General features: G+C 41.8%; 1 protein-coding gene and 1 long non-coding RNA gene across 3 annotated transcripts; one reads left to right on the top strand and one right to left on the bottom strand.

The window, feature by feature from the left end:
- Window positions 1-27726: 27726 nt before the first annotated feature.
- Window positions 27727-37771, bottom strand: btg1 (B-cell translocation gene 1, anti-proliferative). 2 transcript variants are annotated; one of them, XM_074625218.1, is made up of 2 exons: window positions 37305-37771; window positions 27727-32155 (listed from the first exon to the last, which is right to left on the bottom strand). In XM_074625218.1, the coding sequence occupies exons 1-2, from the start codon at window positions 37447-37449 to the stop codon at window positions 31752-31754; spliced, it is 549 nt and encodes a 182-aa protein (XP_074481319.1). In that variant the 5' UTR covers window positions 37450-37771; the 3' UTR covers window positions 27727-31751. The 2 variants fall into 2 exon arrangements, with proteins under 2 accessions (XP_074481319.1, XP_074481320.1); XM_074625219.1 differs by lacking the exon at window positions 37305-37771 and adding an exon at window positions 37109-37278.
- Window positions 33954-37755, top strand: LOC141761680 (uncharacterized). The gene is made up of 2 exons (XR_012592623.1): window positions 33954-35652; window positions 35738-37755. It is a non-coding gene; the product is annotated as an uncharacterized LOC141761680 (long non-coding RNA).
- Window positions 37772-68004: the final 30233 nt, after the last annotated feature.

The raw sequence follows: 68004 nt of genomic DNA on the forward strand, positions 1-68004 counted from the left end.
CACACACACACACACACACACACACAAGTGCTATATCCCCCCTACTTGACCTCGCCATTGGCCATTAGCTGTCTACATGTATTGTGCACAGCCATGACCTAATGCCGTCCATGCAACAACAACAACGAAAAAAAAAAGAGGTTAAAGCCAGCGCCCACGTAGAAAACAGAAGGGCCGAGGGCAGAACTTTGTTATTGCACTTATTACAGTAAGCTGCAGATATATTGAATTGGTTACATCCAATAAGTCTAAGCATGCTTTTATTGGCCTAATGCCCGTTAATGGGATTCAGCTGTCGATCAATCGTGTGCACACACAAACAGAGGCTTGCTCGCACGCATTTCCACTCGTCCCCCCCCGAGCTCCATCTCATCCTCGCTGGTGTCCCTTTGTGACGCAGCCTTTCTCTTTGTTGTTTGTACCGGGGTGGATATACGTGCTGGGCGTCCTTCAAGGCCTTTAGAAGAGTACAGAGGTGTCCAGCAACGCGCCGGCCTGCCCTTTTACACCCTCCCAGGGCCGAGCACGGCTTGAAAGGCACCAAAGCGGGGCTGAGATTTAACTGTGGAGTCGACTCAGCTGGAATTTGAGAATATTTTCTTTTTTTATTATAAGGGTTTAATATGCAATGCATTAAGAAACACAACAAAAAAAAGCATGCCAAACGTTGCAAGCAGATGTTGTGGGGTGTTAGCACTTTATTCTCTATTGGTGTTTTTGTTCATTTATATAGCTCAAAATCACAAGTTTGTCCAAGAAGGCTTCACACTATGTACAGCATGTGACACCCGCTCTATTCTTAGACTCTTGATTCAGATAAGGAAATCTGGAACAAAGGGAGAAACCGCTGGAAGAGCAAAACATGAGAGATCCCTCTTCCAGTATGAGGAGACATGCAATAGATGTCCCATGGACAGAGTATAGCAGTAGTATAACTACAATGAAAATTACAATATACATCCATAGGCTGTTCTCATACACCGTTCGTAGCTATACTTACAAAAAGTAATTAACTGTAATTTGTATATATCCCACAAAATCAATTTGTGTGTAATCCACGTAATTTTGAACCAGTATAAAGAGCAACAAACGCAGCATAGGTAGCATAAGTAGTTTTGTTACCTAAACCTAACCAAGTCAATATCTTTTCAAGTTGTTTTTGTCATGTAACATCCGTACTTAAGTAACGCCACTTTCAGTGTTATTTTAACCCAAACCATGATCTTTTCCTAAACTTAACTAAGTAGTTTTGTTGTCTTAACGTAACCAAGTATTTTCCTGTGCAGACAAAAGTTAATTTTGAAAAGACATGTGCGTCACGTGTTGCTGGACATTCGTAGGAAAAACGCACGGAAAATTAGGAATAACTCTTCATAAGATATCATATGAACCGCTGTATGAGGAGACATCCAACAAGACCTACAAAGTAAAGGAGCTACAGAGCATCAAGAAATGAAACGCGTACATATAAGTTTTGCAAAGCCGCTTTAAGGAGTTAACATCCAGACTACAGAGTGATTAGTCAGGCTGTCTACAGCCTGTCTCTGCATGTTATTTTCCCAACATAGTCTGTTTAGAACTTCTGTTGAAATGGCCCTTAAGACGATCTTAATCTCTGAATTAGAGAAAAGCTTCAACTGTGTAAACAACACGCTGGTCTTTATAGCTGCAGGCATAAATCTGGTCTGATCATGCATTTGTTTTTGAAATGGATTTTAACACAACTACATCACCATTGGAAGCCAAAAGTAAAAAGCCATTTAGACTGGGCAACAATGTTTTACAATGAGCCAAACAGTAGTACAATCAATCAACACAGGCCCAAAAAGTGTATCACTGGAATGAATTGATCCCTTATACGTTTTGGGTCTTTCCCCATGGTAATTAAAAGGCTGTTTACTAGAGCCGCAGACAGAGGGCTGGCTACTATGGTTGAGTGGATGTGCAGAGAGAAGAGGTGAGGGCTGCCCAAAACGCCGCCTGTGCCAAAAACACTCTGGATGGGCCGCCGCCGTTGAGCCCAGCAACCCCACACTCGGCGGCGGTGCCAAAGCCACACACACACTCGCGGACCAGCACTCGGTCGGTCGGTGTGTGCCAGAATCACCCCCGGGGTGGAGGGTACATTAACTAATTGCTCAGCCCGGCTTAGAGAGCACAACGGCGTGAACGGAGAAAGAGGAGTGGGAGAAGAGTCGGACATAAAGACTGAGGAAGGAGGAGGAGATGGAGAGCGGCGTAATAAAGTGAAAAGAGTGATCACAGTGGCGTGAATAGACGCGAAAGAGAGGCAGACGGACAGACGGACAGGGAGCTTGTTTACATGGGCATGACTCCAGTAGTAGGACTTAGGCCAGCCAGCAGTGGCAGGACAATGGAGCAGGCTGCACGGCTATGTGTGTGTGTTATTCAGTTTGTGGTGTCTCGGACAAAAGGGCCAGTGGGGTATTGAAGGAAGGCGGATTATAGGTCAAGCCAAAGAGAGAGAGACTGAGAGTTCGAGAGAAAAAATAAAAGAAGAGGCTCTGATTATCAACCCAAACAAACAGGTACAGACACCAGAGAGATATGTCGACACACACACACTGGCTGTTGCTTTAGGCCTCTTTCTGGCTGAGCTTCAGATGTGCCCCTCCGTCTTTTGCCCACGCCGCCCCGAGAAAGTGTCCAAAAACCAGCACCAGAAAACGCCCCAGACCCCCTCGTAGCCCGCCTCACCCCTCCTCTTCATCCTAATACACAAAGGAGACCTACAAAACGAATCGGGCCAAACAAGTGTATGTATTGTTGCCGGCGGTTACGCAGAACGGCGAGGATTTGGCTACTTTGTGAGGGCCCTTTGGAGAACTTCTACTGGGTATCTATGGTGATGAAAGTGAAAGAACATAACACTTCTTCGCAGGAGTGTGTGTGTGTGTGTGTGTAGGAGGGGGTACTTTCCAAAGGCTCAGAAACGCAGGTGTTGGTATCCTCCCTCACACTATTTCTTTCTCTTTCTCTTTTGTTGTTGTTGTTCTGCTGCTCTTTGTTAACTCCTCTCTTTGACAGACTGAAAAGCTCGTGTCTGAAGCCAAACTTGGAGAAAAAAAAAGAAACACAACAACGTGTCTCAACAACACTCAAGTCAGTGGAGCCAGCCACAATTAAAATAGCTTAATGAGTTAGACGTGGGGAAGGTTAGAGAGTACAACACTGCATCTGCTTCTCTTTATCTCCCTCTTATCCTTCACGCTTGGTAGATGTAATAAAGGAAACTGGTGTTCATTACTGTTTTCAGAATGAGTGTTCTACTGGTTCACACACTATACTATTTTTTTGGCTTAATGCTAACATGCTTACAATGCTAACTTGCTGATGTTTAGCAGGTATAATGTTTGCTATGTTCACCCCATAGACTGTATATAAGAAGTGGATGTAGTCACCGGGACGTCACCCATTGGTTTGCGGACTGCCGTTTTGAAGCCTCGAGTTTGGCACTTTGGCCGTCGCCATCTTGGTTTTTTGCAACCAGACGTGACACGAGAGGGCGGAGCTAAGTATCTTGTTTTTTGTCCGTCGCCTTCTCGGTTATTTGGAGAGCATTTCTTCATTGAAAGAAGAGCAAAGAACAGCAGTGAAGGCTTTTCTCGATGGAAAAGATGTTTTCGCTCTTCTTCCGACTGGCTTCGGCAAAAGTTTGATTGACAGATGGTTCATCCAATCAGCTGCCAAGTAGTTTTTTGAAAGTGCCTGGCCCTTTTCCAAACAGTTGCCAATGATGGCTTCTCAGACGGTTCTGTGTAAACAAACCATCTGGCAGGTCAGGTTACAATTCATCCTGAGGGGACCATGAATGTCCAACGACATTGCCATCCACAGAGCAAACTAACAGCACATCAACACGCAACAACGTGCAAACCAGTGAAAATATATAACAATATCAAAAAATTTCAATGACCACTTCTCATTTGCAACCGGCAGAATAAATAAAAAATAAATCCTTCAATTTTGTCTCCTACGTTACATGAAAATAACCATAAGTGTTCCAAATGTCCTTCTCCGAACACCTCCATCACAAATTGGCCAGTTTCCACACAGAACAGAACATCTAATATGTCCTCCATTAGTGCCGGTAAATATAGCCATTAATGTTCCCCGTTCACCAGGGTGATGCAACCATCCCTCGCAGAGGTGACTGGGAGGGTATTTCAGCCTGCAGTGGCTGCAGGTGGCGTCATCTCCATTCATGCACCCATAATGACCCTTCAGTGTGTCTGGGGAACCGCATGGTCTCGCGCAGGAACACAGGAGTGGACGGCTACGGAGGCTATTTCTTTGCCGGTAATTGCGCAGCACTTTTCGATGAAAGCTCTCCCGCTGTGTGACGCCCTTGAATGACGGGCACTGCGGTGCCCTACTTTGCACGCCTAGGACTGCAGTTGTGTTGTATGTTCAGTTTCTGACTGACAAGCGAAATGATTCAAGTCGTCACAGGCATACAGAGCACTCTGTTCAGCTTGTGTTCGGCCTGTGTATATGAAGAGAGATGTGAATGTATAATCCTCTCACACCATATCTGTGTGTGTCTGTGGGGAGTGTATTGTGTACTTCCTCCGATTCTTTTCAGCGGATCTGTTTTCCTGCCATGGCTAGAGATCAGGACAAGGTCGCATTAACACTGAGACACACACACACACGTTCGGGCCATAGACTGTATATAAGAAGTGGATGTAGTCACCGTGACGTCACCCATTGGTTTGTGGACTGCCGTTATGAAGCCTCGAGTTCGGCATTTTGGCCGTCGCTATCTTGTTTTTTTTGCAACCAGACGTGACACAAGAGGGTGGAGCTAAGTACAACCAAACGCTGAACAAGGCATTTTTAGGTGACCAAAAATGTTACAATTAACTTTCATGAACTGAAAACACACTGTATAAGTTGTACGACGAAAAAGTGGACAACGCCATGGTAACGACCTGTCAATCACAAGGTAGCCACGCCCTAAAGCATACCCTGCTTTATTGTCTATTTGACTCTGAATGGAACCATAATTTACTAAATGAACATCATGCTGTATTGAAGAAGACTTGAAACTAGCGATTGAGACCATAAACTCATGTTTACAATGTTTACTGAGGTAATAAATCATGTGAGAAGTAGGCTCATTTTCTCATAGACTTCTATACAATCAGACTTCTTTCTGCAACCGGAGGAGTCGCTACTAGAAAGAATGCAAGTTTAAAGAACTTTCACATTGGCTTCACTTCTCAGACCCCGGAGGTTGTTCACTGGTTCAGGCACATCTTGCTATCTTGCTTCTTAATCCTCTTTCAACAGGCGAGGCCCACCTGTTCAGTCACATCTGCACTGACACCATTTAATGAGTCAGCGATGCATCTGTCGGGAGTTCTGACTGTACACAGAGAAGCACTTATGCGGTCCGTGCGTCTGCTTACTTATTGATCTCCTGACTTCTTGATCTTTGACCTGACACCTAAAGCCGAAGCCTTTTAATTGCACCGCCGTTACCTGGCAGACTTTTCTTGGAAAGAGGGACGACGAGAGAGAGACATTTATCCTCTTCCTCCTCCCTTTTGCTTGATAAACAACAAGAAAGCAAGTTTCCATGACCTCAGTGACTAATTGGGCCTCTGGCTTCTTCGTCATCATCCCGCCTCTCCGCTGCCTTATCTGCCCTGATGCATATTTTCTTCTTCTTTGAAATTGGGCTGTAATGACAGATAATCACCCCGAGAGAAAGAAAAATGCAGTGGCGGAAGAAATTGCGACGACGTTGTCGACCGAATGGTCAGCGATTATAGGTGATCTGTGCGTGATTACAAGTAATGGCTTCATAAATACATACAGATAGCGGCAGAGAGAGTGGAGGGGCTGCTGAATTATTGGATCAGTCGCACAATATCTGTCGCACAGAAACACACTTTAAAGCTATCATTAAGAGTTGATTATGGAGTGGGAAGCGCGCTGATTACCGAGGAAGAATGAGGAGGAATACGTGTGAGTATGTGTGTTGCATGGTAGATCCAATCTAAAGTTACCATTGGGTGAGGTTCACTTCAACTTCCCTTACTTCCAGGAAGCCTCCCTCACACACGCATGTACATACAGACACACTCTCTCTCCTCCTCTCTGGTTATTTCCCGTTTTCATTCCAGGGAGCCCTGGGTTGCTGTCAGAATTGATTTGTAGCACTCCTACTGCACAATCAGCTATAAAAAAAAAACTCTCCCTAAATGATCCAAACCGGTTCCACAACTCCTCTCCGAGGCCTCATCTCACGTCTCATCTCGTCTAAGCTGCAAAGTATTGACTCGGGTACTGAAATAGCATTGATCTTTATTACAGAAATAATGACATTTTTCCTTCACACAACCGCAATAAAGGTTTTCAATATCGCGCTCAATATCCTGAAGCCAAAAACGATCCGAAACAAATGGCAAGATGGAAGATATGAGAGGTTCAGGTATTAGCTGTATTTTCTGTAACTTGTACACTGTAATACAATAAAACTACATCTCACTGTATCGGCGAGGATGGATTATTGACACTATTTCTTATTCCTTATCATAAACAGGACACAGTGGCCATTTCAAATGGTCTAGAATTGCCTTATGGGGCCATATGCGATTTTTAGGGATGCAAAAATATTAAGCACAACTATTGCATACCCAGAGCAGGTTGTCAACTAATCGGAAGGTCGGTGGTTCGATCCCTGGCCCCTGCAGTCTGTGTCGAAATGCCCTTGGCAAGATACTGAATGCCAAATTGCTGTAAGTGTGCGTGTGAATGTTTGTCGCTCCTGATGAACAGGTGGCACCTCGTATGGTAGCCTCTGCCACCAGTCTATGAATGGTGAATGCTGACTTGTGTTGCAAAGCACTTTGAGTTGTCGCTAAGACTAGAAAGTCCAGTCCATTTGCCACCCCCTAGGTTTGGTTCTCCAAAGGACTAACAATACACATATAACAATAAACACAATAATAATCATTCAGTGCTAACATACATTTTATCACTGCTATGAAATGAGGGATAATAGGGCGTGAAAAATGTTGCCACAGGGTGCGGATTAAATATTATGGGGGCAATGGTTCCGTCAATATTTTAAATAGTATCTAATGTCTTGTTTTGTCTGACCAACAATCTAAAAGCCCCAAAAATATTCAATTTATAATGATATAAAATTTAAAAAAAACTAGGAACCAGCGTATGTTGTATTAGACTGCATCAGTTTTAGCTGGGTGTACCTAATAAACTGAATACTGAGTGTGTATATATAATGTATTCTACACTACACCGTAAGACTTTGCATACATTGCAACGCATGTTGCAATACATTGCAATGTGTGGAAAGTTCCAGCCTGTCCATGGGTGGCAGCAGGATATGACTGGACATGAGTCACTTCTAACGCACAACGGTTAGTTACACTATGACAGGGGGTTAGATGTGAAATCAGTTGTCATGACAAGAAATAAAAGGAACAAACAACTTCACATGACGTATAATGTACGTACGTACGTTATGCTTTTGCAACAAATGAAAACTACTTTCATTAAATAAATAATCTTAACTCGGGGTCCACTTTCAACCACCTCTTGCGGCCATAGACGATGGGTTGAAAGCTCTGGAAAGAGCCAGTAAGCAGACCTTGAGATTATTTTTTACAAACTTCTGTTTCCAAGGTCAAGGGTGAATTTCACACTCATTCTGAAAACTATTTCTATTTCTTTTAACATAAAAGTTACTTATTTTCTACTGTTTTAACAGCTGTTTGATTTGTAAGAATGTTATCAATTAAAATAGTAAAGAAAAAGAACAAAAATCTGTAGATTTGACCCTACTTGACAATATTTTGTGTTCTACTCCTCAGCTGTGTACTTATTCTTAAAGTAAAGACCACCACATTCATTTCCTATTGAACACTATTCTGTTTTTTTATGACCCACTGCTTTTTCCACTGGTTTAACTAGCAGGTGAGAGGTCACATTTAAATGCCTCTTCCTTTCTCTGTTCTGGGGTCAGTGTACTATTCATGTGGAAAGGTAGCGTGTGGGCTTCCTGTCTCCTCACCGACTCATCCTCAATGAATCACATGATGTGCGTGACCTTTTCACAGATGTGGCAGTATACATATATGGAAAGCAGCCACCTTTTCATTCTCACATGGTTGTAGAATAGATGTACTGCTCACGCCTCATGCAACAAAACATTGCCTGGGTTCCCAATTGTTGTGGGTGTGTTTCTGAGATTATTTCTTGCCATTGTCTTGTACAGTATGCTCATTATTTTAATGACCAATTATTTTTAGGAGGTCATTAGCAATCAATGCCAAAAATAAACCTCACAAATATTTCCCTGCGAAGTACCGTACAAGTTAACCTACTTAGCAGAATAGGTTGTTTGCCAATAACTCCCATATGACCTCTCTGTTTAACATTTTGAAACAGTCACAGTTTTGAATACGTGGTTAATGTTGTGAAATGGAACTACTTGGTTATGTTTAGGCAAAAGATTGAGGTACATACTACTACTGCGTACTTATTTCACCACAAACCACAAACCAAGATCTTTTCAAGGTTTGTGTGACGTGGTTATGTAATAATGTAGTTACCTAGCTTATAATAACTCCGTAACTGAAAATAACTCATCGTGTAGACTTTTGGTTTCACACAGGACATTACTACGACGACTAGAGGTCACCGCCTAACAACAAACGTAAATATGGGTCGTAATCAGTGGGCTACTTCCGGGTCTAAAAAGTGAAGCCAATGCTGAAGTGCCTTAAACTTGCATTATTTCTAATAGCCAGCAGGGGGCGACTCCTCCGGTTGCAAAAAGAAGTCTGATTGTATAGAAGTCTATGAGAAAATGAGCCTACTTCTCACTTGATTTATTACCTCAGTAAACATTGTAAACATGAGTTTATGATCTCAATCGCAAGTTTCAAGTCTTCTTCAATACAGCATGATGTTCATTTAGTAAACTATGGTCCCATTTAGAGTCAAATAGACCATAAAGCAGGGGATGCTTTAGGGCGTGGATACCTTGTGATTGACAGGTCGCTACAACAGCGTTGTCCGGTCAGGGAGTTGTCTGTGTTTTCGTCTTCCCGTTCACAGTGTGTTTTTGGTTCATGAAAGTTAACCTTTTTGGTCCCCTGATAATGTCTTATTTAGCATTTGTAGTTAGCTTCACCCTCTCATGTCACTTCTGGTTGCCAAAAACCAAGATGGCGATGGCTAAAATGCCAAACTCGAGGCTTCAAAAAGGCAATCCACAAACCAATGAGTTTTTTTTATGTGGAATTTTACTGCAAACAGAAAGAAGCAATCTCAGCATCTCAGGGGGATAAAATTCATCTGGCAAATTCTTATTATGCAACTGTAACCCACAATCAAAACGATTCTGCTGGGTTTTAATTCGAAATGGGTGTGAAATTAGTTTGTTGGCAACTCCTCCTATCCATATCCGTGCAGATGTCTGAACGAAAACATTTTCCAAAGAGGTGTTCGAAAGCCGCTGAGGCCTAAACGGAGAACAAACTGATGAAAGCCGACCTTTCTTTGTGACCGAGGGGGCCGCGAGAGACGGATGAGAGACGGATGGAAGGAGACAGAGAGCTCTACAACTCCCTGACAGCTGAGGTTGTTTGTGGAAACCTGAGAAACGGGAGATGGGATCAGCTTTCCAAACAAGGGGGGTTTCAGTTCAACAGGTGACGGCCATGCCTGTCCATACTATCTATATTCTCTTGCTCACTCTCCTTTTCTCCCACCTCCCTCCCTCCCTCCCTCTGCAGCTGTATTTCTTCTTATCAGATCAGGGAACAATAAGGAAGTATAGAGAGGAAAAGGAGGAGGCGAACAAACAGAAGGAGGAAGAAAGTCGAATTTGTTTGGAGAACAAAAAGTTCTTGTGGTAAAAAAGTAGAACTAATTGCAAAATATTATGCTATTTTAAGCTGGAAAATGGAGCAAAAACAAACAGAATGTTAAGAAACTTTGGCACATAAAGTAGCTAAAGTTTGAAGGAGGCCGGGGGGGTGTTGTTGACATGCAGGGTGGCTGTCTATGCCTCATTGTCTGCCCCATCTGTCTGGCTTTATCTCTGCTTACCACCCCCTCAGCCTCGCCTCCACCACCTCCTCCTACACCACCTCCTGCTTCCCTCCCCCCCTCCGTCAGCTAACCCCCTCCATTGTACCGCGGTCAGTCCCTCCACCCTCCCCGTCACGCTGGCAGACGACCAGGGAGCTTCCACCCACAGCAACTGGTGGCATTGTTCACATGCACGGCGCACATATGTGCACAGTTGTCTGCAATGTATACACTCACGCATAATGTGAGCATCTGCTGGCATTGGAGGCATAGATCAGAAAACACATTGACACCATACTTACCAACCCCCTCCATTTTCCCGGGAGACTCCGGTTTTTCATTACCCTCTCCCAGGTTTCCTCCCGGGGTCACACTGCTCCTGTTTTTCCTCCTGATTTTCACACCTTTTTTTTTCCTTTTCGTTATACCAACCTGTTTCTGGCACTATACAGCGTGTATAAACTAGAGAGCTGCTCGTGACCAATGACCAATTTGCGTGGCGCAAAACCATTGAAAGGGCCTTTAGTGATTGAGAGACGGAGAGAGAAATGGAGAGTAATAAGAGAAAGAAATACTCAAGCAGGGGCAAAAAATTAATGAATGAATAAAAACAGATGAATATTTGTTTATGACAGAGATTCACACAAGTTCACGCCAGAGGGGTAAATTATTCAGTTTTCTTTCTTGAGAGTTTAAAAGTAAAATAATAAGTAGGCCTATTTAACATCAAACTACTTTTGCAATGTACTTATTATTTTGCTATTTTCATTCTTTTAAAGTCACCAGAATGCAGAAAACAAAGTTGACCCCAGAACCCCCCACTTTTATTTTGAAATCCTCCCTATTTTTGAGGTCTGAAGGTTGGCAAGTATGACTGATACACATGCTGTTTGGGGGCTTAATAGTTGAATAATCTATTAGCTGACAAAAAAATATTAAAATACTAAACTGGTTTTAACAGACTATACTGGTTAAAAAAACACACACACCAATGTATACAGTATTATTTGCAGTTGTCTGCTGTCTCCTCCCTTCCCTGAGGCACACACCTACAGGAACAATACCTATCAGTGTGATGTATAGGGATGACATGTACACAAAGCTGTGGCGCACAGAGGGAAGATAAACACTGTTTTGGATGACATCAAAGATGTCCTTGGTGAGGTGCAGGGATGCGGGAGAGGAAGGTTTAGTATTTCTCTTTGAACAGGTTTTTGTTGTTGGCAAGATCCATGTGGGCCTTTTTTTCTTTTGTTTGGCTCCCATATTGAATTCTGTGAAAAAAATCTTGTAAAAACACCCTCGGCTGAAATTAGTTTGAGCGGGTTTGTTCCATGCTGGCAAATTAAAGACGCTTGGATAGCTGCTGTGGACTCTGGTTCCCAGGAGGAAGAGATGTGCATCAACACATCAAACGTGATACGTAGCACATGCTCAAAGCTCTCTCTTACTCACACAAGCTCATTGTGAAATACGTAAGGCATTGAATATTTGAAGACATTCATGCTCTTGGTCACGTTGCATCTCTCCAGAAATACAAGCCCCAAATGCAGGCATGAGAAACTCTGTCTGATCGCCTTCTTCAGACGGCTCCTTAGTCATATTCATCATGAAAATGGAAAACGTTCTACCAGTTAAACAACACAAACAAACTGCTCATGCCCTCTCCATTTTTACTTCTACTCACATTGCTCTTCATTTCAAGACAAAACTACCAAATGATTACATTTTACAAACTGTAGTGTTCCAAAATGTGCTACAAAATGATAGTATACTAGGCTTTTACTTATTCAAATACTCCACTAGAAAAATGATTTCTGATATTTAAGTCTCATCTGTTTTGGTGAATTTGTGGTGTCACATTTGACATTACATATCCCTGAGTTTTAAAGAGGACCTATTATGTTTTTGTGCTTTTTCCCTTTCCTTTAGTGTGTTATATAGTTTTTTTTGTGCATGCGAAAGGTCTGCAAAGTTACAAAGCCCACACCAAACGGAGTTACTCTTCCCTTCAGAAACAGTGCTCCTGAACTGCCTGAAACGCCTTACTGTAACGTGGTGATGTCACCAGGTAACACATTTGCGTCATACCAGCCTAGCAGCTAGTTTGGCACACCCTCAAACAAAGCTAGTTGGAGTGGAGCTGGAGCGGAGTCCAAAGAGTTTGGTCTGGCTAACCAATCAGAACAGCGCGGGCCAGCTGACCAATCCGAGCAGACTGGGCTTTATGGGAGGATGAGGCCAGGAGCTCAAACAGAGCGTTTCAGACAGAGGGTGAAAAGAGGTGCTGCAGCACAGCGTGTATGAGAAAAATAAAGTGTTTTCTGAACATTAAAGCATGTAAACATGTTCTAGAAGAAACTCAAAATACAAGTATGGACCTGAAAATAAGCATAATAGGTCCTCTTTAAGGTTCCCTGTTGAGTTTTAGACCTCTAGTAGCGCCGAGGAAGGAAAATGCACTTGAAATGTTTGTTCCTCAAGGATACACACAATGTGTTTTAGTGAAAAACTATGTAAACATAACTTTTGTTTGTTTACAAGAAGACTCCACACGGCACCTTTAAGGTACCCTTGCAAAGAAGCACAGCGATGCATCACCAAAAGCAGTGAAGAAGACTGTAACGCTAGCAAACATGGATGTAAACAAAATATTCAGATAATAGCCTTTAGAAACGTTTCACGAGGAAGGAAATGCATTTGACACTTTTGTCGGAAGGATACACACAATGCATTTTGATAAGAAACACTGAATGTTTGTTGTTTACCAAAAAAAAGTAAATAGAGCACCTTTAAATCCAAAATGTAAATGTGTACTATTGAGTGTGACAGGCGCAGATACGCCTTGCAGTATTTAGTCTTTTAAAAATGTGTTGAAAAATAACAGATATTTAACTGTTTAACTACACCTCCAAATATTCAGCATGTTAGACTGCTTTGACTGTTTTTTATTTTAAAAATACATAATCCATCAGTTAGCCTGTAGCCAGCAGCTAACAAGCCACCGATTCTTCTCTTCTGATTTTGACATGCAATCTTGTGTATGCGTCAACTTAGCATATTTGCCATGAACGTTGGCAGCACCAGTGGAAATGTGCAAATAAAGGAGTGCTCACAGAATGCAAATACAGTGAATGGCTGTTGGCCACAAAGAGCAAAATCAAACAACGAAGCTACAGAGTCCACAGTCACTGTCACTCTCTCTATCCTGACATGTTGCCGCAGGTTTCACTGTCATCTCCAGTTTTTTTTTATGCTTTACTTGTTTATCAAATAGTGATAAATGTGGATGTTTTGGAAACAAGTAAGTTAATACATGTTATAACCAATAATAAATACATATTATGCACACATGCAGAGTCCTGTAATCTAGCACACATAAACAACAGATCCCTGCCTCCGTTTGCACACACACACATGAATACACACTCTCACACACCATGACATCCCGTTTGCTAATACTTAAAAGACAGCGCAGCCTCTCCTCCCACCCACCCAATAATTTAATGGAATCAAAAAAGTAGGCCAAGCGTATGCAGTCACAGTCAAAGGCTGCTTTCATGTCCCAGCATGCCGCTGCAGTTTACATGGTGGATCTACACAGTGTAACATTTCCATTTGAATCCTTATAATCGAAGTAGAGAGAGAGAAGGGAATGGAGACAAGCAGGAACCGTAAGAGAGGCTTTTATATTCTACCTCAAACTGCGGACTAAAGCCATAAGATGCAGTTTTTTTTGTTTTTTTATTGGATAATTTAATAATTGTCATTTTTTTCTAAGAGTGTATTTCATAATAGAAAAGAGAATAAACCGAGGGAGGATTTGATCTTATAGCAGAGAAATCTATATCAAATATAATACATTTGTTTCTTTAAATCCAATTTAATGTGATTATAACTTAAAGGGGCTAGATGTAAGAATCAGAAATAGCTTGTTAGCAGTGACACCTGTGGCCGTTAAATCAACGTCAGTCAGCGTCCTGTTACTCGTACTCGCACTACATAGACGCGAGCTAACGTGATTGACAGGCATCGTGTTGATTGACGTTAGCAACATTAGCTTGCTAAAACCACAATATCACTATATAGTTCTCATACTTGGCAGTAATGTTAGCTCCAATAGGAATTTTGCCAGCTCAGGCTCCATTTTTGATACCCGAAACCAAACGAAGGTCCCCCTATGAATCGAAGGTCCGGCCGATGTTGATCCTAGTTTGTACTGGGTAGTTGATTTACCTAAAAACAAAAATGATCCGCTGATTTACGGATGTCTCTTTCCCAATGTAAGTCTATGGGAAAAAGTATTTTTGGGCCCAATGGCATCACGTGACGGACACGGAAGATGTAGAACCACCATTTGGCCACTACGAAAATTTGCTTCAAAGCCTGGCGCGCTTCCTGGATGAGTAAAGGCACTCGTGAGCGCGTATGATGGATATTCTCGTAAAAAAAAACGGCCCGCATCCTTCACATTAAAAGCAGTCTACAGGCTGATGGAGGAAACCCAGAAAGTCCTGGAAGGTCTCATTTTGTCGGTTAGCTTACAACCTGTACAGCACATTGGCAATAAAAGAAGACTCAAATTTTTTAAAAACTTACATTCAGTTCCTTTAATTTGTTATCTATCTAGCAGCTTGTTGTCTACGTCAGCCCTCCCAGATGGTCACAGTGGCCCGTATTTAACTTTTCCAAGAAAAACCCAAATCTGTTGTGTCCTTATTTCCAGGTCATTTGGGTGCACCCTGGATTTCTGTGTTTTGGCAAAGTGAGCTATGGCAGGACGTAGGATGTGAACCACAGCTGCTTTAGCCCATTGTGCATTTCAGTACCAATAGTCATGTAGAAATAGAAAAATATGCGAGGAATAGAAACAAGAAGGCCGATGGGGAGAGACAGACATATGTTGTTTTGGAGAGGTCAGCACTTCTTTACGGGATGTGTGAGTGGCTTTTCATAGAAAAGTTGTTTTCGGTTGCCGATGCACTCGACGGGTTCAAAAACAACCCCAGCTGTGGCGAGGAGTTCGAAAGCTGGGGGCGCGCTGAGAGAGAGGACAGAGAAGAGAGGAAAAAAGATGAGAGGAACAACTTCACAGAGAGATAGAGGTAGGAGGAGAGGGAGGAAAAAGAAGGAAAGGACTTGAAAATGAAGGGTAGCAGATGTTTCCCTTATAAGTGGAGTTGAATCCTGCTACCCACACACTCTAAAAGCACGTGTTCACTGTGACATAGACCAGTGGATCTCATTGTGAATTGGGGTTTATTTACATTATATGGGAGCGTGCAATATGTGTCCTGCTTGTACAATTCTGCAGCCTGTTTTTCAGAGTGAAGCAGCATGTGATGCGAGCGCTCACCTACGTGCATACTCACCATGTGTTCTCCTCAAGTCTTTATTTACAGTCTGAGCAATGTAACAGAAAACATTTGGCTTCCTCCTGTGTGTGCGGGTGTACTATCTGTGCTTCCCCCCCCCTCTGACAAAAGTAGGCCAACAGAGAGCGCACGGCGGCGCTGGAATGCTTGGCATGTGTCCAACCCATTCCAGCCGAGCCTGCACTAAATCCTATACTAGAACTGGTCCGAGTGCAGGCGGTGAGCGGTTGTAGCACATATCTCCCCGCCACCACCACCACCACCATCACACCCCAACAGCTGCGATGGGGGTGGTGGAGCTGTTTTGTCTCTATCTTTGTGTCTCTGTTTATCACCCACTTTCCTTTACTTCTGCATCTGTTATAACTCTCTATATGAGTCCCTTTCTATTTCGTCTGCCTCCACCCTCCCCCTCTGTGAGATCATTTAAATGAGTGAAATCAATAAGAGATAATGGATTCACCTCATCAGAGCACATCAGTAAAAATGAGTGGGTGTCTCCAATATCTCCGACTGTTAAAATTAATAAAATCCCTTCCCCGCGGCTCCTCTATACTGTCTCCCTTTTATCATCTTTTATTCCCACACTTCCGTCTTCCTTTTTTCTCTCTGATGTAGCAGCCAGTGCCCTCCAGCTGTCTCCAGGTATCTCTGGGATAGCTCCATAACTCTGAACTGGCAACCCCTTCAAATGGTTTACGGTCACTGCCGAAGGTCCAAAGTATAGCAGGAGGAGACGATAATGGACTGTATATACAGCAGCATGAAATACACCTCCTTTCTATCGGCATCCCATGACACACTTAAACCTTCCCTTTTAACCCACTCTCTGCATCTTACCCCATGCTGCCCCCATATATGACTGTATAAATAGCAATTTCACACACGCAGGCTGTACAGGACTGATTCCCACCACCACTTCTGGGTTAGCTTCTGTTCCACTGGCTTTCATTGCTCTATGTAATTTCTCATATTATCAATTCTTCTTTGCTGAAAAGCTGAAACACGGCTGTGGAGGTGAGCATGGTTGGCATTCAGCTGCAGAGGTGTGTGTGTGTGGGGGGGGGGCTCATCATGAGAGCAGTGCCAGGTGAGTTGATTGGCACAGCCGGTGCTCATTTGTCTAATCAGTCTCTCCTTTAAATGCAGTAGCGTGCTGGACGAGTGGCTCACACACACACACCAAGACACACGAAGGAAAAGTTATTGTTTACTTAAAGAGTTTCTGTTCAATAAGAGTTACCTGGGCTGTGAAACGGACTGTCACAGTGGTCTTTATGCTGGGTAACCCGCACGGTGGCAGCGAACCTGCTACAAAAACACTGGGCTATCACCCATCTGTATTCTAAGCCGCTTGGGTATCTACCACTAGCTAGTAATATTTGAGCATTTCACTCTTTTAACAAGGATAAAAGTGATCATTTTTATAAATTACACAAAGCTTTAACAGTGTTTTTGTGGCTATATAGCCGCGTTCAGACTGCAAGTAGCCCTGCACGGAAAAAACGCAGCCTCAATCATTTCAATGAGAGCGTCATCATTCAGCAAAACACTGTGGCCAATCATAGGCTACATGCAAGTGCACACTCCTGGTGGATTAATGTGTAACATGAACTTCATATTTTACCTCGTCGCAACGTAAGATAAAAGTATCGCAATGATGACTAAAGTCCTGTGTCAGAGTATTACAAACCACAATGTTTTAGCGTCTGATAAGCTTTCAAATTCATGGATCTGTTACTCAAACTGCCCTTCTTGGATTAAATCCTTCTTATCATTGTCTCACTTGGTGCCTGAAGCAACACACCCCTACCAATGTAGCGCCTGTGTTGTCTTAACGCAACCTCCGTGGTCTGAAAAGTGAAGCCAATGCAGAAGTGCCTTAAACTTGCATTCGTGCTAACAGCCAGCAGGGGGCGACTCCTCTGGTTGCAAAAAGAAATCTGATTGTATAGAAGTCTATGAGAAAATTAGCCTACTTCTCACTTGATTTATTACCTCAGTAAACATTGTAAACATGAGTTTATAACATTTAACAGCTGATAAAGTGTCAGATGTTGCTGATTGTGGATCTTTTCTGAAGACTAGGAGAAACAATGTTGAATGTTTGTAGGATAGTGAAGCATTGATAAATCAACCGAAGCAAAAAGGGGGGGAAAGGAACATCCTGATTGGCTAAAACAACTTCAGTGCTCCACCTGCGCTCATGGAATTACCATGCATAACCGTAATTATTTATCCAATTCCAGGTTGTGTATCCTTCATGGTGAAGCGTTATATGTGTAATGAGTAACATATTAGTCCCGTAGGGAAATTAGCCGGCTACAGTCACTCATTAAGCCGCCGGTCTTATGTAGGTCACGGCTGTTTTTGCACGTTAAATGTTTTGCTGCTGCTTTATCATCCATATCTCACTGCCACGGGAGTCAGAGTATCACCCGGAGACACGAGTGTGTACCGGTTAAACTCGGTAATGATTGGAGTAAACAAATTACTGTAGTCCTGTTACCGGCATCACTTCTGGAAACTGCTTCTATTTTCGGCCTCATGCTCGTAAGGAGGTAGAGATCATTCAGTCAAATCAGACTGTGAAAATGTAATAATTGATAAGATCAGTGTGTGAGTTATGAGTGTTTTGACTCTTCATAAGCTCTAAAGTGCTTTTTGTCTATCTCCTTGTTGTGGTAGAGCTGCGAGGCCAGTGTGTGTGTGTGTGTGTGTGTTAAAGGTGTGTTTTCGTGTATGCTTATGTAGAAATGTAAGTCTTGTTCTCGTATTCACCCGAGCACAGTGCGGTCTGTACATTTTACGCCTGTGTGTTTGCGCCGACACGGTGATGCTGCTGGCTGTTATGCTCGAACTGTGGGTGTTTTCCAGCCGTTTGATGAAGTGTGTGTTCTCACACAGCTGTGTTCATAGTGGTGCAGAAGAAGAGCCACAGATCTTCCTGACAGCTGTTTTCTTTCTTTCTTGCACTCTCAGTATATTTCCACTCAGTTCTCAATCAAACTCTTTCTTGAATATTTCTCTCTTATTCACGCCATATTCTTATCCCTCTTGCGCTCCACATTTCTTTCCCCCTCGATTACCCACTTTATTCCTGCGTCTAATCTCTCTAATTCCTGATCTCATCCTTCCCCGATTCCCTCCACTAAACCACCTCCTTTATCTCCTCATTCTCCATCTCCCCATCTCTCGGCGTTGCCTCTCGCGACTGAATTACATCTTCCCGTCAACACAAACAGGAAAAAAAAAGACAAGTGAACACAACGCCTCAGCTGTTTCCTGTCAGCTTCTCAGAAAACTAAACCAAACCACCAGAAACGAAAGCCAACGTCTCCGCCAACCGTACAGTGAAACGAGAACAGCAGGCTGGTCATGCGGTTGGAGGTTAGCAGGCCGCGTCGTGTTTACAAGCAGCAGGGGCTTTAAATGAACACGTGCTTTGTTTTTTTTCTTCTGCTGCTTGAGCTGAGAAATCATTTTCAAGAGATTAAGATGATGATCTACATCAGAATTACAGTCTTCCAAAAATGGATCCATGCTCTCCCTTACCAAAATGAAGTTTATTCAAGTGTGCTATTAGTATACTTCTTTTAAACTTAAAATAAGAGTGTGTTTTCAGTTTACTTTTCATGTACTTATCCAAGATATACTTAACAAAATTATACTTAAGTATCCTTAGCTTATACCGACAAGTATACATAAAAGTCTAAGTATACTTGGCTTATACTGACAAGTATACAGAAAAGTATATTATGCTTACTTTTTGATAGAGTAGCCTATTTCAGTGTGTGATAGTTTGTAAATGTATGTTTTGATATGAATTTACTTCAATTCGTCAAGAATTTTTTAAGTTTTTGTATTCCCTGTTCACTGTGGAGACGTTTTAATGTCATCACAAAACATCAGGTCAAATAGCAAAAGGAGCAAGTCTCTTTATGTAATGCATAAATCACTGGCTAAGTACTATAAGTTAAAGGAAACTTACAAGTATACTTGCAGTAAAAACTATTAAACTAGTAGTTTACTGAGAGTATACTTTTAAAGTGTACTTTTATAAACCTAAAAGTGGGCAACAAGTATATAACTAGTAAACTTACAGTATAGCTGTGAGTTCACTTGTAGTATAGTTCACTTCTTAGTATAGTTGCTGTACAAAATACAACTTTTAAATAGATAATTCATACAACACCTCACACAAAAAGTACCTCAATCATATATGTTATACTGTATATGTTCTTAATGTATATGTTCTTAATATGCCTGTATATATTCTTAATATGCCTTGTACAAAGTATTTCTTATATATGTACATTCATACTTCCTTATATGTATATGTTCTTAATATGCATTGTACAAAGTATTCCCTTTTATAATTGTAATATAACTTATTATTTTTAATGGAGCTTCCCAGCAAAAAGCATTTCACACGATTGTACTTGTTATAACCGGCGTGACAATGAACATCTTGAATCTTAAATCTTGAACTTAGATGTCTTAAAAGTATACTTTTATAAACTAAAAAGTGGGCAAATTTAGTCCCAAGAAGTATTGAAGTAGTACACTTAAAAGTATCTACTACAAGTACTAGTACACTGATATTAGTGTACTTATTACATAAAGTTTACTGACCACTGATACCATTGACCTTCAGGCCAAACCTGTGTGTTTGAATGAGCTGTCTACACACTATAAAAGAGCATGTGATTGATTGCGAGTGCCTCTGCCTTTTTTTATACGCCGGATTCAAACTAAATAAATCTGTTGGTGCATGTGCGTGTGCGTCGTGCATGTATACATACTTGCACCTCTGTGTGTGTGTGGCCGGACCTCATGCGGAGGGCCTCTTGCTGAGCTTCGCTGCTATATTTAGGCGGCTGGTTTTCTCTCTGAGTGGCTGCGAGCGTTGCCTACTGGCTGGGAGAGGCCGACCACAGGAATATGTTGCCTCCATGTCTGACCGCCGACGTTCAGATAACCATATGTGGGAGAACACAAATGCATGAAGACATCAGCGGCGGTTAGCCTGTTAGCTTATCATTAGGACGCAGAGCTTGTTGATATCAGTGCTGCTGGTTAGAGACGTAATGTGGGGCAGACTCTAAAAAACATAAACACCGTTTCAATTTGTTTCTCCACAAGAGTTCCAGATGTTTATCACTGTAAAGTCCCCTTTCTTTTATATCATCTACATAGAAACATGGGAGTCTCTTGGATGATTTAAAGCTGCACTAATCAATGTTTTTATATGAAACGTGGATTAAATGACTTAAGTGTAATGTGAGAGGGGGTCTGTCGTAGAAAACCCCACAGAGAATCATCGCCCAACTCTGCAGTTCCCCTCGGCTCTATGGAGTATTTTAGCGTCTTTACGCTGATTGTTTTTGGTTTTACGGCCCTCAACTTTACTGTTTGTTTAGCCTCATTTCTTCATTATTCATTATTGAGCTGCAGATATTTCCCCTGAGGAGTTAGTGGGGACCAAAGCAGAGATAAAAGGAGAGTGAATGTTGGATTTAGATCCGTCTGGAGGCCAAAAACACGACTAAAAAACTGAATACTGTTGCTCCGTGTTTGCTTGGTGTGTAAAAAAGGCAACTGTTTGTTAACATGTTAGCCATAGCAACTTTATAAGGTGATAACATGTCAATGTTGTGTTTACCGTTTGTTCTGCTCCTCCCAGGCGTCCCCCTTAAAATAAATTAATACTGTTTTAACGACACTACAGATTTAAGTTACGGATGTTAGTTTGAATTATTTCAGCTTAATTTCTGAGAAATAATGTTTGGTATATGGCCGACGATGGTTTTAAAGGTACAGTGTGTAACATTTAGGGGGATCTATTGGCAGAAATGGAATATAATTTAGTGTATAATCACCTGAAACTACCAGTGGCTGTGTTTTCGTTAGCTTAGAATGAGACATTTATATCTACATACTGAGCGGGTCCTCTTCACAGAGCCGGCCACCATTGTTTCTCCAGTAGCCCAGAAAAGACAAACAAAACACTGGCTCTATATATGATTCATTTTCTTTGCGTCGGCCACCGTGAGAAGTTTCTGTCACAGTCTGGCTCTGTGTTTTCTTTTTTAGTTATTTTCTGTTTTTTGAGTTTTCTGTGCTGTTTTTCCTCTTGTGTTCCTGCTTTTCCCTCCTTTTCCCATCTACACTCCTGCTCTGAATCAGCCTTGTTAGTTCCAGTTTCAGTTGGTTGCAATCTGCAACCTTACCGCTAGATGCCGCCAAATCCTCCACACTGCATGTTTAAACACTACGACAGCTGTTGCTATGGAGAGATAACCCAATCAGAAGGGCAACTCAGAGCTGTAGCATAATAAAAAATGTCTTGTTGTTGCAATTTGGCACAAACGTTTTACCATAATCACTTAATTCCTCCAAACTTGACCCTGGAGCTGAAAGCAAACTGAACGCTTTATTCAATTTGTACAAAGCTTTGGTAGCTTGTTTCTTAGTCACAGCCACAGTGACGTCTCTTCATAAGATTTTTATGTACACAGATTTGTACCTTTTGAGTTTGTATCAAAGAACCATTTTTCTTTTTTCTAAAGCAGTTGCTCATCTTTTGAACTGATGATTCAACCAAAAGCCTTGGAAGTGCGCCAACAATCAGTCACTTAACACTGCAGAAAATGAACAGAACTTAAACTTTAGGACTTCTTTTCTTTCTCGCACTAAAATATAAGCTATGAAAACACACGGTTGCTGTCCATACAGAGACACGCTCTACCACATGATTCCCGCTGAGACCCCCTCACCTTACCCCAATAAGGCCCGATGCCAGACTCTGGAATGAATTCCTCTACTGTGGGAGTGTAAGCTGATAGGTGACACCAGCAGTCTGGAGAAGGAGGGATAAAGATAGACGGAGGGCGAGGTGGTGGAGAGGGTATGAAGGAGGGGATGGGGTGGTGGGGTGAAGAAGTGATATGAGAAGAATCTGGGGGAAAAAAAGAAGACATAACATAAGAGGGAGATAAAGAGGGGTGAGTAATGAGATGATCTATTTTTGTTTAAAGAACAGAGAGACGGCATGAGGAAGTCGCTGAAAAGATACAAATCAAATCACACGCTCTGACTTCACCTCTTTCTCTCAGATCAAATCTTTTCTCCACATACAAGACAGTGCCAGACCTGACTGGTTATCTAATAAAAAGGCATAATATAGTGACAGAGGTTGCCACACCCAGAAGCTGCTGCTGTAAAACATACATATTTTGCATGTATTATGCTTAAACACACAATTCAGAGAACATTAGCAGCATCTTTCTCTCCAGAAATCACCTGACAGTCGAATAATCCGGTTAATCAACATCTTTAAACTTCATTTTTCTGTTGATGGTGTTTATATCTACAAGTGAGGCTTATCTGCTTGTCTGTTCAGTTACTTCCGGGGTATGCGGTCCGTTGAATATGCACAGTAGTGTTTTTGCCACTTGCCCCATAGACTTTACATTGTGATGATGTCACTATTTTAAAATTGCTTTTCTTGGCAAGAGGAAAGTTTTACAAATATAAAACCTCCATCGATAAAAAAAAAAACATATTAGAAAGAATCATAATTGAGCTTGTTTGCTTATTAAGGTGTCCTGTCAACAGTTTTACAGACGCAGGGGGATTTTACGTGAGTGGCCACTGGAAAAATTGGAAACAAGGCTGAGCGGCGTCACAGTATCCAGGTGTTTTTATACATCCATGGTCACAACTGTGGTCTCCAAGCTTGTTACTTACTTCTCTTGCATATCATTTCATTAAATAAAGAGTTATTGAAGGAGGCGAAAGGCTTTCCGACCTAGGTTGCGGCCTGTCAGTTTGATGACTGTTTGTTAGCAAGCTTGTTGTCCCAGATGCTGACAGGATAATAAGTTGACACAGACGTTTTTGTACCATTTAAATGCTGGTGTGACCCTGTCAACTCTATTCTATGAACAACTTCTACTGTAACTTTAGTCTGAATATCAGGACACCAACTACCTTCATATAGATTTTATACAACATAGCTCGCTTCTTCATAGTGTAGAACTGCACTTTTTGGTATACAGAAACTACAATTAACAAATAATACAGTAAAATATGTGGTGCAAAACTAAGAAAATAAGTGGTATAAAACAACTAGCCATAATAAAGTAAGGGAGAATACACACTGCATATTCACAACGCTCTATTCAGCTTGGTCAAACTATGACGCTCTATAGATCCACCTCTGATGTCAGTGTTAAAGTGGTATCTATGTTATATATCAGTTTCCTCTAAACAAAACCCTCCTTTTAGTCAATCCATCCAGCATTAGTGACGTGGCCCAAGCTGGATGTCTTTGTCCCCCGCCACTGTCTTCTGTTTCGTTCATTGTCCCCGTATGGATGCTGGCGGGAAGGGCGTGTGCAGCGGGGGCAAAGCAGATGTCAGGGCTGAGGATGGATAGTGCCCTGAGGGGAAGGAGAGGAGAGGGATATACTCTGGAGACCCGCACAGGGCAGGGCAGGGATCTGTTTCAAAGAGGAATCAACTTGTCCTTGGCTTTCTGAATGACGCACACACTCTGGAGGATAGTAATAGAGTGGAAAACCCAGTGGAAAAACCAACACTGGAGTACCGCACAGCTGTGGTTTCCAGTTGAACAGATCATTTGATACCACATACTTCCAGGGGAAAGATTTCTGTCGTTGACTGTTGTGTTTCTGCATTCATAGTTTATAATGAAACAGCTAAATCAGACTCTTTGTGTGCTGGGGATGCCCTTGTCACCCGCTCTACACCTGAGTTTGAGAAGTGAGGCACATTTGCAAAAAGGGCTGTGTGCAGCTGCGGCGTAGCTTTTGTCCTTTAAGCACCATAAACACACACACACACACTCAGACTCTGCAGGAGGCCTATCCTGTCATCTTGTTGGCAATAAAGCGGGTCCCAGATGTCTACCTCCCCCCCCCCCTGTTAGCAGACACACCAAGCTCACGCTGTCACTCACCATGCCTTTGTTCTCAGACAGCAACATACTGCTTGTACACTACGTTCAGACTCGGTGTACATAAATGTTGCCACAGACTACGAGGACAGAACTTTGGTGCGGGACAGAATACACAGTCAATTGGCATGTTTGTCAAAAAATTTGAATATTAGGGCTGTCAATCAATTAAAATATTGAATCGTGATTAATCACAAATTAATTGCACATATTTTATCTGTTCAAAATGTACCTTAAAGGGAGATTTGTCAAGTATTTAACAATCTTATCAACATGGGAGTGGGCAAATATGCTGCTTTATGCTAATTTATGTATATATCTATTATTGGAAATCAATTAACAACACACAATAATGACAAATATTGTCCAGAAACCCTCACAGGTACTGCATTTAGCATAAAAAAAATATAATATGCTCAAATCATAACATGGCAAACTCAAGCCCAACAGGCAACAACAGCTGTCAGTGTGTCAGTGTGTTGACTTGACCATGACTTGCCCCAAACTGCATGTGATTATCATAAAGTGGGCATGTCTGTAAAGGGGAGACTCGTAGGTACCAAAAGAACCCATTTTCATTCACATATCTGGAGGTCAGAGGTCAAGGGACCCCTTTGAAAATGATCATGACAGTTTTTCCTGGCCAAAATTGAGTGCAAGTTTGGAGCGTTATTTAACCTCCTTCATAACAACAAGCAGACCAGCTTTAAAACTGAGCATGCTACAACCTAAAAATCACAAGTTCCCTTAATGCGTTAAATAAATTAGTGGCTTTAAAACAAATTTGTGTTAACACATTATCGCGTTAAATTTAATAGCCCTGGTGAATATTTAATGATTATGTGGAAATCCAGTAAATGTTGAGGTCAGACTAACGTGGCCTGACTTCTGTTTATCATTCCATTACTGTTATCATAGCATCAGACTAAGATCATTTCACTAAGTACATTTCTTCTTATCTTTCCGTGGTAATCAGCCACACCTTTTACAGCTTTCTACCTAATCGCACCATCTCTACCGGTTTGACCTCTGTTGCTATGTGAGTGGGAGGCGAGGGCAGAAAATATTACACCGCTGTTTCATCAGTGCCAGGCTGAAACTCCAATGCAATTTGATGACACATGCTGCAATAGAATTTGAATAAAGTGAATAGATTTAGTGTAATAGAAAGAGATTTATGCTGATGTATTATATCTCTTCATTTACATAAAATTGTAGTGAAGTTCATTTCCATAAATTAAGGGAATTTGAAAGTGAAGAGAAGCATAAATTGAGCCTTTAAAAAAAAGTTTTTTTGGGGGGCATATTTGTGTTAAAAATCACCTCACATGCTCCAACGGCTATTGTGATATATGAAAATCTGCACAAGCATCCACTTCTTATTTCTGAGAGCTGAATAACATCTTGCTCAAATGAGCCATTGCAAAAAACCCTGTCCGGAGAGAATTGCAAAATCCTGTTAAATCTGGATCACTCGTGATTTGTGTTGCTGTTGGATGGTTCTTTATTCACTTCCTCCCCCAGATGATTTTTTCCTACAAAAGAAACCACACTGGGCCAAACAACTCAGGCACACCCTGGGAATCTTTGACCTGACCCAACGGGGAAGTTTAGCCGTAAGCAGAGAATTTGCACTGAAAAATGACTAAAATGATTGGAGCCTGTCAGCATGAAACACAATGAGAGATTTCAAACTACAATACCCACAATCCCCAGCTGCTGAGGCCTTGTGCTCGCCAGTGTTTGGAGAATTAAAGCCCAGTCACCTTCCCCTTCTCACCACCCCCCCTCCGACGCCCTCGGCTCCTGCTAAACCAGCTCCTCTCGTTCTCTCCTTTTGTCTGTGTGTCAAAACGAGCCAAATGTTTTTCTTTTTCCGCCCGCTGCTAAACAACCTGGGGGGATTGAGAGTGCTGCAAAGGATTGCGGTCTTAATCCAAACTCTGGTGTTTTGCAGAGTCAGCTGGTCGGGGTGCAGCGTTATTGTGCATATCGGTGCCCTGGCAGAGTTGGCTCTTTTTTTTTTTTGAGGGAGAGAATCCTTGGTACCATCTGTCGCATCCTATCACGCTGAAGAAGGTGGAAGCACTGGCAGTTCTATTTGGACGGAGAACGGCGAGTTTTATTCCAAAACGTCCGAAAACATCATGTGCAGTTGGACGTGAAGTGATTGGATTTGCCGATCGTGGGGCAGGGAACAGTCCTTTTACGGGAAAGGGCTTATGAAATGTTCCACAGTTACTCCAAAAAAATATGGAGCGACATCAACATTACTGACAGTCATCCAGCAGATACTCTCAGTTTGCTTAAACACAAATTATGGCTCCGTTTGAGCCTCATTCCTTACTTTAAATCAAATTTAACAACAGAGCCGTGGAGAAGAATAACATGCTTATAGAATGTGTGACTTAAAATCTCTACTGTCGGATGAATGTTCGTGAGGAAGGAGAATCGCCGACTTGATCTCCTCTCCAGTCCTTTTGGCACAGCTGGCCCACTCAGGCCTCAAAGACTGGGAGGTCAAATTCCAATCGGGGCCCCAGTGAGGCCACAACATGAGGGTTTAGGTTTGTGTAGCTCTGTATACTGTCACTGTATAGACGAATCCTGGGAAATACTGGAGCTAACCAACCTGCATTACTGTGGTGGCATCTCCCTACAATGTGCACGTTTGAATGCAAGCTGTCCTAAGTAGTGTACAACTTTCTACTTTACATTTACTTTCTATGTAATGTTACTTTCATGTCTGTAAAGGGGAGACTCGTGGGTACCCATAGAATCCATTTTCATTCACATATCTTGATGTCAGAGGTCAAGGGAACCAAAATTTTGCCTCCTTCTTGACAAGCTAGTATGACATGGTTGGTACCAATGGATTCCTTCAGTTTTCTAATTTCATATAATTCCAGTATCTTCACTCTTAAAAACTGAGCCGGCTACAACCTAAAAATAACAAGTTGCGTTAATGCGTTAAAGAATTATCGCATTCATTTTGACAGCCCTATTTTTAACATCTGTGTTTATTATCTATTAGTTAATACGAGCAACCACAATCGCTTTCTGCCTAGTCACAGGTTAACACGTCAGCAGACAGTAGAGTCACTACGACGCTAGATTGCGGAACGCTGGATACAGTCTCCTTCAGGTAAACCATAAAAAGCACAGTACCAGCCTCCAGCATTGCATTTAATGATTAATAACTGCCTTTGATTTATAACTGCAAAGTCATCATTTAGTAACACTGAGTAAATAATGACACGGATCACAGGGAGATATGATGCCAAGATAGGAAATCTTTTATTACAGAGAAAAAAAACTTTTCTTCCAAAATATAGAAATCTGTACAACTTCCGCACAATCAATTTACATGAACTGTACAAATTTACAGCAGTTCATCACAACATACCCAAGGAAAAAGAAACTGAACACGATAAAGATGTACTGACATGAGATCACAAGATAGACAGCTTTTCTTCTTGGGTAAGCTTGGATTTTTTTTGTCTATTTTCTGGTTTTGTAAGTAAATAGAAAAAAAAAAGGGAAAAAACTGAAAAAGAAAAAGAAAAGCAAACAAAAAAAACAACAACAAAGGATACGTCTACACTTACAGATCATGGAAACTAAGTTTTTTTTTTTACCAAAACAACTTTGGTCCTTGCCAACACTCCCATCACAAAATGGCTTCACTTACGAAAAGCGTTATCCATGTTAAAAGATGAAATACAAAAAAGGAATAAATCTAAAAAAACACCTCAGGATAGCAATTATTGGCACTTCCCATGTGTAATGTTATGTACTCTACCATATGTTGTACAGTTACAATACATTCTACAATATGCAAAACACCTCAAATGTGAAAGTGGCAATAATTCAACTAAATCGATGACAACTTTTTGACGACGACAACAACAACGAAACTGCTGTTCCCTTCCTGTTTCATGTCTTAACATGCACAACTTCTCCACAAGGGGATTTATTATTGAATGTCCGAGGCCTGAGTTTGGCAATACATTCCAGGAGAGACTCCTCGCGTCTCAAAAAAAAAAAAAAGAACGTCACACAACTTCAACTTTGACATATTTAGTGCATTTTATGTGCTATTTTTTACCTCTTGACTACTCAGAAGCACTCTCACGACGATTCTGTAACCTATGTGCGCACGAGCTGAATGGATGCCATTTAAATTATATTACTGAGGACTTAAACCATTTCGGGTGGTGGTAGTACAGTTGAGAAGGTGTCGAACGGGGGTTTTTGAATTTCTGTAGCGCTAAAAAGGTCTGTTAAAAAGAGGGGTTAGATCACCAGACTTAAAAAAATCCTCTTAAAAAGAGGATGAAATGGGGATGGCAGAGTGGACAGATGAGAAAATCTACCAGTGTGACCGCAAAATACATCTAGAGAAAAGTGAGACGAGACGATCATCTCGCGTCCGAAATATAGTCCAATCTCATAACATCATGTGACATTAAAAAAAAAAAGCTATAATGGAGCAGCGTGATTTTAAAACTGCTGTCCGCCAAGGAAACCAAAAAAGCTCCCAGCGAGCTCCTCTCCATCTGGCCAACATTGAATCACTGCTTTTCACAGATTGTTGAAGGGAGTATCAACAGAGAGCAGGGGCAAGGAGAGGAGAGGAGAGGAGAGGGAGGGTTAGGGGGTTGCAGTGCGTCAAAGGCTATAGCTCTATTACCCATGATCCTCTCAGGCTTAGGGGGAGCTTAAACACCCATAGGTCTGGTGATGAGCGGCGAAGCAGCCTGCCGTGACAGATTTGGCCAGCGGCTAACACCCGAAGCCGCCCCGGCATCTGTTCCAGCTCGCCGTTAACCGCTCACCCCCCAAAAACCGGGAGTGAAGTGAGGCGGCGCGGGGGTGGGGGGGTACGTCAAGACAGCCATCACACCCTTTCATGTAAACAAAGTTGCTACTCAAACTCGGCAACCGAGCGCGGCGCAATCCAGTGAGATGAAAAAAAAACAGAAAACAATGGCCTAGTACCCTCATTCTTCATCTTTGATCCACGTTTCCTCGTCTCTCACTAGCCTCCCCCCCCCCACCACCACCCCCACCCACCGAAGTGCAGCTTGAGCACGTCAAGCGCGTGTGCTGGTTTGTTTATCCATCGCTGCTGAGGGAGCGTCGAGGGCTCGGTTACGGGGGGGGGATGTGGAATAAGTCCAGAGGTTGGTGGTGGTGGGGGGGCTGGAGGGATTTTAGCTGCCCTGGACAAAAAGAGTCCGGCCCTGGCCCCCCCCTCCCCGTCCCTCTTTCACACCAGCTCCCCATCCCCCGCCTTCCCCCTGTACCCTTCGGCTCCCCGCGGCGATGGATGATGATATGTGTCACATTAAGTCTACCTGCGTCCACAGGGGGTCAGCTAGCAGCATGCTGGCTTGACTGAACAGGAGGTCTGAGCTGAGGGGTGATATGTGGCACTTGAGGCCCCTTCCCCCTAAAACACCTGGAGGGATTTGAAGCTGCCGGGCTGGAATATGGACGCCTCCAGCGAGGGGTCCGGGCAGCACATAAGCGCTTTGATATTAAAAATCACGAATGGCTCATAATTCATGACAATGAGGTCTTCGTAAGGCAATTGCACCTCCAATGCACACAATAAGGTCTCCTTTTTTTTTTTTTTTTTAAAGACCAAAATAGAAAGCCGACGACGACGTTTTGAATTTAATCTGAACAGTCGGTGCTGCAGACCTCCCTTTGGCCACACACTCATCACTTAGTTCAGACCTTTCAGACTAACTTTTTATTTCTATCAGCAACACAAATCACCATCTGTGTGTCTGGGAGGAAGGGAGGAAGAGGGGGGGGGGTGGGTGGGTAAGGGACAGCTTAGCTCTGCATCCTGCCAGAGCGAACAGTGCTATATGAACGGATGACAGAATGTTATCACCAGAAATACTCTCCGACCTCAAAAATCAAAAACAGCTCTGAAACGTTCACAAATACAGTGTAAAAAAAAAAAAATTTGAAATCCAGAGTTGCACACTCCCAAATATAATAGACATCGGTCTATTCCCAACGTGGGAGCTACAGTATGAACAAACAGGGGAGGGCATTAAAAACGGTGTGACATTCGAATGGATGGAATGCAGGCGATTTCTCTCTAAAAAAGTACACATCCCACACAATCTCACGTCAAAGTGCATTCAATTCTAAAAAGGGCCATCAATTTTGGGTAAAATAGGCCCCCCCTTTTTTGTTGCTACACTTTGAATTTTGGCGATGCAGGAGACGACAAAGTGGTGGGGGAGGAAAAGGGGGCGAAATTAAACAACACAGGAACTTGATTGTGATCAACAACATTCATTAACTTGGGGGGAGGAGAGGGGAGGGAGGATACCCTGCCCCCTTCTTCCCTGGAAAAGCTACACATAACATGGGTGATGGGACAGTGCAACAGGACACGCTGGTATCCACAGGTAGCAGGGGTCACAACACATTCCACTTACATAAGAGGCCGTTGAGATGACGGTTTTATCTGAGGCTCGGTTGTTGATGGTAAAAAGAGGGAGGAGGCGAAGTTGAGACCGAAACGCCTTTTTTTTTTGTTTCCAGCTACAAGATAAAGAACTCCCTGTGGTCCAAAAAGGGGGTCTTATAGAAAATAGAGATGCTCTCATTGGGCGTTTCTTTACCTTGAGCTCGGATTGTGAAAAAAGGCTCGGTCTAAACCTCAGCTTCCTCCCTGCCCAGGAAACAAAACATATAACCTCTGGATTTAGAAATTCAAGGGGTAAGTTCCTGATAAAACATCCTTTACAATTTAGGGTTGTTTTTTTTGCGGTGGTGTGTTGAACATGTACCCATAGTAACCACAAGTAAGAAAGTGCAAAGTCAATGATAGCCCCTTCAAGATGGAGCTGATCACCATGTTGTTTACAGTCGAAGGGGTGGTGGTGGGAGGAGCCCGTCTCCGTGGGGGGTTCCTGGTTGGTTGGTTGGTTGGTTTAGCTGCCCCAACAGTTCCATTTCCACAAAGCCTCTCCTTTAAAAAAAAAGTGCCCAGCTGATCCAATGACACAAAAGAACAGATGATAATGGGGGGTGGTGGGGGTGGGGGGGGAGAGGGCAAAAAAATAAACCTACATGGTTTCCATCACCTGGACGATAGGCCACATCCTCTGCTTTTTTTTTTTTCTTTCTCTTTTTTCTCTTCTTTCACTATTTCATTTCATATTCTTAGCTTCAAAAAAGGCTCACCCTGACCTGATCACACGCTCTGACCAGCCACGGCGTGACCCTGAACAAAAAAGCAGGCCGGCGGGCGACGGCGTGCCTCTCTAACTGGAAACAGTCATCATATTGTAGGCTTTGGAGGGACTGGTTCTGCCCAGCACCATCAGTTCCTCCTTGCAGCTGATGTGACTGTCCACCATCGGGCCCCCCGACCCGCCGTTCCCTGAGGGGGAGCTGACGCTGGCCATCGCCGGCATTCCTACGGGGCAGGGCTGCGACTCGTACAGGACGCAGATGGAGCCGTCCTCGCCGATGCGGTAGGACACCTCGAAGGGGTCCACCCAGAGCGTGAGCTCGCTGGGCAGCAGCATGTAGAGTTGCTGGATGGTGAGGCCGATGCGCTGGCCTGCCTGCCCCACCAGTGGGTCCATCTTGTGGTTGATACGGATGCATCGGTAGCCTGAACCCTTGCATGGCCTGTCTGGGAACCAGTGGTGCTTGTATTGCTCTGCAGAGATAGAGGGGGGAGGGAGAGAGGACGAAGGGAAAGTTTAGCTTTGGAGCGATTATTATCAGCCTGCTTATAATAACATGTCATATGCTCTGATGAAGGCCCAGAGAAGAGAGGGGCCAAATCGAAAAGTTACACTCCGAAACACTGACTACAGACGTCCATCATGTTGTGCAGGTGAGATCGTCCGGTTGTACTTTGGTCGAGACAGACAGCAGACACGGTGTACTTTGTGTCAGACAAATCCACGTGATTTCATAAATCATGGCTGTAAAAACTGTTTATGTAAAGACGGGAACATCATTAAAAGAAATAAAAAACCCATAGTGTATTTGAAAAGTCTGAGAAATGTGATAGATCTCGAGCTGCAACAATTAAACCACTGTTAACTATACAACTATATATAAAAAACAACTATAAAAGATATTTTTAATCACAATAAGGCATTACTGGTTAGATAAATGTTAAATAAAAAAAAATTAATTTCTACCTCCACCACAATACAATAGGGGTGAATAAAATTTCTGAGGTTTAGAGCTACAACGATTAATCGATCAACTATTAAATTAATCGCTAACTATTTTGATAATTAATCGGTTTGAGTAGTTTTTATAAAGAAAAAAATGGCAAGACTCTGATTCCAGCTTCTTAAATGTGAATATTTTCTAGTGTCTTTACTCCTCTATGACAATAAAATTAATATACTTGAGTTGAGGACAAAACAAGACATTTGAGGACGTCATCTTTGGCTTTAGGAAACACACATTTTCACCATTTTCTGACATTTTATAGACCAATCAACTAACCAATTACCTAGTCAAGACCCTCCAAGGAGTACAGAGACAAAGTCTGGGAGGGTTACGAGATGATAAAAGAGAAAAAGGTTGCAACTAACAATTCTGTTCATCATCAATTAATCTGCAGATTATTTTATCCATTAATCATTTAGTCTATAATATGTCAGAAAACGGTAAAAATGTCCTTCTCAGTGTCCAAGACAATGTCTTCTAATGTCTTGAAAATCAACTATGAAAATGAACATTGGTTGCAGCCATAGATAGATCCTTATTTATTCTATCATAAATATGCTTCATCTAATTAAAATCAGTCTAAAAGGCTAATAAATTCAATCTCAAACAAAACTACTATTGTTGTTTGAGTGTGTACATTTTGGGTAGTTTCCAAATGTTAAACATGAATAGAGTTTATGATTAAGAGGAGATCTTAATCTCATGTTGGCTTTTTTGCCAGGAGGCAATTTAAGTGGTTATAAAACACGATGGGATCTGACCTGTGAAAACAAATCAAAAAGTATATTATTAAGCAAAAAGGCACGAACTGTAACTTGCTACCAGTTGAGAGATATTGAGAAAAGTAGAATTACTGTAATTTATTTAATGTTCTTACTATGTAAATAGTTCAGTCTGTCCCTGTGGGTGTTTTCACAAGTGTTAGCATATAGCTCATAAAACAAACCAAATGTACTTATCTACACTAAAGTACAGGGCGTAGTCGTGCCCAGCAGAAAGAAGAAAGGGCAGAAAAACAACACCACCTGTTACAGGCCTGATAAGCAAGCCATAAACAGGCGGTCAGTGGCACCCTGGGCCTACGTGACAAAAAGAGAGGGCCATTGAATTGCACAATCCCTCCCCTGGCCGCCACCGCCACCACCACCACCACCGTCGTCACTGTCACAAAGTCTCCCATGACTGGCTGCACAAAAACACACCAAAAGTGTCGAAGTCCCAGCCAGCCATCTGGGACGCCGGGCTCCGCCTCTTAAAGGGAAAGGACCTTATTTTTTTATTCTTTTTCTCTTTTAGTCTGTGTGGAAGTTTTTTTTTCTCGAAGTGAAACTGGTGACGCCGCTCAACACGGTATGCTTCAGGCATTTTAGTGGTTAAGATGATGAGAGGAAAATTATACTGGTGACAGGTTTTGGGTGTTTGAGGAAGTGGCTCACTCTTTCCTTGCAATGTTCACTTCTTGGCTTTCTTTGTAGGATAGTTTCAGGAGTTTTTTCTATTAACTGACCTCCCCACACATAAGACTCATCCATATTGAATTCCCCATTGATGCGAGCCTCATTGTGGCCAAATGAAAAACAGGGTAAGTGAAGTAGGCCTGCGTTCAGGCCGGGAGGCCCGGAGGCCACCTGTATGCATCCACAGCATAATAACACCCCTTCCTCCTCCCACCCTCGTGTCTTATCACAGAAGGCTGTATACCGCTGGGTTAATGGAGGGCCTGGCACAAGGGGGATGGATGATCTTTCAGTCTCGGACCGAGCCACAAAAGGCAGCTACCGTCAAGAACCCCGGAGCAGCTGGGAGAGGATCAGCTCAGCCGGGGCCTATTCTTAAAAACGAGGGCACACGGGAGGAAGAGGAGGGGGAGGAAACGGGGAACGGAAAAGCAGAGCAGACGAGTGTGCGCTTAACCTTAAAGAGTTTAAAACGAAAGAGGGTTTGTTTATTCACTGAGGTTGACCTCGAAGGTTAGAAAAAAAACATTCCATTTCTGTCAAATCACAACCGATAAAACAGGAAGACTCGTAGCTCTGGCCACAATTACACAACTATCGTGATTTCAATCTGGTCACTGGGACTAATTTCCCCCACTTCCCTTCGCTCAGCACAAACAAGAGGAGCTGGACATCCAGCTTTTCCAGCAGGCAGACACAATAGTGAGTGATTGTGATGTTGTTTTCCAGGCACAAAAGAGCTCTGGCTGGCCTAGTTTAGCAGCGACGAGCCCCCACAGGATACTACTACCACACACACACACACACACACTGTTGTTGCTGCCTCGTGCACAAAATGAGAACATTTTCTCTTTTAATCAGATTATAAATCAGTTATGCTATTTTTTCAACAATAGTGTCAAAAACACGTAAAAATCTCATCTGAATCTTCCACGTGACAGATTGAACCTTATAATTTACAACAATTTGATATAATTTGTGTTTATGTGTCCTAAATATACGGTGGGTTTGGCTTCTTTCAGTGGATTTCCCCTCCATTTCCTCGCTGATTATGCTGTGCCGCCTCCGCCTTTAATGTCCTCCTATAGGCGCCCACCAGAAAAGCATCCCCTCCCCCACGCACATACACAGGCCTCACAGCCAGCCTCCATTCAACTACCCAACTTTTGTCTTGTTTACAAACACACAGCGTCGAATTGAGCTCGGCGTCGACATTTTTTTCGGTGAAAGATTTGCTTCAACCAATTCCTCAAAAACAACACGTATAATCATTTAACTCAGGCAGTTGTGAGGCCACCTATAATGAATTACAGTTAGTCTTTGGTACCACATGGTATTGTATTGTTCTTTCTGGCCTTCTATAAAGAAAATCTGTTATATTCCTATCATGGAAATGCTCATATTCACTTCTAACAATGATTATACCAGCCTACTGATAGTTAGCGTTTTAGGTTTTGCAAGATTTTGCTTTGTTTTTTAACGTTAAGTGTTTTTCTTCTGAACGTTAGTGTTTTTCTTTTGCGTGTTAGTGCTCTTCTTATGACAGTTAGGGCTTTTCTTTTGAGTGTTAGTGCTCTTCTTATGACAGTTAGGGCTTTTCTTTTGAGTGTTAGTGCTCTTCTTATGACAGTTAGGGCTTTTCTTTTGAGTGTTAATGCTCTTCTTATGACCGTTAGGGCTTTTCTTTTGAATGTTAGTGCTTTTTTTTTAACGTTAGTGCTTTTCTTTTGAAAGTAATGAGTGCTTTGTTTGTTGCTATAGAGACATTTTCCTTAAAAAAACAAACAATCTGCAAAGTAAGATGTGTTTTTTTTTTTATTTATATAAGTGTGCTCCTTCTGGAGGAAATGTAGGTCATCTGCTTAGTGGACGGAGTGAAGCAGATGTATAGCAGCTTTACAGCTCTGCAGGCTGTGAGTGTGTTTACAGCAGGAAATGAGACACAATCCCCCCACATGCAGCACTGTTCTCTGGAAAAACACCCATAGAAACACTAAAAAAAGACTCAAAGTGAGAGGAAATCAGAGGATGTTAAGGCTGTAAAATAACAACAGAGAAAAGGGTGATTTGATTTCACTGTAAATAGTGAATGTGTTCACGCCATCAAAATGAATGGGATATGTGTGAATTTCACCATATAACTACATGATCATAATGTAAATCCAATAAAGGATATGAAATTGTGTGCAACAAGGTCATCACAAATAAATATGATGTTTCCAATTAGGATTATTGTACATAAATTAACCAAAAATGTTAATGTATTAGTGCCAGTCTTAAAGATTGCTTTGTTTTTCATTATTAACCTATTTTTCTAATGCATTACGTAATTGAGCAGCCTCGCTGTGGGGCTGTTTTTGCTCACTTCTTCTCTGAGAGCTTCATCGACCGACCGACAGGCGCACTTCCTTGTTTGAGCCTCTTTTGCATCCTCCCCCCTCTTCCTTTTCTTCTTCTTCTTCTCCCAAACAAAGTAATCCAACAGCCTTATTTTACATATTAGTTAAAAAATAGTCGATTGCGGCAATTTAAATCGTCGACAAAAACATCCTAGACCACTCAGCCGTGTTTATATACTTGTTATTTTCCTCCTCTCTGACGTGCGCAAACAGTGGTGCGCACTGGTATAACAGTGATACTTAGAGGAGAACAAAGAAAGGCTTCTTCTGAGCCATTGAAAAGCAGAATTTACGCATTAAATACAACAAAACATACACTAAATATATGAAATTGTACATTATGATGTGAGGTGCGTAAATTGGTGCGTAAAATGGCTTTTTTTCTGGGTTTTCCTTACCTGACTAAATGTCCTGTAAGCTTTGCCTGAATGTTTGGATCTATCATTAAAATACTACAACAAAACATACACTATAATATATGAAATTGTAGATTATAATGTGTTTTTAAAGTGGGTGTTCTGTGTGTGTAAAATGGCTTTTTTTTCCTGTTTTTTTTCTCCTTACCTGACAAAATGTCCAGTAAGCTTTGGCTGAATGTTTTTGGACCTGTCATTAAAATACTACAACAAAACTATAACGCTATAATATATGGAATTCTAGATTCGAATGTGAGAATCGAATATGAGGTGCAATAATCGAATGTGAGGTTCGAGAATCGAATGTGAGGTGCGTAAATTGGAATTTTATGTTTTTTTCTTACCTGACAAAATGTCCTGTAAGCTTTGGCTGAATGTTTGGACCTGTCGATCGTTTACGTGTCCTTTTACGCGCAGAAATCTCGTCAGAAATCCAACGGCGGCGGTGATCTCTGGTTTCATGGTTCCTCGGGCACAAAGGGTATGCATTGAGAAGAAAAAAAGGTGCAACGGCGTCGGATCCGTGCGTTGTTTTTGTCTTCTCTACGTGTTTTCTTTCGTGTTCCTCTCCACTTCTTCCCAGCAGCGAGCCGTGTTTCTTGTTGGTGTTGTTTTTTCTCTTGGCATTTATTTAGTCGAGGTAGTAGGGGACGTTTTTCTCAGTCCAGTGCGTAAAAAGGACGGTGCAGTGTTAGGAAAAACAGAAACCTGTTGTTGGTAAATACAGGGGGGTTGGAGGGGGGTCCCTTGATGCCACGTTGACCAACCCACCAGGCTCACTTTCCACCTCCAGAGTGAAGCTCTCAGAGTGGGGGAGCTGCTTTTTATAGCACCCCCCCTCTGTCACCATCACCAGCGACGTCACAGAGCTGCTACAGCAACAACAGCTCAGCCAATCAGCGGCCTGACGAGCCTCATATAGGAGGAGGAGGAGTGTGATCCGTCACCGCGTCACCGCGTCACCGCTCTGAAAATAAACAAGAGGCGCAACACAGCGTGAAACCGCTGCGCTGCAGCTGCGTTCAATGGCTGTGGGAAATATGAGAGAGATAGGAAAAAAACAGGAGGAGGAAACAAAAGCAAACGACAACAAAGAAAAACGACAAATTGACATGAAGAGGTTGGAATCTTCAATACCAACTAAAGCTATCATGCTTTACTTTTGTGTTCTATTAAAATTGATTGTTTTACACAGTTAGGCCCTACTTTTATTTGGCTGTATACAAAGCTCAAACTGTCAGTGGTTTAGTGGGGGGGATCTGGTAGGGGTCTGCTAACTGTTTCCAGAGTGGAAACTAACAGCATCTCAGAGCTGGAATAAACTTTCAGAATATACAAGATTTGCCCCAGTTTTACAGAAGTGTATTACTGCCAAACCAGAAAAAAAACACATCAGCATCACGTTATAACGTGAAAAGTTTATTGTTATAACAACAAACGACAACAAAGAAAAACAACAAACTCGCATGAAGAGGTTGGAATCTGCAACAGCAACTAAATATACTATGCTGCTTTACTTTTGTATTCTATTAAAATTGACAGAAAAATTTGTTTTTTACACAGTTAGGCCTACTTTTATTATCCAAAACCCACTCTGTCAGTGGTTTAGGGGGGTTGGGTCTGGTAAGGGTCTGTTAACTGTCTCCAGAGTGGAAACTAACAGCACCTCAGAGCTGGAATAAACATATAGAACATACAGAATATACAAGATTTTCCCCAGTTTTACAGAAGTGTATTGCTGCCAAACCAGGAAAAAAACACATCAGTATCAAAAAGAAAAGTTTATTGTTATAACAAGATAAATAGCATATTGTTATAACAATATCTTGTTATGTAACAAAATGTATCTTGTTATAACGTGATAAGTTTGTCTGTCGTAATAACGTGAAAATATCTTGTTATAATGAGAAAAACATCCCTTTATAACAAGACATTTTTCACGTTATAACGTCATACTGATTTGTTGTTTTTTTCCTGTTGTGGCAGCAATATGCTTCCGTAAAATCCATCACTTTGCACTGACATCTCTACCTATATCTAGTGTTACTTTCACCACCTTTAAGGATAGCTTTTTTAATTGTATAGATCTATCTCAATGTTATACTGACTTTCCATGCATGTATAAGGTTCTTGGTTGCAGTAGCCTCTCTCCTCTCCATAAAAACATTCCAACAGGTCGTCCTGGTGGCCTTTAACATGCTGACCAGCTGCCTTTGTTTCATGCCGTCCATTCCCCCACGTCTGCCCCACGTTGACGATAAAATTATACAATAAGAGGACAGTAGATGCTAAAATATATAAGTGAAATAAAAAATAGAGACTATTTAGAATAATAAAAATAAAAGAATCAGTAAAATAAATAAAAAATGACATTAATTATAAGCCCAATTAAATGAATATGTTTTCAGTCGTTGTTTAAAAATATTTGTAGTTTTCCCTGCAGCATTTATACAATCATGCTTCATAAAGCTGTGGGTCAAAATTGGCAATATTTACCTTATTAGGAGTTGTTAGGTCTAAAAATATAATAATCTATTTAAGAGTATAGGACACATTTAAAAACTATTTCTGTTTTTTACACGGCAAGATCTCAATTTGGACCAAAAAGTACTGAGCCCAACAGGCTGATATAGACAGTTTATGGTATCTGTATTATTAACGTCATGTTGTTATTGCTGCTTATTTTCAGGCCAGGTCATGGTAGGCCGGCTAGAGAACAGGTGTTTGTGTGTGTCAGACGGAGACAGGAAGAGAGAGCGAGACAGTTTACATTATCTTTAGTTCAGTATATCACCTCAGTGCCTGGTTCTTCCTTGCTCTCTTTCTCACTCTGTGTGTGTGTGTGTGTGTGTGTGTGTGTGTAGATCTGTGGGTGTTTATCACATAGCTATGAAACAGGAAGAGCCTCGCAGCACGTCTTGTGTGACCTCCGTCAATAAAAAAACACAGAGGACGTGAACGGCGTTGTGCCAGGAAGCAGTGAAATGTGCGTTCTTGTCAGAGGCCGCGTCCCTACGTGCCTATTAGAATCAGTGGAAAAGTACAGGCTGCTGAGCTTTGTTTGTCATGATGACCTGCTGAGCGATCCAATCATGATGCAATCAAACAAACCTCACTGATTGGCTCAATCACTGGCCTGAAGGTGTACAGAAAACACACGCAATATGCAGACATATGCATGTGTGCTCAACACGCAATAACCATCCGTGCAATTGAGATTTAATCATGCTGCCAGCTGGAATATTCTCCAGTATTTACCTGCTGTCACTGACCTGACCACTCAACTGTCTCGAGAGTATTTTGAGTATGCATCTCACAGTAAAGTGACATCATGATGCCCAAGACTGCTACTTCACTGTAGGTTTTCCTATGGGAAATATTGGAAATAATGTCCAACAACCAGTTCATGTTGTTACTACAACATTATTTGGATAAAACCGTCGTCTGATTCAGTAAAATATTATTATCTATGAAGGTATTGCTGAGAAGAAAATATGTCTATTGCACTTATTGTATGAAATCCATAAATTAATTATACTGAGGTCATGATTGGACTGTTTATTTTATTTATAAGTGCTATGTATTTTCAACAAGGTGCAGTCACATAATATAAAATGAAATATTTTGTGTGATAATATTTTATTGGTTTTAAAGATATGCATTGGAAATTATTTTTAAAAAAATCACATAATTCAAAACAAACATTAATTGAAAAAATCTAATAAATAAATATTACTAATAATGATAATAAAACATATTCCCCCCCAAAAATAAAAACAAATTAGTTGATAAAATAAAATAAAATAAAATAAAATAAATAATGGCCCCTCCCAGCCCCTAAATATTTCTCCATGTAATACTTGGATTTTACTTAAGGCTCCTGTCCATGATAAGATAGTTTTATCTTAAGCACCATGCACCCCAGCTACTAAAACACCACACAGTTCTGTATAACAGTAGGGACGTTTTGTCGTTAGTACAAAAGTATGCAAACTCACCCCTCATTGGCCTCATCATAACCGCTGCCACAAAAACTGACTCACTTCCACGTCATTTTAAAAGAAAATCCTCAACTGAAATACAAGTTCACACATGTGTAAACCCCCACCCCTCCAGCATATACATTCATCATCCCAGTTTCACCCACAGTTACGCACCACCGTGCTATTTTCTGAGAGTTTCGATGTGTGTCACAGAAGGACCTTTCTGATTTACTGATGAAAACTAACACATTCCCACATTTGTTACATTCACACATGTTGTGGTTTAATACAGTTACAGAGAATTTCATTTTCCACACATCTGTTTATGTTCGAGATGTTCCCATGTAAGCTGTGACTTTTCACGCTACTACCACATTCCTCTTCACAGCAGTGGAGTGAAATATGTTCAATCCCAGGCAAAGTATTACTGACCCAACGCAGTGTAACGTTCAAGTGAGTATTAGCTAAATCTGCCATATGAGACCTCCTGTATGTGAGACATTGGAGCAATGAGTGGGTTGTGGCTTTAAAGATGCCACAACTCACGTCATGTTTGAAAATGTGTTCATCAACATGCACTGATATTATTTTTTATTCATTTTGTTGGAGTTTTTTCTACTTTTTGTCTCTTTTCTCTTGTTCTGTTCTTTTCTGTTCTGTAGACAGTAAAGTTGCTGGATTTGTTGGTAGTCGTGTGGTTATGACCAATGAAAGAGAATAACTCCGAGGCTCTAATGTGCGTAACCTTGAAGCAAAAGTTAAACATATATTAACTTTCTTTTCTTGTTTTGGGGGAAAAATTGATCCTTTTCCATCATGACAACTGGTCACTATTGGACTGCATTGTAACTGGCTTGAAATAATACAGATATATGTTCTGTTGACACGAGTTGGCACCAGTGTGTGGAGATGATTCACAAACAGCACACAGCTGAAGGAAGTCAGCTCCTGTCCCCATTACTCCTGCAGGATGTCTCTCCTGGGAGTACAGCAGCAGCAGCAGCAGCTAGCAGGAGATTTGCAAGCAAGCACGATAGCACACATCTGTACCACACACAACAGGCAAATGCCTCATTACTGACAGCGTGTAGGGGTGTGGGGTTGACTTATTGCAGCTCGGCAGGGGAGATAAAAGTCAAATATATAAAAGAGAAAGAGAAAGAAAGTACAGGCGAGCTTGTGAAGGATAATTAAACCTGGAAAGCCCCGAACCTTCCTGCTGGTTTAGATATATAGTGAAAGTACAAGAAATACTGTGGACACAGAGTATCTGAAGTAGACACACACACAGACTGCAGAATAGGTCCTGTACCACAGGTTGTTTTTTAATGTGAGGGCCACCAGCTACCGGATAAAATATGGCCCTGGTTGTTGCCAGACAAGGGTGGGGTATCCTGTCGTTACGTTGGGCCCTTAGTCAGACTAATGAATGGAGGCTTTTATCTTGCACGTGAGCTACAGCGGAGGAAAGAATGTCAGGTTCGGGAACGAAGAGAGAGACCTCGGCGGCTGCTCGCTTGCGTGGGCAGAGTTTTCCCAAACACGGTGGTGAACGCACACGTGTAAATGTATATGAGGGTACACGCACACCATAAGACTCCAACATCTGCGGGTCATACAAAAGCTAAAGCAACATACAGTAGTCTGTATTCATCCAGGCATGAGACAAAACAACGCCCCTGACGTTCCCAGTACATAAACACACACACACGAGATGTGATTCACAGATAATTATCCGTCTCTTTGGGCACGATCGTCTGGGTGCAGATTCAGTGCCAGCCAAGTGTGTCCCTTTGTGCAGTAAAATAATTGGGATTCTTCACAACGTGACTCAATTTGCGTGTTTGTGTGTTGACCTCAAACCTGATTATACATCAAAACAATGCGGTATAGTTCATTGGAAACCAAGAACATTTTATTAGCAATGTCATTCTACTTTATTGTTGAGCTCCATTACATTTCTTTATCTGAAAACTACTGGTTCTCTTTCACTTTACAGAATGAGAAGGATTCTTTTTACTTTTGATATTTAAAACAAAACCAACTTGCAAGACTAGAAGAAATAATGAAAGTCTTCTTACTAATGAAAAGTTGAAATTACAAGCCATAAAATGCACCCTTGTTCAAGTGAATACACTCTGGGTTTTTGGTGCTCATGGTGCCAAAAAGAATTAGAAACACTCGACAGGTGCCACAGAATAATTTGTGAACGTTGACAAAACCTTCAAAATCATAACAACTTGTTTATTAAATTAAATTAAATTCATCGACAACAGTTTGCAAACACTGTGTGTGTTTAGGAAGTAAAGGTGCGCATGTATACCGTTACGCCAGCAGAGTTACAGAAAGTCACATAGCTTGTTTGACCTGTTGTCCGTGTTGTTGGAATAAAACTGAACATCATGAAACATCCCGAAATATTTTGTCTGTCAGCCAAAAACCCCTCAGCACTCGATATCAGTCAGTCAGCTGCAGCAGGAGATGACGTTTGCCAGCAGAAAACGTTGTGGAAAATCAGCGGGGTTCCCTCCAGAGCGGATTAAAAACCCTGCAAGGTCTGTGCTGGACACAGACACAATGACACTGGAATGGTTTAGAAGTATTTCAGAAGAAAACTAGAAGAGCGCCGACAATGGTGCACTCACATGACCCCAGGATGGTCTTATTTCCCGAGCTCGGAAGTTTTTCTTCTGACTTCGGTATGTTCATGAGTGTTGTATTTTATTGCTTAAACAACACGTTACCATTTTTGAGTTGTTGTTTCCGACTTGAGGGGGCGTTCAAGTGAATTTTTGGAGGTGGGCATGGCAACACCTGAGCTCATCAGCAACACTGGCTACACCTGAGCCCTGTGGGCCAGCACTCTGTTAAAAACCCTCCTGGAGCTCAGTTGCTGCTTCTCTCTTTTTTTTTTGGGGTTGACTTTGTGGTTTCTGTTGCTGCACAATGCAACTTACGCCAAGGCCAGACTGGGCACGTCAGCAGCGCGTGGCAGCTGTGGTGTCCATACCAGCAGCGTTTCTGCTGCTGCTGCTGCCAGCCCTTTCTTCCTACATAGAGTTTTGCCTTTCATGGTGGCCATTTCATTTCATTGTAAATGTAATTTATATTTATTTAAACCAGAAAAAAGGTTAAGAAGTGTGTACTCATTTCTAAATAATAATAATAACTCCATGAAAGCCGGTGCTCTATTCATTCATGGAGCCCAGCAAGTCTGTGCATTTTTTCCACAACATTATCCTGCAAATATTTCAGAATAAAAGCCTTCTGTTAACAAATGAAGGAACAGGAAATAAGTCTGTGACATATTCTACAGATATAGACATTGAAACTGTAGTGATGTTGCTGGTATGATGCCAATATACTGTCAAAAGATCAATTTTACTGTCTATTTTTGCCGTCAAGACCTTGAATCTCTAGATGAGACGCAGCTGCCACGCAGTCGAGCTGCACTGCTCACGCTGGCTGTGTGGCTGCTCTAACCTGTTAACTTGGATGCCAAAATAAAAAGCAAGTGGGTCCGCAGCAGCCAGGCGCTTAGATTGTCCGAATCAGAGTGAAATTGATACTTTTGGATTGTTTTCTATTTAGTGTAATTTAGTTTCTAAGTGGATTAAAGCGGACCAAATAATAATAATAAAAAAAAAATCCTAAGGGGTGTTTAAGAAGGAGCAGGGCTGAAGTTTTTTCTCTTTGACTCTGCACTGATCTGACCTGTCGTTTACCTGTTTCCATCTGAACAAATGCCCCCGCAGGCAGCCTGGGCCTCTGTGTTTTGGTTCACTTCCTGCAATTGGGTCGGATTTTGTTCCCACCGCAGTAGGGTTCGCTTGGAAACGGTCCGACACCACCTCTCGCAAACGGCCTTGGACCGGTTGTTTTGCCTCGAACCAGAGTACGATTACCGCGTTCACAGCCACCCAAATGAACCGCAGCAGAGTTTGATTAAAACAGACTCAATTTTGCATTGTGAAAGTGCCCTAAGACACTACTGTACTTACTGATTCCACATGCCACTGTTAGTTTAAGTGTTCCTCTTATGTTGTCTTTAAAATAATAAATAACTTGGCTTGGTTGTGTGCATCTCACTGGACTTTAATTTAATGGAGTATTTTTACATAGTGGTATTAGGCTACCTCATAAACGATCTAAACACATTTTTATTCCACAGTAGAGTACAAAAGACTACCTTTAAGTAATAAATCAACTTAATACCCATCATTATAACACAATAAATTCTCACTGGAACAGTTTGTTTTGGGGCAGCGAAGAGCAGCTGATGTCCTTATCATCCAAGTCAACATAACTCTCTCACACAGAACAACTTGTGCTCCTTGTCACTCCAAGAATGTAAAACGGCCTACTTAATGCAAATGTAGGTCTGACACACACGTGATGTCACTGTGCTGTGAGCGTATGGGTGTGGCCCAGACGGGGTAATCACCTTTCAGCAAAAACAAGTTGGAGAAACTCTCTGTACGCCCTTCCCACTTTGATCCTCGGTCACCAGGAAGAGACTCATCTCAGGAAACCACAAACTTTCCATGATGCTCGCTCCGTCTCTCTCTGTGCTGATGTTAACCCAAGCAGGAAGCCGTCCCAGCCTCTCTCACCGCTGGACTGCTGCTCCGTGTGCTGCGGCTTGGCCTTGACTCGTTCACAAAAATTAAGCAACGTGCACACTGAATGCCTCGGGAACCCTTTTTTTTTTTCTGCTTCTCTGTAATATATTTTTTCCTACTTCTGATTCTCTGTATTTACTTAAATCATTTTGAGGCTTGAGACCAGATGGATCCTCCAAGCTAAAGCTGCCCTGGAGTTTTTTTTTCCTGTTTCTATATTTCCATTATTCTTCTTCACACTCTCCCAGAACGTCTTGAGTTATTCATGTTCTGTGCTTGGCAAGACAAAATGTACCGCGCGCACCGGCTTTAAGTCGGAAGGATTAAACTTGTCGGTAGCTATACATATTGATGCACAAATTATTCAGTTCCTTTTTCCACTCATACATGAAGCTCTCCATGCCAAAGTGGCTCAGTATTTTAAACTTTGTGTCTTTACACATCTATGAGTCTAACAATATAAACCCCATATAGCGTGTGTGTGCCGTGTGTATTTATAGCGGCGATATTTGAGATAGTGAAGGGCCTGCCAAGACCCGTCCGGTCCAGCTTGGAAAGCTGATTCCCGAATGTTCCCTTCAATACCTTCATGTGTTTGAGAATCGCAGGTAACGCCGAAGATAAACATGCCAATTTCAAACTCCAAAATAATTCTCCACCTTCAAATATGAGCCACAAAGTACGTGTCTGAGTGTCATGGTGTCGTGGTTTTCACACACACTATAATAAGTATCCTACCAGCAGTTACTGTACGTTCAAACCGTGTTCCAAACGTGTGGGCGACAAACTGCCAGACCGTGATGTAAGATACACCTTAGCTGCATATAACTTATTTGCTGATGACCAGCGTCGCCTTTTATGGATGTTCAGCATGTGCCATTGCATAATAATGAAGGCCTTATTTCTCCTGCACCACCAAAACAAGATCCGGACACTGAACATGGTGTCCTTAAATACTCCACCGGAAATGGATCTATTGAGGATTAAATAGTCGCTGCCTGTAGCCTTGAAAGGTGTCTCTGAAAAGTTTGTACAGCAGCGGTGGTCAGAAATTACAATGCATTTAAATGGCGACAAATGGCAACAAAAAAGTCGTATGAATGCCAAGACAATTCGCAAGGCATTTAGCGTGCAATACGAATGGCTTTCTTGCATTTGACGTGTCATTTGTACGCCATGTAGTCTGTACTGACTGCAATGTAAACGCATCTGCGTAAATATGCAACAGTCAGAGCTAGAGACGTAAAATAAACAGCATATGACGGATGCATGGGCAGGTCCAACAAACACAGGACTTTCAACAAGGAGACTGGTGTTTTGTTTTGTAAGTTATGTTAGTGGCGTTCATCACGTGTTTTCCAAACTTATGTTACGTTGTTTCCGTACGTATTGTACTTAGTTTATGTACTTCTTTCAAGCCCAACCATGGTGTTTTTCCTGAGTAATATCCTGCTATTTATACGCCTTCCTGTGATACCGTGTTGAAAATAACTGTTCAAAACATTCTTAGAAACTTGTCAAGACACTTTTTAGCCATGTTAGCAGCTAGTGATTAGCAGACCGACTCTTCACAAAGCGGTTTGTTTGGGTTGATACATATAAATTTATCGTTCATTCCGTTCCATGCACATTGGACAGCTAGAGCTGCCCACCCCACAAAACTTCTCCATGTAAGCTCGATGTTACAGAAATGTCACTGACTAACGATCTATAGGGGCATTTGTGCTGCATTCGTGGGGTGCGGAATGATTGGAAAAATTAGTCCCGTAGATCTGTTTCCGTTGCTCTTCGTTGTCACGCAAATACTGGAAACTGCCATCAGCGTGTTGTTTTAAACGCTATGAGCAATTAAATACAACACATCTTCTTTGTAGCATCCATGGTGTTTTCCACATAACGACAAGTCGGAAAGTCAGAAGAACGACTTCCCAACTCTGGAAATGGGACCATACGAGGAGCATGTGAATGCACCATTAATTAAACTGCCGTGCTGTCTGTCTCCACTGCAATTGTTTGCTCACATACCATCTCCACCAATTTGGTGCCATCAAGTTTCGTGGTCCCTCCCCTTTTTGCTACGTAGCCAAGATGGCAACCATTGAAGGTGAGAAGTGTCCAGCGTTCAACTTTTTGACCGCGCACTGCCTCCGACTGCACTTCATTTTGCCATATATGTCGATGTGAACGCACCGTACTCAAAATAGAAAGTGTAAGAAAGAAAGAATGTGAATTGAGACACTTCATTTAGTCTGGTTGATGCTCAAAGACAGATATGTGGTGGAGCATTCCCTTAAGATTGTTTGAACATCTGTTTGTTGGCACCGTAGTCTGTGACTTCTTCACTCATCTGCCACAACACAAGTGACCCCATTTAAAGGTTGTATAATTTTTGCATGTTGTGTGTGTGGACGATCACTAGTGCAGAGAGGGAGAGCCCACATGCCAACTAGCTGGTGTGTGTATGTGGCATATTGCATGTGGCACGTTACTGGTCTCGTGCAGTGACTTAGTGACTTTCCCTGATGGGATGGCCAAGTTTCAATGCCCTCCGGCTGACTCATTACACACAGACAGCCACATAGCACAGTGTCTGTCTGTCTGTGGAGCGTTTGTGTGAGATATAAATATGTAACATTTCGATGAATATTACATACTTCTCACTTTATCTGGGACAGTCTTCACACGCAATGAATGTAAGTCTGCTGTGAGACGAACTAGACTGTTAGCGTCCTGTGTGCTGCAGCTCAGCTCCGAGTAATAACATATTATATTAAGTTAATAATTCATTCTGATTGGTTGAAGGGAGGCTGTTTGAGTATTCAAGTATATTGCAATCATCTCAAGAGAGTGTAGAAAAACAACTAAATTCAGAGTTGCCATGTTCATTTTTCACAGCCTGTGTACTCAGGAAGCCTATCTGTCTGCCATATCACAGTATAAACTTCAAAGACCAATTGAAAGCGTATGATTGCCTTATCATTCAGGTAGATAAGAAGAAGACACAAAGGTTTTATCATTGACTCCTGTCAGTATACTGTGTCTCAGCTAGAAAGGTAACATTGCCACACTGGATCCACCGTCTATCAGAGCTAAAAAACGAGACAGAGAGAGAGAGAAAGCAAGAGTGGACGTGTGCGAGCGAGAGTCAGTGACGGTGCTACCCCTTCAACATGACTCACACTTTAAACAGCCTCAAACAGCTTGGGATCAGATCCAGTCTGGGCCCACGCAAGCTGTCATTTTCACTGCCAGCTGCTATTCATGACACAAGCTAGAGTTGCACAGGGCACGGCCACAAGTGCAGACGAGCTGAACCCGACAAACGTAGAGCACTCTGCTTCAGATCTGTAGAGATATAAGCACGGCAGAGACTCCGAATGTGTTATGTGCTGTCGTAACTAGAAGCTATAACATAACTCATCGTGACTCACGGGATGGGGGGTTTGTTGGATTTTCCATGCTGCATCTGTGTTGCTACCGTCACCAAGGTCAAGTTTGTCCTTTAGATAGAGGCTCTCATACACTTGTGGACAGTATCAGTCATGCATGCAGGACACTTGTAGGTTACCCAGGACAATATTGAACACTGCAAATACTCTAAGGTCTATAATAAGATTTAAAAAAAAAAAAATTTAAGTGGACCCTGCAGAACCCTCTCCTCCTTTTTTTTTATTAGTTTTTATTTATTTATTTTTTTACTTTTTTATTTTATTTGTTTTTTTTATATTTATTTATTTTTATATTATATTTATTTATTTATTTATTTGTTTTTATTTTCCTGGTCACACCCTCACGGACATAACACACCAACATACTGTACGTGCACACAAACAAATTCAAGATATATGTATACAAATAAGCCTTACACAGCCTTCCCTTTTCACTGCACCAAACATATTTGCGTTGTTGTCTGTGTTTTCTGCTGTCTGTTCAAGTTAACGCCTTTTGTGTTACACCACATTGTGTTAATTATTAGAAAAAAATACAATATGGTTAATAACAAGTTTAATATGGATTAAAAATAGTTGATTAAAAAAGTGAAAGCATGGGAGTTAAAAACGAAAACGATGTTTCAGTAAGGAGTGGATGATTTTCATTTCTATTTGTTTTGGCATACAGTAATCCCTTGGACTGATTTATGACCAGCACAACCTGTATTGTAACAGTAGACACTGCTGTTTTGTAAAGGTGTTTTATAATCTCATGAGGGATGGGCCACGAGATGTACAATTCATTTATTTACTAAAAGATTATACACCAAGTCAAATAAAGTGAAATGCACTGAATGATACTCTGATATTTTAGTTCCAATGTCTCCCCGATAAAATACCACAGCGTCACATCATGCATCTAAACACGACAGAAGTGTAGCTTTCCGCACCTACACTTACCGACAGCATATAATTAAAACGTTGTCTTAACCTTTTTGACCCCTCTGTGGGCTGCGGCTGCCTGTCGCAGCATATCAGAGAGCACTTTGAATAATGACGTGTGAAAAAAAATACCCCGTTATTGATTGCGGTGTTCCCCCCACGCCTGTGCCAGCTAGCTGATACTGCAGGCAAACATTAACTTGGATCAAGGAAGTGAAAGCACAGACGTCAGCACGGAGGCACGATAAGAGGGAGATATACCTGATTTAACAGGAACGCCAAAGTTGCAGCCGCTCCTGCAACGTAAGCATGCTGAGCTAAGTGTATTCTTGTGGTGTGATACAGTATTCATGCATAGAGATCTACTGTTTCTGCTCCTGTTTTAACCATTTCATTACTCCTTACAATCACACTTAAAGAATAAGGATGTTACTGTATTTTTTTACTGTCAAAAAATCCCACGAAAACACCAAAACATGAATTCGTCCTCAAAACTACTACTGTCTGTGTACCTAGAGCATGATATTGCTTATTCCACAGTGCTGTACACCTCCATTGTTATTAGTAACACAACGAAATCACATTAAAGGTTCTCTATACAATATCCAGAGCATTAATATAACAGCCAACAACTATTTGCTATGTAAAGATATAGAGGAGTAATGTCTACCTGAGTAGAGAAGGAAGTCAATCTCCTCGCTTTATTGACGGCTGAGCATGCTTTTAGTACATGTGAGCGTGCCCCATTGGGTGGCTCACGGCCGCCGCTCTGCACTGCTCTCATATGGCGGTTACAGCTTATAACGCCGTCTCGACACGTATCGGAAGCATAGTACTTACTCTCCGGTCCCCACCCCCAGGTTAATACTGTTAGTTCTGTCAGCAGTGTTTGCGGTTGTTTTCACTGTTAGTACCGTTAGCTACGAGCCGCGGGCTCATCCGTCGCCATGTTGAGAGCTGTGTGGAGGCAATAGAAATGCTCCCAATCTCACATTTAGCACCTTTGATGAACCACACTGTTGCAATTTTAGTTGCACATACACGGCCCTTCTGCTGTAAATACTAGTAATACTAGTGCACCAATTGTGTATTAATCTGCTGAAAGTAGTCCCAAACAGATACACTATGTATTCCTGTTTGATTCATGTTTCCTAAATACTACAGTGCCCAGCTTAATTAGGAAATTACTCTGCATTTTTTTTAACAAAAATGAAAGTTGTTTACCTGTATCTATCAGTTTCGTGAGATTTTTTGACAATAACAAAAATATAAATGATCACCAGGTTTATCCTTTAAACTAAAAATAGAATAAAATAATAATAAATTAATAAGGAAAATAACAACTAAACAAGCTGGCTGAAGTTTACTACTGTCCTACCGTATATGGGGGCTCTCTATACCAAGTAAAAATATACTTCAGATCATACTTTACCTTATGAAAGTTTAGTCTATTTCTGGTTGACTCAGTGTCAGGAGGCATGCCAGGACATGTAGAGGACCTAACAGACCTGATAGTTAGTCTGCGTGACAGCTGGGGTTAAAGAGGGTGGGGAACAATAATGAAGCCATTCAGCTCAAATTTCACTTTCATCTTCTGCGGCTGTAACCACACTGTGATCTTAGCATCTGAAAGGCGAGATAAGAGGATTCTGGGAAATAGAAAAATCTAATATGTCTAGAAATATTGTCATATTTTAAGTAGACTTTAGCATGTGTGTGTGTGTGATAATGTGTTACTGAGATTAAGCGGTGTTCTTGCTAGTTGACAGGATGCATGTTGGCGAGTTATGTCAGGACATGTTCAGCTGAATCTTGGCCCAACAGGACCTTTAAGGGTGGGCGGAGGGGATCTAATTTCTCAGAGCTTGCAAGCATGAAACATCCCAGACAAGACACCGTGAAGACTTGACAGGCTGGTTCCGACCCTGACATGTTTAAGGAAAACAGGCCACTCTGACTTCAGGTGAAAGAGTTCACAAGAAAAAGAAACACAGCGGGGGCTCCACCGCTCAACACCAGCATGCTTGTATTTATGTCCTAAAAAGAGGAAACAAACACTGTCTTTCTCAAAGGGAAAACATGTGGTCTCAGTTGCCATGGCGATGTCCACAGATCACGCTCCCATCCTCAGAGTGGGTTCAATCCAAACATCAGAAAACGACTGAGAAGTCATGGCTGAAACACACAAGGAACAGTCACAAAAGAGGGAGGACAAATGAAACCACGCAGAAGGGAATGAAAGTCATCACGTACAGACTAAACAAAGGGATGTGGTGCCATTACCATGAATGTCATGTGGCCCCTGAGACTAACAAGTTGATTGAAAAATCCTAAAAAGCCCAACAACCGCTTTTTTAATAAGCTTCTCTCTGTGTAAAGCTCGTTTTTTCATTTGCTTTCTCTCATCTCCCCACTTTCATGTTTTATTCTAATTTAGTGGGTTTTCCCTTTACATGGAAATGCATGGAAACATTGCACTGTGGGGGGTCCAAGCACAATGTAATATTGTTACCTACTGTATATGAAGACACTGCATTATATAACAACATGGCATGTTGGGTTATACAGTGGAAACCGCTTATATGGATCAAAAAGCTTGGGACAGAATCATTCCTATACGAACGCTGTTTAAATCATTTGTTTACACTAATCAAGTAGTCCGCTTACAGTGTTCATTCTGGGTCTTTTCATACTTGACAACATATGGAAAAACATTTTAAAACTAAACTGCATGCACAATGAAATCATGATGGGAAATAGGATTTTCCGTGAACAAAAGACGAATGCGCACTGGGAAAGCACCTGTGGTTGAAGCCGCCCACGTCAAGTGGACTTATAACGCCTGGTCACATAATGCCCCAGTGCCAGCCAACAATGGCAATGCCTCACTCTTGGTGAGTGAAAAGGCAGAAGAATTGGCAGCGGGCCGGTAAATAGCAAAGTGGTCCGTTTCATTACCTATTATTCATGTGATAAATATACAAATGTCAATTAGATGGTAATTTGAATGACAAATGGAGCACTACAACAAAAATTTGGTTATAATGATCATCCGCTTATAGTGATCAATTTGACCCAGACAGACGTGACCACTATAAGCGGTTTCCACCGTATATGTTGGTGTTTTAAGCTAAATGCAAACATTGATTGATATGCTATTGCAATAAAAACTCTTTTCTTTACAACTACATTAGGCTAAACCGAGGCTAAAGTTTTACACACGCGGCAAACTCTGGGTCTGAAAAGTGAAGCCAGTGCTGAAGTGCCTTAAACTTGTATTCTTTCTAATAGCCAGCAGGGGGCGACTCCTCTGGTTGCAAAAAGAAATCTAAGAAGTTTAATTTAGTAAATGATGGTCCCATTTAGAGTCAAATAGACCATAAAGAAGGGTATGCTTTAGGGCGTGGCTACCTTGTGATTGACAGGTTGCTACCACGGCGTCGTACGGTCTGTGTTTTCATCTTACAACTTTAACTCTTTCACAGTGCGTTTTCAGTTTATGAAAGTTAATTATAACCCTTTTGGTCGCCTACAAATGTCTTATTCGGTGTTGTACTTAGCTCCACCCTCTCATGACAAAAACAAGATTGCGATGGCCAAAATGCCGAACTCGAGGCTTCAAAACGGCAGTCCACAAACCAATGGGTGACGTCACGGTGACTACTACCACTTCTTATATACAGTCTATGGTTTTACATCAGTATTCTATGCTCTCTGTCAAGCATAAACACATGTTAGTATTAAACTAAATGTAGGATCTAATTTACAACAAGTTCTTTGTTAAGCTAAACTACAAATACAAACTGGATAAACAGATTGTTTATCCAATTAAATTGCTTTTAAATTGGGTAAATTAGAGCGACACATGGAACCAGAGCGTACGGGGAATGAATTACCTGCACATTTTGATGCTAAATTCTTGCACATGGTGCCACTGCTCCCACCGAGACACATTTCACTTCCTCTTTGACACCTTTTTTAATCTCAGTGGATGCCCACAAAAAAATGGATCATATGTGTGTGCGTGTGAGTGTTCTAAAAGAAAAACTCAAAGGCATTCATCTCGTATTCTGACCATATGGCTGCCAAGCCTCTCAGGACTGCAACAAAGAAAGGTAATCTGTAGTTGTCAGCTCGGGCCCGTATAGCAGCTATAGAATATGACAGGTACCACCTCCTCGTCGCCATCCCCGAGGAAGGCAGGAGTTGTGAGGGACCACACTGATCCGGGCTTAAGCTCTGACAGGCCCTGCCTCCCACCCACCTCTGTCTCTGCAGTAATTAAATGAGTGCCAGTGGTGAGCAGCACTCAGGAAATTGGCCCTGTGCAGCTTGTGTCTCTGCTGTCAGTGTTTTTCAGGTGGTGGAGGCATGAGAGGACGACGGCGGCGAGGTAGAAAAACAGAGAAACAGAGAAATGTGGGAATGTAAACAAGGCGAGGTGGCACAATAGTGACAAATCGAGAGACAATCTATATCGAGAGACAAAGAGCTCGAGTGAAATGTCCGTCAAGATTAGAGAGGAAATGAGCGGGAGGAAGTGTGAATGTCACAGCATCTCTCCTCGCGCTCTCCGACTTGTACATTAACGAGAAAAACTCGAGTGATGTCATTTCCCGGCGGGTGAGGAGCCTCGCACGACACCTTTTTCACGCTCCCCGTCAATTTGTTCTTTGAATACAAGGGTGAGAAGGACCCGGTGTCACTGCGGAATTAGTGAGACAACTGCAGAGGAGAAAGTGATATTGTGTCAAGGTGACAGCTAGTGTGGCCTTGAGAGTCAGAGGAGATGCTATTTAACTGTCAGTAAAAGCAACTGTAAAAAGATGCAGTAAAATAAACGCCATAAACCATCGATCGCATCTGAACTCCTCCTGCAGTAAATAATGTGAGGATGTCCTTAAAGGTCTAGATTGAGAGCTTGAACGTGAAGGAGAATTTAGAAGACTTAGGAAAAGACAAAGGCGGTGCTTAGAGAATCTGACTGCATTTACACAACAGATGTTGTTTATTTATAACACAGAAAATGAGTAGGCTAAAGTGACACACTCAATGCTGTAACATTTCGAGTGAGGATTCCTGTCCAAAACAGAATCACACCTCCTAAGAAGTGCTCAGTTTATCCGTAGTGTTTACAATTAAACAGCAACGGATGTTATTGACAGCCAAATGGTGTCCTTCATAAAGGATGGTCCAGTGTACCCTATGCTAAAGGAGATAAGGAAGGAAGCACTGAAGCACCTTTCCTCTGTTAATTATTTTAATATAAACAAATGTCACTCATTATTACACTTGAAGTGCTTCAGCAGCCTTTTCCTACTCCCATTTCTTTAAGCTCGTAACACATGGCAAGTGAAAGTGAAGAAGCGTATTTCCCAAAAAGGTCAAACTATTCCTTTGACACACTTAGAAATAGAGTAAAGTAAATAGACTTAAGAACAAGACATTGTGGTTTTAAGAGCAGCTACTTGTTGGGAGCTATTTCTTGAAAAACAACCACCAAGTCGTGTCCTCGTATGTTTGTGAACTCTTAACTCCACCGTGAAGTGTAAATAAATGACAATTTACTAGAGTACTCTCAGTGGAACAGAGCGTATCTCTGTTCCCAGCTCAATATCCTCTTTTAATATGATGCATTAAAGAGACTTTTCAAACAGTTATGTTCTCAGCTCATGTTTTCTCCCTAGGTTAAATGTTCAATGTATGTTTCCCTGGGTAAATATGTTGAAATCACCCACAGCTTAGCTACTGATATTCCAAATATGTCCTCAAATTTGTGGTCATTTTTCTTGACTTTTGACTTTTATATCTCCACAGTGGCTGAACGGATTTTTACCATTCAAACTGCATTTGAAGCACCTATCTCCCTTCGTTCTTTTGCAATTTGAAGTGCAAAGATAACCCCTACCAATCACTTACAATATTAGTTTATAGCAAGAGAGACACATACTCTGGGATCATGGGGATGATCCCCTCTAGGTGCAGTAGCTTGGCTTGGTAGCCAACAAACAAGAGTTGTAGGAAGGTGTTGTTTTGGCAGATTTGATGGAGCTTGGCTGGCGTTTTAAGTTTTATGCGAAGCTAAGCGAAACATTAATGGACTGACCTCTGTACTGGATATGTAACTTCTAAAACAACTGTACCTGCTTTGCTTACCCCCCTGAACCGCTGCCCAGAACTGCACCACTTCGACGGGCCAACACTTGAGCACCAAGTGCAAGTCATCACGTTTCTTCAGATTGGATTTTTTGCTGTTCTAGAGGGCTTGAGGTGTGTGTGTTCATCTGAAATGAGATTCCTTGGCTGCAATTTGTACACCCTTCAGCGATGGTTCCACTTAGCTGGGAGGTGACAGAGGAAGTTAATTGGCTTCTTTACTTGCAGCGGCAAAGGCTGTTGATCAAGCGTTGGCACGCCGCACGCCCTGGGAGGCGAGACGTGTTCGCACTTTGTGAGGACTTGCCGATGGTATCTGAGCGGCTGCTATTGTTATTGGTGGTCGATCATCAGATAACACGCACGATACAAAAGATACAGCGTGTTTTATTTATTTATCCCTGTCTAAGGATACGTTTGAAAAGAGGTAGTGGGACAAAAGGAATGATTCAATGTCAAGGTTGCTCATTCTAAATAGAAAAAAAAAAAATGAAAAGGGCTAAATGTGAAAGGTGATATGCACAGCAGTGTCAGGAAACGACTACAATGACGCAAGTTATCCGAGTTCTAAAGGACAAAGGGGGAATCAAAGGGAGAATAAAGTAGTAATGAAGGCAGAGAGGGAGAGCAGAAAGGGGACCTGATGGTTAGCAGATAACACACACAATACAAATGACAGTAGAGTTATAAATAAAAGCGAACACGGGGGCAGGTTGGCACAGAGTATCATGTGCAGGTCAATTGCTGGCAGACAGTGTCATGCCGATCTGTTCTTGTTACAGCAGCTGTCCGGCTGTCGTCGACACGCATCGTTTGCATTAACTGATAATCTGTGACCCTGTAGGGAAACATTTCCAGCATTGACCTGACGCAGGGAAACTGCGTGGGCGTGTATATATGGCTGTGTTGCATGTTTGTGTATGTGCATGAATGTGTCACTGGGTGTTTTTATGTAAATGAATGTTAACATGCTGTATCTTATGTTTAATTTTACATTTTTGTGTGATTGTACTGTATGTGCATGTGCAGTGTATATATATCGTATAGTATGTATATACAGCCCATTTTCACTCCTAAAGGTCTTTACACACTAGGAACATGATGAATAAACAACATGCAAATATTATATGTTTAGGGCTTTTATTGTGAAGGGTAAGAGCTGTAGGAGTGGATCTAATCTGTGCTGCCTTTGGAGTAATAAAGTTTGCCGTCCTGGTTCAGATTACAGAGCCTCCGTGTTGTTATTCCTTAAATATAGGCGCAACTCAATCCGTTCCGTGGTCGATGCCATTATTTGTCACTTTTTCACGCGGTAATATTCGCATTCTGTGTGAAAGTGAACAGTTTGAAAAAATATATTGACGTGTGGAAAAAAAAATGCTGCCGATGTGCAACAACCTTAAGTTGCAGCTTGGTCAGCGCAAGCGTCAAACTATGGCGCTCTACGTGGCTGTAGTTAAGGCGGGAGCAAAGAAGGAAGTCAGGTGACGCAGTAGAAAGAGTGATAAAAGTGGATAAAGTCTGAGTAGGGAGAAGGTCGGAGTGGATCGATGGGTCAAAAAACACGGGACTTTCACCCAGGAGACCGGTGTTGTGTACCGTGTGAAACTAAAAGTCAACGTTCTCTTATTTTGATTTACGTCCGTAACTTAATAACGTAAAAATCATAGTCATTTTAAGCCATTTTTCCCAAACCTAACCCAGTAGTTTTGTTGCATTTTTTGCTTTTTGTTTCAATTTACAACATTAACCACACATTTAAAACTGTAATCCGGGAGAAAATACATTTCCCTCGAAACATAATTGAGAATGCAGTTTAGTTGTATAGAAACATAATATTGTAGGAGACCATGTAGGTGTGTTTCTTTTTCCTTTATCTGTCTAGCCCGAGAGCCATTAGAATAGGGGTTGAAGGTTTGTTTGCTCTGTGTGAGTGTGTGAGACTCTCTCGGGGTAATAACCTAGTGAAGCAAGGCTGGGATCAAATTCAAGGCAGCTTTGATTAAAGCTCAAAACACACATACAACACTCTGACACTTAGATCACATTTCATTCAAATCTTAAAATGACCCCTTCCTACACAGCCTTGAACACCCTCCACAGTGTGACACACACCACAAGTGTACGTTTGCATGGACGATGATGCCCTGAATGGCCATTTCTCCTCTGTAAAAACAATGATCTAAGAGCCAGATTCTCTCAATAACCACGTAGTTATTGTGTTCATGCGTCCGAGCACTGTAATACACGACCGTGTGAGTGTCTAGACATGGTTTAGTGGCTTATCAAGTGGGTTTTGTGATTGTTCATTGATTGGCGGAGTTGGTACGAAATTGCTGCTGAAAAGGGAGGACTGGTTAATTATAAATACAGCCCCCACCGCACTACTGCGTACAAAATCTCACTTCCACACACGCACACGGTCACATTTACAGCATATAATAAACACACCTGCCCCAGCAGCCAGACACAACCTCAGTCTAGACTAAGATTCTCTTCGCCCCACAAGAACAGGGTTCCTTGTTCCTGCGTCCAGCCGGAGCTGAGCCCTCTGTGTTTACGAGGGTATTTCCTACCACGCGGTATTAAGTAAAGGCAGGAACAGGTTAGTGGAGCGTAAAATGCCCCCTTCATTTATAACAAAGCTGCTCTTTGAAGATTAGCATACTGTTTGCTGCTGGACTTAGATTTGGGCTCGAACTGAAATGATCAAAATTACACATTTCGCAGGCAAAAGTTCACTATATCCCAAACAGGAGTGTGTGTTTGTGTCAGTTTGAGGGTGTGTGTGTGTGTGTGGTTCACAAAGTGGATGATTAAAGTGGAGAAAAAGGGAGACAGCTGATTGTAATTGGCTGAGGCAGTGGCATTCCAGCGCCTCGACTCAAGAGGCTCTTTGATTGTGGGGAATCAAGTGTGTTTAAATATTTTCAGGCAAACACACAAGAGTTTTCAATGTGACTTTATTTTCCCACAAGGCCAAAGTGAAACTATAACCTGCAAAAATAATCCCCTAAGACTATAAAAGGACTGTTTTAAAGGGACAGTGTGTAGGAATTGGCGGCATCTAGTGGTGTGGTTGCAGATTGCAACCAGCTGAGTACCCCTCCTCTCACTCCTCCCTTTCAACGGCCGTGGTAATGTGAACCGTCAGTGCAAAACCGTGGTAACACCGTTCGCCTCGCTCAGAGGCCATCCTTACCATAATAACACTACTTTAGGAGCAACGGAAGTCAGGCGGCGGCTGGCGGTAACACGGTTTTGCACTCTGTGGATCACATTACCACAGTTCACAAGCGTGTCGGAGAACTACGATGGCCTTCAGGTAACATAAAAATGCAAAAGGCTTTCTGTAATGTTTGGTTTGTCCATTCTGGGCTACTGTAGAAATGTGGCGGAGCTACAGAGTGCTACAGGAATGAGTCCAAAAAACCCGGAAATGAGTTATCATTTTAGCACTTCCGGTTCCCTCGTCTGGAAGTCATTGGGTTTTTGTACACTAATGAAAACAGTTATATATTATATTACATTTCTGCTAATAATTCCCCCGAAATGTTACACACTGTTCCTTTAAATAAAATGTCTAAATGCATTGTGTAATTCATTATGTAACAGCTAATTAATCATGGACATAAATGTCCACTGCCCACACACATATTATCTAATACTCATAAGGAAACAAGAAAGTAAACACACAATTGGTGTTACATAAGGTACATATTCACATTTTTAAAAGTTCTCTATTAAATACACATTTTTGTCCGTCTCGTAATAAGATTAAAAACAACTTTATCTCTATTAGCAGCTCCTTCTTTTGGCGTTCCTAAAAATCAAAGCATATCGGACTTTATCATGTGTACTTCTACCCCTGTGGATTTATTAGTTGCTATAAAAAAATTATTGCAGCTATTATGCGGTAACTTTGGAAATATGTTGGAAAAACAATCATCAACCTGTCGTCTGTTTGCAATGAATGTTTAACAGTAAGGCAGTCCTATAATGGGGTCAACAGTCCAGCAATTCAGAATAATTTAGTTTCACTGGAATGACCCAATAAAGAAAATGATGCACCTTAATATTGCTTGAAAGGATGTTATCTGGAATTCATGTTAATTAACAAACACATTTTATAGCTGTTGTGTTCACAAGATCAAAACTAGTCCTACTTTTACTATAATTTTACAGTAGCCTATTACCCTTCAGACTCCTCAAATTGCGGTATATGAGTCTAGGAAATATAGCTGTTCTTTTATGGATCATATAATAAAAGGAGCATGGTATTACCTGTACACATTACCACACACACACACAAACACACAACCCTTCATTAGTAGCAGCCTATTCACCAGTGTGGCGAGCCAAGAAAATCCAACCATATGGGGCAGTAGGAAACAGAAAGGACAGCATGTGTTAGCAAAAGATAAAGCTTAGTTTTGTAGTGCTGTGCTGCCTTCAGGGAACACTGCAAATTTGGGCCCACCATCAAAGAGAGGGCCGTGAAGAAAAAAAATGTCACATTAACAATGGAACAAATGCATTTTTAGTTCTTTATGGATATTTAAAAGCAGTTTTTTGTTTTTTTACTGTGACTGAGGACGTTACAGTATATTTCATAACTATACTGTATCACTTACAATGACCTCAAACCGCAGAATTTGATGGCATCTGTGAAGCTCTACTCCCGAGACCAAGACCGAGGCTCCCCATGCACAGGCTGATGCGTGCCACAGGGGTCTGTCCTGCTCATGGCTATTGCCATAGCGACAGGCCCCTTTGAAGAGCGTCCCAGCGTCACCTTCAAGTGACTGTTTTGCTTTTGTTCTTGGTAATTAAAATGGATTATCTGGGTTTTTTTTTTTTTTTTACTCCCCCCCCCTGCAACGCTTTTACACATTCATTCTCCTCCTGTGTTTGCAGAGGGCTTTGATTGGAACAATTAAAGTAGAGGGGAGACAGACAGACGGACAGACTAATGACTAATTGATTATCAACGGAGAGAGGCCTTAATCCATGATGTCCCTTTAACCTTAAAACACAAGCTGGATGGACAGTTAAAAGATGCAGAATATGGTACTGTACTATGGTCAATACAAAAAATATGTATGACATTTTGGGAAATACACACATTTGCTTTCTTTTCTTTTCTTAGCACTAGAGGGAAGCCAACGTATCGTCATGCAATGGTTCGTACGATATTTTACGAAAAGTTATTCCTATTTTTTTGTGTGTTTTCCTACAAATATCCTTCGAACATGTGACGTACGTGTCAATTTCCACTCCAGTCTTTTCAAAATAAACTTACATCTTCACAGGAAACAACTTGGTTAGGTTTAGGCAACAAAACTACTTAAGTTTAGGAAAAGATCAGCTTGGTTTGGTTTAGGAAAATATCGACTCGGTTAGGTCTAGGAAAAGATCGACTCGGTTAGGTTTAGGAAAAGATCGGCTCGGTTTGGTTTAGGAAAAGATGGACTCGGTTTGGTTTAGGAAAAGATCCAATCAGTTAGGTTTAGGAAAAGATCGACTCGGTTAGGTTTAGGAAAAGATGGACTCGGTTTGGTTTAGGAAAAGATCGACTCGGTTAGGTTAAGGAAAAGATAGACTCAGTTAGATTTAGGAAAAGATGGACTCGTGAGGTTTAGGTAACAATACGACTTGGTTAGGTTTATGTAAAAAAATTACTTAATTAGGTTCAGGAAAAGATCGTGGTTTGGGTTAAAAAACTCCAGAAGTCATGTAATTTATGTCCAGATGTTACGTGACAAATAAATCAACTTCTAGTTTCAAACGAGGTACGAACACCGGTCACCTGGTCTCCAAAAGGCCAGTTTTTTGACCCGCCCATCCACCCTAACCTCCTCCTTACGTGGTGTTTGTCACTCTTTATACTTCCTGGTTCACAATTACATGGACTACATATAAATTGATTTTGTGGGATATATGCAGATTACAGTGCATTACTTTTTGTAGGTATAGCTACGAGCAGTGTATGAGAACAGCCTGAGGAAACCACTAGCCTGTCTTCAAGGAGTCTCCGCACTACATTACTGTAATGTTAATGGCCTTTAGGTGGCCCTGGTCACTGTAGAAGTTGCAAGACTCATCTAATTATGCATACTACAGAGCTGATGCAGATGACAAGATGGCCCAGCGGTTAGAAACACATAGCCCTATAACTAAATGATGTAACTTTCAATCACTGCAACAGTCATCTGTCCTGTCAAAGTGTCCTTCGGAGCCCTATTAAGAAGAGCATTAGCTAAACTGTCTGAACTGCTGTATCAGAGAGACGTAGTCCGGGGTCAACCTTGATGCATAATTTCTTAAAAAAGGAGTGCAACGACAGTGATGGATAGCCCAAGGAGAGGAGAGGTAAAGCGAGGAAAAGATGGTCTGACGGACGGAGAGAGGGGAAGAAAAGAAAAGGGTTCAGGGAGATATGAGAAGCAAAGCAGACATCAAGAAGAGGACGGAGAAGAAAGCCACAAAGGGAAAGGAAGAAATTGGCTTGAAGCGGAGTAAGTAGAATCAAAGCACCAGAGTCTCATCTTTTTTTTTTTTTTACAGAAGCGCTTTGGATGGGGATTACATAGGGAACAGTGCCAGGGAAACGGAGAGAGGTAGAGAGACACAGAGAGAGGATGGGGCAACAGTAGGAGAGAGAGGGGGCGCTGACCTACTTTGAATGGGAAATTCTAATTCGGCATCTGCAGAAAAAAGAGGAAATGAAAAAGAAGAACAAGATGATAGAGGCTTCTTGCTACCAGAGGCTCCTCCAGCAAATCTGAACCAGGCAGTTCTGTTGTCCCACACAGGCCTTTGTCTCACAAGAAATCATCTCGGCTCCATTGAATTTTCCAGCTATTCAGAACAGAGCCAATCAATCTTTCTTCATAATTTGTCTGCATTAGGCTTTAATGGAAACAACCTACACAAAGCCCATTCGTCTTGTGTCACGGTATGTTTGATGTCCTCCATCTATTCGGTTTCCTCCCCTATACTTCACGGTTCGAACCTGAATTCTTAATCCATTTATAATTAAATGTCATATATTCTAAAGGACAGGAGATTAATAAACGGAGAGGTGAGAGACGGCGGGGCAGAGAAAACAAATATTGACCGTAGGAACGTGCACGGACATATGGGGGAAAGCCGCGGGGACCGTCTGAGAGAGAGGGATTGTGTGTCTTTGTTACATTTGATAGATATGATGAATGGTCAGAGCATTTTAATCTAAACGTGCAGTATGAGTAAACGCGCACAGACGTATATACACACCAGTCGTACTGTCCTGGAGGTTCTTATAAAAGGGATTTCCACTTCAAATACCAAGCTACACACTCACACAAAAGGCAATTTTCCTGAGTGCACACAGATAAGAATCACAGCTATGCATACAGATTGGTGCAAACATGTATTGCAAAGAAACACACTAAAGAAAACAAATATAGAGCCACACGATAGACTGTATATAAGAAGTGGACGTAGTCACAGTGACGTCACATACTGGTTTGTGGACTGCTGTTTTGAAGCCTCGAGTTCGGCATTTTGGCCGTCGCCATCTAGGTTTTTTGCAACCAGAAGTGACACGAGAGGGTGGAGCTAAGTACAACCGATCTCCGAATTTTAGGCGAACAAAAATGTTATAATCAACTTTCATGAACTGAAAACACACTGTGAAATGGTTAAAGTTGTAAGATGAAAACAGATAACTCCCAGACCGGACAACGCCGTGGTAGCGACCTGTCAATCACAAGGTAGCCACGCCCTAAAGCATCCCCTGCTTTATGGTCTATTTCTCTCTAAATGGGACCATAATTTACTAAATGAACATCATGCTGTATTGAAGAAGACTTGAAACTAGCGATTGAGACCATAAACTCATGTTTACAATGTTTACTGAGCAGTAATAAATCAAGTGAGAAGTATAGGCTCATTTTCTCATAGACTTCTATACAATCAGACTTCTTTTTGCAACCAGAGGAGTCGCCCCCTGCATTGGCTTCACTTTGCTAACCCGGAGGTTGCAAATGCAGACAAAGGAGCTTTTCCCTCCTTTGCCCATCTACACACCTGCTCTGAATCAGCCTCATTAGTCCTTTCCTCTTCCAAGAGTTCTTCACAGCCAATCAGCTCATTTCTTGTTCCAGTGTTTTTCCTCTGTCCAATCAGCTCCTTGCCAGTTCTCCTACCTAATCACCTAATTCCCTTCACCTGAGCTTCTCCGCCCATCTCTCCACCTGCACTTCATCCCCTCGTCATAGTAGTTTGTATTTAAGTCCTCTGGTTTTCACTTCGCTCTTTGTTGGATCCCTGGCTTTGTTCTGTGATGTTCAGTTTTGCCTCATCTGCATAAAGCTTAGTTTAGGGTCCACCTGCTCCACTCTCCATGACATAAAAAAGGATAGAACTGCAAAGCAGAACTGCAAAAAATAGCACTATACTGCTTTGTTTGTGTGTCGCTATATGAAGAAGATTGAAGGAATAGTTTGACATTTTGGGAAATACGGTTATTCATCTTAGAGTTAGATGAGAAGGTTGATACCACAGTCATTTCTCAGTTACATGTGAAACTACAGCCAGCAGCCAGTTAGTGTGGCATAAAGACTGGTAAAAGGGGGGGGAAAGCTAGCTTGGCTCCGTCCGGTGTTGCCAGAGTCACAACTTAAAACCCGCCCATTTCAATAATAACCAGCCCAAATCATAACTTTGCCAGAAACATGTGTTAAACCGTACCATTACATGCACAATAGAAAACACATCATAAGCATACAAAGCTTCATATCTGCATTAAATATCCAAAGATAAAATGTTAGATAAATAGTCTATTGAAACCCACAAAGAGGGCAGTCAAACAACCAAATATACAAATTCCCATGTCAATGTCAGCGATGATGACGTCAAGGTAAATGGGTCCTCTGTAAATAGGTCCTAACAACGACTGAATACAACTGATGTCAATCAATATATCTCAAATTAAATGAGTCAATAATGAGTGAATGGACACAACAAACTTGTTTGGTGATATTGTTTTCACAATATTTCCAAAACCCTGCAAAATGTTGACAAAAGCAGCCAAAATTTCATCTATTACAAGCCCAAGGCTATTTCCCCCGCCCAACTTAATCAAAAGTAGCGGTAAACCAGTTCAATCTAGTAACACTGGCTCCAACCAGGGGCAAAATCAATCTATCTACTCTTGGCATTACCGTGAGGTTGTCAGGTAACCAACGGAGACTTACATCCACCATTTTTTGGATCTCGCTGATCTGTGTAGTACATTTCTTTCTCGCAAAACTATAAAAATAACACATCAAACAAAACTCTAGATGTCTAGCGAGTCAAAATGTTGCTTTGTGTTGGTGTTTACACCTTAACCAATAACCTGAGGTGGTTTTTTCGAGTATTCCGCGCTGGATCAAACCTTTGATGGGTATCTGCAGAGTGCAGGTGGTCGTGCCCATTTTGGCAGAAGATCTCATCAGCTCCCTCGGGCACGGAGGGTAGATGAACCTGGGATTGATGGGAATAGAAGAGGACATGCTCCTCCTGGATGAGTCACCCAGTGCTCCAAACACACACAAACATACAGGAATGAACATACAACTGCAGAGAATAAAGAAATGGTAACACAATCTACTGTAAAAATCACAAGCAGTAAATTCTCACTTGCACACATGTACACTTTATTTAGCTTGTCACCCTTTTTTTTTCCAAGGGTGCGCTAATGTGCGACTTTATGGCTCCTTTATTTTCTTCATTGAGCTTCTTTCATTAAACAGAAGCAAAAAATTGGCTCTTCAGTCCGAGCCCGAAGCGCAATGAAAATATTTTAATCCTCCAAGCAGCCCCGCAACCTTTTTAAAGCACCCTTCTTTCATTAGTGCTCAAAGCCAATTAGCTCTAAATGTCCATATGTTGCAAAAACTTCATATGGAACAAGAACATTTATAAGGCTGAAAATAAGCACAGCTGCACGCTCGCTCACCCTTCCACGTCGCCACCAAACGATCTCTTTCCAACACACACCCACGGGCTCGTATTCATTAGCTCGCCCTAAGTGTGTGAGAAGCTTTTCCGCACGCTCTTGGCGCTCTAATGTAATTGTCTCATAGATTGTCTCTAGCAGACTAATATGGAAACTTCTATGCCAGAGCGAAATCGCTCCATCGAGCCGAGTGTGCATAATACGTGGTTGTGTGAGGGGGAAAGTGCAAGACAGGTGAAAACGAGCATCGACAACCTGAAAGAGGATCCCTCTGAGTTAAAGATTCTCTCCCCTACTTTGCTGTCGGGGTAATAAAGGGTCGAGACGAGAGAGGGGGGATGATGTCATTCTTGCAATCGATGGAGCAGCGAGTCTGCTTGATCCGATTTCTCCTAAATTTATTAGCATCATACGCCACAGGGGCCTCTGGGGTGAAACCGAGTGGCAGCCGGGAGAGGATAACATGACTGATTCTCCCTCCCCACACACAGATCTGCGCACTCCGCAAATAGAAGGTGCGTCAGCCAATTGTCAATACTGATGGATTGTCACAAGCTGTGCCATATTGAGAAAGCCAATCACTTACTGTAGGACCAAAAGGTCATCAAAATAAAGTATATAAAATATAAAAAAGGAAGGATGCTCTTCTCCCACATCTCCCCGCATGGGAACTCGAGGGTTAAGGGTCTTTTGTGTCTCACTGGTGCTGACCTCCAAGTCTTATAAATAAGAGATAAACCCATTAGATACTCCAGAGCGAGGCAGGAGGTGGGGCAGCTATCAACAGCCTGGGACCAGTGGGAGGATAGGATCCATGTGAGCTCATTGTTCGTCTGTGTCCTGCTTTATAACATGTGCCAACAAAAAAAAATGAAACTGTGCGTGTGTGAATGAAACAACAGCATGTAATGCATTGTGAGCATATGGCATATGTCAGTCCCAGCATATGTTGAATATCATCATCATTGTGTGTGTTATAGGAATAGTGTGTTTATAGAGTTTGTGGGTGTGTACGCTCAATCTAAAGCTTGAGATCGTGATAACGGAGACAATGAGCTTCTCTTCCCTGGTTCCAAACAGTCCACACTATGATGTAACATGTCACGGAGCATCCTGTTCTTTCCAAGTTTTCAGCCATGTTAAAGACGGCCCATTATACTTCTGTGCTTTTTCCCTTTCCTTTCGTTTGTTAAATAGTTTTTAGTGCGTGTAAAAGGTCTGCAAAGTTAGAAAGTCCAGGCCAAAGGGAGTTACTCTCCCCCACAGAAAAAATGCTCCTGAACTGCCTGAAACGCCTTGATTGAAGTCCCGCCTTTCTTCCGTAACATGGTGATGTCACCAAGTAATACATTTGTGGCTCTAGGGATGGCAGTGTCACTTTGGTCAAAACTGAAATATCTCAATAACAATAATAAGTGGCTTGCCAGGAAATTTGGTGCAGATATTGATGCTCTCCAGAGGATGAACCCTAATGACTTTGGTGACCCCTTAACGTTTCCTCTAGCGCCACCAGCAGGTCAAATTTTTCCAATGCCATAACCAAATACCTGCAAAACTAATGACATTCACATCAGTCTCAGCTATACTCTGTGTTTAGTGCTAATTAGCAACCATGCTATCATGTCAATACTTTTTGGAACAAGGTCGATTAAAGGCAACAAACCAATCACGTTGTACAGAACGGGTATTTTTGCATTTTTCGTCACGCCCCCGGCGTGTAAAGGCCTTAATACACGTCAGCATGTTAGCATTGTCATTGTGAGCTATGTTGCCAATGCTAGTGTTAGCATTCAGATCAAAGCAGCCTGTAGACTATTTGTCTTGTTTACCGTCACACAGATTCATACTTGTAGTCACAAATCAGCCATAAAAATGTACAAAATATATTTGTTCCCAAAAACATAACGGAAAAAACAAACTCA

This window comes from Sebastes fasciatus, chromosome 23 (genome assembly GCF_043250625.1).
Source record: "Sebastes fasciatus isolate fSebFas1 chromosome 23, fSebFas1.pri, whole genome shotgun sequence".
NCBI lineage: Eukaryota > Metazoa > Chordata > Actinopteri > Perciformes > Sebastidae > Sebastes > Sebastes fasciatus.

Bases quoted from the DNA above. Each gene is read 5' to 3' on its own strand.
- btg1 (XM_074625218.1), bottom strand. From the start codon at position 37,449: ATGCATACCCTTTGTGCCCGAGGAACCATGAAACCAGAGATCACCGCC. The intron at 32,156-37,304 runs GTAAGAAAAAAA...CTATCTCTGCAG, and splicing joins CTTACAGGACATTTTGTCAG to AGCAATACAAGCACCACTGG.